At 44.1% G+C, this 72,089-nt stretch overlaps 1 protein-coding gene and 1 long non-coding RNA gene across 2 annotated transcripts; both read left to right on the forward strand.

The window, feature by feature from the left end:
* The first annotated feature begins 7,533 nt into the window (after positions 1–7,533).
* On the forward strand, positions 7,534–9,773 carry LOC123066709 (uncharacterized). Its single transcript, XR_006431412.1, has 3 exons — positions 7,534–7,823; positions 8,761–8,914; positions 9,607–9,773. It is a non-coding gene; the product is annotated as an uncharacterized lncRNA (long non-coding RNA).
* Positions 9,774–15,643: 5,870 nt separating this feature from the next.
* LOC123072547 (uncharacterized) lies at positions 15,644–18,421 on the forward strand. Its single transcript, XM_044496120.1, has 4 exons — positions 15,644–15,976; positions 16,090–16,220; positions 17,296–17,400; positions 17,489–18,421. Exons 1-4 carry the CDS (start codon positions 15,644–15,646, stop codon positions 18,027–18,029), a joined length of 1,110 nt encoding a protein of 369 aa, XP_044352055.1. The 3' UTR covers positions 18,030–18,421.
* Positions 18,422–72,089: the final 53,668 nt, after the last annotated feature.

The following is a 72,089-nucleotide window of genomic DNA, read 5'->3' on the forward strand; positions in this document are numbered from 1 at the left end:
AGACGCCTCCAGCTCCCGCCTTCACCGAGCCTCAGATAGCTGAGGTGCGAAATATTATCAGCCCCAACACGCTCAAGAAGGCGGTCTGTGAGCAGAACTCGGTCCCATTATAGCAGATCAAGAAGAAGGGACGGAAACGAAAGACTAACAAGGGCGTCGGTGCGAGCCAGCCGGCACCGAGTACGATCCGTGCTCAGGACGGGCCAGCTTCACCTCAGGATATCTCGAGGAGTGTGCATGTGGTGGGTAGGGCGATGCTACCGACAAATATGCTCAATGCTGCAACCGGTGCTATGCGGAGTCTGCATGACAGTGTTCTTTCTTTGGAGAAGATGCGTCTCTCCCAGAATGATGTGGCATACCCGGTTTTCGTGGCCAAGGTGCCAGAGGGCAAGGGCTTTGTGGATGGCGCCATCGGGGGGTACGATCGTCCTGCGGTTTGATGACATCTTTGCTATGTTTAATCTTCATCCGCTGCACTACACCTTCGTTCGGCTGTCTTCGCTGAGTATGGAGATGCGGATCATTCGAGACAAGACCCCGGACATCGTGATAGTCGACCCCTTCTACATGCGTGCCAAGATCTTGGGCAGCGCTAGGGACCGGCAAGTCGCGATTTCACACCTCGAAGGCGTCATTCTGGCAAACCCAGATAAGGATAACTTCCGCGTGCCTTACTTTCCCGAGTAAGTCATCCTCTCACCGCCCCGTAACATATGATTTCTTAGATTTCGATTGTTCTTTTTTTTCTAACATTCCGTGTTCTGTGCAGTGACACACATTGCACACTTATCCTCTTAAGCCCGAAATATTCCACGGCCACGTATTTCGACCCGGACCGTGACTCCAAGATAGACTACACAAATATCAAGAAAGTTCTTGATGATGCTCTCCCCGGCTACGCCACATCTGGAGGCACCTTTAAGAGGCCAGTTCGTAGGTATGGCAGGCACGTGTTCACCCACAATACGATGTTCCCCTGCGTCAAGCAGCCGCCTGGCGGTCAGAAGGATGCCTACTACGCCCTCCATCACATGAGGGCGATCATACGGGACCATAATCACCTTCTGCTACTAAATAATGTCAAAGATTGGGCCGCAAGCTCGGCGGCAATCCAGGACGCGGACCTCCGACAAGAATTCTTTCGCATCCAGTCGGAGTTTACAGAAATCATCCATCAAGATGTCCTTCGTACCTCGGGGCATTTCTACGTCAGAGAGCAACCGTCCAACAGTGAGATAGACACAACACTTCAAATGCAGGCTGACAACGCCCGCGACTTCATGACCATCATGAAAGACAGCGGCTTCATCCACGCTTCGGTCCCATGAGTCGAGTCGAAAGTAGTGATGCTATTTGTAGTTCTGAAACATCGATTAGCTCATGTTGTAATTAGACTTTAATGAACTTGTATGTCTCTTTGTTTGGACAGTCGTTCAACTTAGATGTAATCGATGCTATTTATTAGTAGGACCATGAATCGTGCTATTAATGTCTTGCTTTTCTCTTCCGATCCTTTTGTTGCATACTTATATATTGCTTATGTATTGTCTGTTGTTTGGCTTGTGCATAGAGATGCTGTTGTATGTCGTGTACAAGGGTAAGGTTCCCGGAGTCTACGACGACTGGGAGGAGTGTCGGAGACAGGTTCACCGTTTCAGCGGTAACAGTTACAAAAGGTACACCACTAGGATGGAGGCGGAATCTAGATACGCCCGCTATCTAGCGGGAGAGAGGAGGGAGCGTTGGAGGAACCGGGTGAAGACTAGTTTCATCACGATGATGCTCATCGTGATGACCGCAGCTCTCTTCTATGTGATGGTAGTTTAGATGATCGATATCGACTTGTAATGTGAAGACAAACTCGCTACTCGCGGTCTCGAGACTTGTAGTGTTCTCTCTTTGTTCGGTCTTTTGAATTCTGAGACTAATATTGATGAATTGTATTCGGAGACTAATCTTCTCTTGTATTCGATGAATCTGTTGTTGCTGTGTGGTGTTGTCTAAATTCTGTTCAATAATATATTTTGTAACCTGTGAAAATATCAGAAAAAAATAATAATCCCTAATATTCATACTAGTGGCGCACCACACAAGACACTAATGGCGCACTGTGATAATCACACTAATGGCGCATCACCCACTGGTGCGCCATTAGTATGCCAAAACACATGGGTACATATGGCCCCCGGGAGGCATTCTAATGACGCACTGTGGGCTATACTAATGGTGCACTGCGTGGTGCGTCATTAGAACACCAGATACTAATGGCGCACCAATGGTGCGCCATTAAAATTTAATTTTAATGGCATGATGCTAGTGGCGCACCAGTAGTGCGCCATTAGTAGGCAAAACTGGTGCGCCACTAGCATGCCTTTTCCTAGTAGTGTTGGCCGTGCGATGAATCTGGCACTTACTCGGGGAAGACCACATACAACAGGATGTGTCTAGGCCTAACCCGATCAGCCACCGCTAACCAAATTTGGAGAAGTTGGGCGCCACTAAAATGCAAAATCTTCGCTTGGCTGGCCTCTCAATATCGGCTATGGACATCGGACCACATAGCTAGGCATGGGCTGCAAGAGACTACCTCGTCTTGCTTTATGTGTGATCAGGACGAGGACACGGTGGATCACATTCTCGCGTAGTGCGTATATGCGAGACAAGTTTGGCACGGATGCTTCGAGGCCCTGCAAGTTAACATCCAAATTCCAAACCATGAGGACACCTTCTTGGCATGGTGGGAGAGGACACGTGCATCCTTTCATGGAAAGGTTAAGAGAGGTTTTGATTCTTTTGTCATCGCCACTGCTTGGCACCTTTGAAAGCAAAGGAACGCTAGGGTGTTTCATAGAGATGGTCAAATCAGGTCGGACGCGGCGCTAGTGCTCAAAATACTAGAAGAGATAAAGCAATGTAAATTGGCGGGAGTAGGAGTCGAGGGTATACCTAGGTTTGTGAGAGAGTAGGCTTTGGTCCCCGTGTTTGGAGTCGGAGTTCCCGTCTTGACGATTCGTCGTCTTGCACGGTCTCTTGTAATCAACTTTCTCTCCTTCTATAAAAATACGGTATGCTTTTGGCGTACTCTCGAAAAAAAACTGCTCGATGATGTGTGCGCTTGGCCTCAACGCCAACAACCTCACCGACCCAAATCCCTCTTGCACCAGCTATCTTGACAAACTCCTCATATTCCTGACTTACATAGACAATCTTGATGGCAAGCTAGCACCATTCTTCACGAATCTCACACATCTCAAGACACTGGACCTCGGCAGCAACAACTTGTCCGCCCTGGACCCCGTTCGATATTGAAAACTTCTCGTATCACTGGATTGTACCACTGTACGATAACCTATTCTCCAAGGCATTTCGGTTGGAGCTCGACCAATGCAAAAACCTGATCCATGAGGCAGGAAAAAAAAGATGAGGAGCTCAACGTCGGCCATTAGAATCTGGTGGAGGAAATAGAAACCGAGAAAAGGAGGAGGAAAATATGACACACTAGATCGTTGCCGGCGCGCATTGCTGCGCCCGTCATTTTACATTATAATATTAGTGATTGATGCAATTATATCTAAATGTACTAATTTAATCATCATATAATCACACATTATATTTAACATGCTCACACCAATGAATCATGTTGTTTGACCCGAAATTTAACTGACGGTGTGTGCGTTTGTGCATGTTTATTTTTTCACAAGCATGTTAGTTACTGGTGGAACAAATATTTTAAGTTGATTATTATGCTCCTAGGAATGTGTTAGATGTTAAGAAGGTTGGCAATAGTATGATTTTGTATAAGAATACTTCCTTCTTTTGGGTTCATTGGGTGCTCTTTACTTCATTGACAATATATTTGTATACTTTCAACCATTCCTGCATTAAGCATTTTCTAAAGATCAGACGTTACACTTATACTATTGTACAACACATCAAGATTCAGGTCATAACATAATGAACCTACACTGATTTTAATTGAATAGAAAATGAGGAATACAGGCATCCATATTGTGCAAATTGCAAGTCGCTAACACTTTAATTTTATCCAAACCGATTCAACTTACTGGAATCCAATAAGGAATAGAACAATGGCACTAACATTTCATTTTCTATATAGAAACAATTCAACTTACTGGCACTAACCTTAGTAAAACTAACCGATCCATTCATACAATCAGTTTCCCCACGAAGGGGACTTAACAAAGCTTAGTGGAGTCAAACTCATCTCATAGCTCTAGCAGCATGCGTCATGCACAACAAAACTGCATCTTGCAGTCAAGTAGCTGCAGTAGCTTCTGATTTACCTGCTCGGACTTTAGCATCCATGCCACGAAAATATACTTAACAGGTCAACAATTTTTGGGGTATACATCATGTTCATCCTACACGGATGCGGTCATAGGTACTGCTCATTTGTTAGACTCAAGTCTGGTCAACAACTGCCACATGTATTCCATTGTGTTCGCTGCAAAAATAGAAATAGCACGAATTCTTAAAAGGCAAAATTGCAAGCTTTACATTACCTGTAAAGTCGACTATCAAATAGAACAAGGACTAAGTACAAAGATAGAGATAATGTACATGTTTAGCTTCTCAATCGAATTCACTCCATACAGAGAGATGTGCTCCTGTAGCTAACATTCACTCTACATAAGGCCCCATTTAGAATATCTGATCAAATGGCCAGAGCTAATGAACTCGACACCTACTCAAATTCTGCTCCACCACCTACTCAAATTCCACTCCACCTGCTCCCATTTATTCCTCTCCTCTGTCCATAATTACAATCTTCCTGACATGAACAATATACTACATAAATATTTGGTGTATCATAAAATGGACTACATCTGCTTGTAGGCTCACATGTTTCAATTTTTTTTACAATATGCCGATGCAGCCCTACACGATAAATTGCATTCTTGTACTACTTCTCTATCCCCAACTTCTAACTCGTCTTTGTTATGTTCAGATAAATGATTTCCATGACGACATCCTAATCTAGAGTACATATTTTGCTGTAATACGTAAAGATGATAAGAATAAAGATTACCCTGAAACCAATTGATGTTTGACCTAAACTGAAGCAAAATCTTGAAAAAAGACAAGCATCAACAACACAGTAGTAGTTGATCAAGAATTCTATTGACAAAAAAAGTGTTCATTGTACCCTCATATACAAGGTTTTACCTGATTGGTGGGTATTTTAGATGTCCCAATCTGACTGAGGGGTGGATTTTGGTCACCTAAGCTTTGTGCAATATCTCCTCACCAGCGTGAAACAACAGTCACCACCTGCGCGGGATAGGAATGGAAAGATATTAACATGGGTGGAAGAAGGGATAGTACAGGAAAGGGGCAAAACAAAGACAGATGCCGACCTAGCCGAGAACTGTGCTGCCAGGGTAAGAGAGTGATTCAGTAGAAAAGGAGCAAGGACGGTCATTGAGAGGAACAAGCGAGGGAGCTTATATTATACAGTACAACACAGGTTGGAAAATAGAAAGACACACACCTTCATTAATCGCCGTCAACGACCGGCATACATCATCCACCATGAACGACTCTAGAAACTGAAGATTAATTGCCTTCTTCAAATCCCAAAGGATCACACGCGTCAGATGGATCCCCTCGTAGACAGATCATGTGTGTCGGTTGTATGCAAGGATCCGCGCGTCGCCTGCATCGCGCTTGGCTGGATCGAGCCAGTCAACCCCGTCGACCTTCCATCTGGCAGCAATTAAACGCATTTTCTTCAGGAGGTTATCTGTCCAAAAGCCATTTTAGATGATGGATTGTTGAGAAAAAAACATGAGAGTACGAAGCTCCAGAATCTACTCAAATCAATCGACCAAGATCACCTGTATGACATGAGAGGATATGAGGAGACTTCCTTTGAGAGGATATGAGGACAATGTAATTTTTTCATGCAATTTACAGGAAAGATACCTGAGCATGATGCTGAATAAGATGTTGATGCCAAGTGTAGAGGGTGTGGAAAGACTCGGAGGGGTGAAGCATTATATAATAGCACTGACCATAGGAAACGACTGTAACATTACCAGGCATGAATAGGCCATGACTGCGAGATTCAAGAGAAAGCAAAGCCGTTTCATGCAGACGATGCAGCTGCCATTATCGCCCTCGTCCCCAACTTTCTTTAGCCGCATCGTGCGCCTCGTCGCTTGAGCTCTCAATTGCATCGGCAGGACTCGGACCGCATCGTCCGCCTCTTCGCTTTAGCTCTGGACTGCATCGTCTGGACCCGGATCCTGCTCCTCCGGTCGATCCCAGCGCACGGATGTACTTGCCTCGGTCCATCACGCATCTCAGGTGGACTGAATTGACCGAAGCGGCGGCTCGTCTGTGCGGCTCAAATCCGGACCGGATGAATTGGATCCTTTGAGCGCCTGGAATCCGGACTCAATGGATTCGACCGCGTCTCCACTCGGGACAGACCGGATGAATTGCCTTCTCTCTGCTCCTACAACCCGGGGTGGATGGATTCGGTGCGGTCGCTCCCGCTGCGCCTGGAATCGAGACTTTTTATTCACCCAACCGAATTGGGAGTGGAGGACGCGCTCGCAAGCCCAGTACTGGAGTCCTTTGCGCTGGAATGGGCCTGGCGGCTGTCCGAAGGCCCAGTGCACTAGGCCTTCGTTTCGGCCTTTGGAGCAGCAACCCACAGGACAGCTGGGCCAGATCAAACAGAGTGTGGGTTAGATTGTGTTACCACGATATCTGATGGCCAGAATCTCTCAGATCGCGAAATTGGACGGCCTAAAACTCAAATCGTTGTGAGGGCTGGGTTTAGGCTCAGTTTTACTGTCCCTAAATCTATCTATCTATCTATATCTATATCTATATCTATCTATCTATCTATCTATCTATCTATACCTCTATATACCTATACTAATTACAGACTCCCAAGAAATTACCACATTAATTAAAATTTACGAGCCGTTAATCCAGTGGGACCGAATTATAACGGTTTAGATTAACCCATGTATTTTTTCAGCTTAAACATTATATCTTTGAAATTATACTTGAAAAATAGCCATCTATGCCATCACGTTATTCAAAGGTATCTTTTTTTTACCGCTCAGAGAAATATCTACACTTCAAACAAATACATGGTTTCTTAGAAGAAAAAAACTATTCAAAGAAAAGATCGCTGGCTTGCACAATGTAACGAATTTTATGGTGCACGCTCCTTTTTCTTGGAGGGTGGTGCAATCCCTGCCGTGAGAAACATGGATTCTTCAAAAATGAAAAGACCCATCTTATCATCATTGTTGCTAGCGTGCAGCTCTTGGCCGCATGTCCATGTGGGACATGCGAACACCGGTGGCTTCTTGAGGACGAAGAGATGGAGTTGCTCACTAGATGAAAACGACGGCATGTAGGCCACCTAAGAGACACCAGACGAAAGAAGGTGATTGTGAACGTACATGATGGTTGATAGCTAGCATGATGCCAATGTTAACTTGATGTGTTTTCAGAACTAAAACTTCCCGATTGGCATGGATTTGGTGTGCTCATCCCTGCAAAGAAAATCTCCTCCTGAAAAATTAAGTCATACCCTCCTCTTCGACGACCAGCCATGGAGCTTTCAAAAAGAAAAAAAGGAAGATGATCTATCATGGAGGAAGTTCTATCCAGCAGCCGTACGACCTCAGAATTCTGTTCTCGATAGATACGTTTCGCAACTGCAAGCTGGAGAAGCTGTCTGTGCCGGTCCATGGCCTCTATGCCTGGGTCGATTTCCTCCTAAACTGTAGCGGGCGGCAGCCAGTTGCGTTATCTCTTCTCTTTGGAATCAGGTTTGTATGTTGCTCAACCAGTTTATTTACTGCGTATGTTGTGTAGCTGGCTGCCTCCACCGATGGTCCTCTACGATTGATTTTTCAAGGAAACTGCCAATGCCTGGTTTTATTCCATTCCATCAAGTACGTACTAAACAGTCTATCCTCTAACCCTACAAATAAACTAATTATCAATGTGCTGCTAATAGCTGATGCTTAGTTCCATAGACATTGCACATACATGCATGTATAGAGATTATAATCTGGACGTGTGTACCCTATAGGTGCAGATGCCAAAAGTAATGAACCGACTTCCCAAAAATCTAGGCTGCTCTTACTGGAAAAACATAATCTAATTTGAGTTGAGTGCAATTCATCTAGGGATTGGTCAGCAGATCAGGTCGCGAAGTGCTGCAGGGACGAGAAACTGTTGTTGGGAACTGGGAAGGGTAGCGGCAAGGGCATCCGGGTTGGGCACGTAGGTGTTGTTGGCCATGTAGTTTTCGCCGTAACCGCAGAGCTGCACCGTGTTGTATTCTTGATGCCTTTTCTTGCGAATCATCGGTACACACAAATACAAATTTGTTGTAATTAATTAATTGAAAGTTTATCAGTCTGTATAGAATTAGACTATATTTGCTACACTGAGGTTGGACTTGGAGTTAATGTAGCACCAGGGATGTATACATTCATATTTTGTTCATTTTCTTTATGTGTGTTGTCTATTGATTTCATATGCAGTTTTTGTTTAACTGTAGACTTGGGCGAATTTGATCGGGAGCCAATGGATTGATTAGAATCTCTTATCAGAAGTGCTGATTTTGTTTGTTGATTTGGCACATACAAGTTTACTTGAGACAATATTCATGCCATCAATCTCATACATAAAGCATGAATGAGGGAATCCGCAACAAATCATTAACAGTTATTCATTGATCTGGCTTTTGTCACACAGAAAAAATTATCAATCAACGGGCTGGATCGTCTACTTACTTGGCGCACCACGATCCACTAGCAGCACTGCAGAGTCCTTCCACCGATTGCTCTTCTGCTTCTCATTGTGATATATGCAGTATGCCGCGAGCATGCAACATGGCCTCTCAGTGCAGGTACCAAGTAACTTACATGCAAATGTTTGTTTCCAATTAATTTTTATGCTCCTGAATGATAGCCTTTCAAGTGTAGTATGTGTCACTATGTACCTACAACACCAGCCGGCATGCAACCACACATGCATGGAACGACCAAGAGTGGATGGACCATGTATTCGAAATTGAAAGGTTGCCTTTTCCTTGAATCTGCGGCTTCAAGTCATTGGATGAGACCATCTGCATCGTGTTGTTTCCTGGAGATCAGAAATTGCCTTGGTTTCGTGGATTTATAGCCCAAGAGCCGGCAGTAGTGAACGAGGAGCAGGTGCCACATATAGGGATGATGGCTTCATCCATTAGAAATATAAGGACTAGATGTGCTCTTGATTTCATTGGAACTTGGAAGTGATCTTCCTGATTGTGCCGGCATGTCCAGATATTGAAAGGTTATCTTTTCCTTGGATCTGCTGCTTCATGTGATTGGAATAGAACCATGTGTGTCGTGCTGTTTCCTAGGCATTGCTTTGTTTGGTGCAGTTTGTAGTGCAAGAGTCAGCAGTAGTGAACGAGGAGCAGGTGCGAGATATAGTGATGATGGCTTCATACATTACAAATCAAGAGTAGATGTGTTCTGGATTTCGTTGGAACTTAGAAGTGGTCTTCCTGATTTCGCTTGCAGTTCTAACCAAAGCTTCTCCACTGTCATGCAGGTTGACACGGAAATCCACCCAATCCAGGACCATGAGCAGAGGCACGGAGGGATTGTCATCCGCTTCATCCAAGCAACACATACAAATTTTTCATGTAGGATATACGTACGAGTGAATAAACATCTTTTAATAATTTAATTAGCAAATGATGTCACATCATTATGAGAATCGGTCTGCGGAAATAGAGTAAGTCATAGATGTATTTTATTTGTAGTTTTTTTTTGATCTAAACATGATAGAATAACAGAAATCCATTTTAGTTTGAGAGAAAGCATAATTACTTAGTTTGTGCATAATTTTTTGCAAATTTATCAAAATAAGTATATCACAAATTGACACGCGAAATTCATGCTGGCACAAACGATGTATACATAATTTATATAAAATTGATAAGAAAGATTTAGCTATGTCGATATGCTAAATTTGTGTGAGAATCACCTTCTATTCCTTAATCACATGCATCCATCACCAAATCATGTGGAGTGTCCTAACAAAAAATCATAATAATTCTTGACATCCTCATATATTAGAAGGATATGTCCGCCATATAAATTCATCGAACTTATGGTGTTTTGTCATCAGCATGTTTGTTCCTTTTTCACTAATCTTTCATTAATTTAATTTCGACAATGTATATTTTGCAGTCACGGGGAATTTACCAAGATTGACGTAGCTACAGTTCATAGTGTCGTCCGCAGTTTAATATTCTTATGATGTTCATACCATTGAACCTCATAATTTCTTGATAGGAATTTTCTTGGTTAGTGCTCACATATCTAGCACTAGGAAGCAAGGTAATCTGAGCTTACAAACTTGGCAATTTAAGCCAACTCTGAAAACAAAGAAACATACCTCAATATTGTACTCCCTCTATTACTAAATATAGGGTGTATAGTTTTTGGCACGGAAATTAAAGAACACACATGGAGGGAAAATTTCATAAGTTTTGGGCGACATTACACATGACTAATTGACATGAGAAAATAGAGGAGCTTGCGTGATATAAGGAAATGTAAACAAATCCCTCAAAAAATTATCCAAACGAGTGGTGCAGCGCAGTACACTTTATATTTCGATTTTTTTCTCAAAAATCTATACACCTTATATCAAGGAACGCACGGAGTAGTAACTATTGATTACTAAATTGTCTATGCAATGTAAAGGCATGCAATCCCTACATAACTAGGATACAATATTGACTAAAATACTATGAAATTACACAAAAATGAAAATAAATTTATATGTTCGTTTAAACCATGTTGATACCAAAATTTGAATTTTGCAATTCTAATTATCTATATAATGTATAGGCATGGAATTGCCACATAAGTAGGATAAAATATGGACTAAATAGTATGAAATCACACTGAAATTAAATAAAATGTATATGTTCGTCTAAATTATATTAGTACCAAATTTTAAAATTTCAAACTATAATTGGTTCCATATGTGTTGGACGCTAAACAATATCCAAAAGCTAAAAAGTTTGGAATTTAAAATGTCTATCATTTGAAATAACTAACCCGTGCGAATGCACGGGTTGGCGACTAGTTAAATAAATAACGGGCCCAAGTAGTCACTGAGGATAACGTGTGATCCTCTAGCTATCGTCATTTTTCTGCTGTGCCGAACGAGCATTTAGCATAAACTGACTGGGATATTCCGGCGTTGAAGAGTATAGGGTGCGGGCTTCATGGATTTTGAAGTCAAGGTTCAATGTAGGCTAAGAGTATGAATTTAAGTTTTGCTTAGACTTTTCGATAGTGGCTGATTTTGTTTTCGATGGTGGTCTTCTCGATAGTTGCCCGTGAGGGCATCTTTACCCGCGCCCCCAACAGGCCCTTCCCAGGCGATTTTGCCGCGCCGGCGCCAAAAAAAGGCCCCAGTCGCGCCCCTAGAAGTCCGTTTTTCGCCGGCTCGGACCAAAATTGGTGCCGGTGGACCCAGGCCGAACCCGGCGCCCTGGGGGGCGCTTGGGGAGCCGGCACAAGCGAAAAAGGCGTGTGGGCCCACCCTGGAGGCGATCCGAGGGCCTTTTCCCATCGTTTCTTGACGCTTTTCCCTCGCATCTCTCCCGCTCGCTCGCCTTCCTCCCGCCATTCTCTCCCTTTCTCCCGCCAAACCCCCTCCCGCTCGCCGCGAAGAAGTACGCCATGCCGTCGAAGAAGTACGCCATGCCGCGCGCAGCGGCAACCGCGACTGGCGCCGTGGCCCAGCCGAAGCAGAGGAAGCCGAGGGCGCCGCCATCGAAGCCACCGGGCCTGTCGAACGCCGAGTGGAGGGTGGAAGTTCAGCGACACGAAGCAGTCACCGCCGACAGGCGGAACAGGGCCATAGCCAAAAAGGCCCGCGACAACGCGGCGCGCGCGGCGGCGTCTTCCTCATCGGTCGACCAGGCGGGGATGAATCCACCCGTCGTCAGCCACGCCCAGTACGCGCCTTGGGGACAACAAGGCGCCGGATCCCCATGGGGTTCATCGTCGCCCGGCTACACCGACGGCGACGCGCACGGTGCGTTCAACCCAAACGTGACCATCCCTCATGGTCACCCCGCTACGCGCACGCCCTCGCCCGCCTTCGTCGGCGTGCAGTACCCTCCATACAACTACTCGCCGTCCGCCGCCTACGCGTCCACACCGATGCCAAGGAGACATACAAGCCGGACGCGATGACTCCGGGCGCGTCAGAGGGGCGGCCGGACGGCCACAAATTGGCAAAGAAGGGGAAAAACGCCGACGTGGCAACCGCGCGAGTGCAGGAGTCCATCGAGCATTGCCTCGCCGACGCCCAGGCCCGGGCCGTCCTACGCGAAGAGAAGACCGAGGCGCGGTGGTCGTCGCTAATGAAGAACAACGCCATCAAGCTCGACCTGCTCCGGACGAACGTCGCCGCGAAGAAGAGGAACACCGACATGGCTTTTCTGATGGGCGGGGCGGACATGCTCCAGAGCAACGACGAGAAGCTCAAGGCGTGGTACCTGGTGCAGCGCGGCCTCATCCTGAACGAGCTGCCGACGGCAACGGCGCCGACGCCGACGACGCCCACGACCACACGGACGCCAAGCCCGAACGACGCCTCTACATCGCCGCCCAGCAGTGTCGAAGCCGCGCCGACGCAGCCCAGCACCGAAGCAGCTCCGAGACCGACGAGCCCGCGCACGCCGACTCCGCCAACGCCTGGAGCCGACCCCGCCGAATGAATCGTTGCGCACGCGAACTTGCGGCGGCGGCGCTCTGTTTTTTGTAACGCCAGCCGCCGGATTTGCGGTGTCTTTTGAGAGTGGGAACGACCAAGTTTAAATTTTCCGCATCCTGGGGCCGGCGCGTTGGGGCGTGACTGGGAGTTAGGTCACCCCCAGGGGCCGAACTAGCGCCGACACGTCCCCAGACCGCTCTATTTAGGTGCCCTGGGGGGCCGAACGGCTGGAGATGCCCTGAGCGTCGGGCTTAGAGCATCTACAGTTGTACTCTTCAAATTGATTGGGCGGACGCAAGACCACTGACCGAATAGGAGAGAGAAGAAAAAAGTTGATCCAATCGAATCCCTCAAAGCCTCCTTAAATGTCCGGGCTATCCGGCACTCTTCATATTGGCCTTATATATGGGATGAATATGAGTTACGACCAGACCTGTCCGGTCAGTAGTCATGCGCCCGCCTCATAGCATTTGGCCCAGCATCCACCACTTTTTCTCTTTATTTATTCTTGGTCTTCTTTCTCTCACTTCATATTCACCGTCCACATGCATGTGACCGAATGCATAGCAGAACATAGGGACATGACTATGAAAATTTAAATTTAAAAGGTGATTGATCACTATTCACGGACGCACCCGAACACAGGAGCAACTAATTAATGATCACTCCTTTGGGAGCCTCGCAACGATCACCGCCACTTGGCGCACTCTCAGCCATTCGTCACGTGTCGCGCTCTGGGCGCTCCTTTCGAATTTTTTTTATTTTTCCGCACGCGCTTTCAACTTTTTAAACGTTTTGGTTTTCCACCGGTCTTCCCTAGCTTTTCGACCAAAATTTTATTTTGAAATTTTTTCTTTTGTGCAAGAACGCATTTTTTTCCTTTCGTGAAAGTCACAGTTTGCTTCCGCGAGAGGCACAGTTTTGCTTTCACGAGAGTCATGGCCGTGCCTCTCGGAAACGAAAAAAAATCGTTTTCTGTTTTTTTCTTTCGCAAGAGTCACGGTTTTACTTCCGCGATAGGCACGGTTGAGCTTCCGCGAGAGTCACGGCTGTGCCTCCTCGGAAATGAAAAAAAAACATGTTTTTTGTTTTTTATTTCTTTCGCGAGAGTCACGGTTTTGCTTTCGCGAGAGCACGTTTGTGATTTCGTCAGAGGCACGGCATGCCTTTTTCGAAAAGGGAAAAAACCCGTGCTCCCGGTTCTGTTTTTTCGTCCATTTTTTTGTGAAAAAAAAGTTCGTCAAAACCTATCATGGAATCTAGTTTCGAAGATCTCGACACAAGTAATCCACAGCGAAATCAGTTCGAGATTTGGACGCACGGTTTAAGAGATAAAATATTTTGAATAAACGGATCTACGAAAAAAGGGAAAACTCCCAGGTTGCGACAAGTGGCGCACATACAGCGCGCCACTTGTCGCAACCTGAGGAAGTTGAGTGATCTTTGTAAGGAGTACTCCTTAGGCCAACTCCACCGAGTGACCCCAAACGGACGTCCGTTTTGCCCGGATTCTGTCCATTTGGGTAGGGCGATGGGGTCGTGTCCGGGCCTGTACTGGGATACAGTGGCCGTGCGCCCAGCGCGCGGTCTCGTCCTTTGGCCCTATCGTGTCCGCCTCCATTTTTCAAACAACAACGTTTCAAATCCCAGCGGCCTAGTTCACGCTCCAGAGAAACCGGCCGGAGGACAAATGCCCATCATGAGTAGGGCGTGCGCTTTGTTGACGATGGCCTCCTTCTCCTCGACCTCGGCCTTGCGCCGCGCGGCCTCAATCGCAGCGCGGTCGGCGGCGAACTTGGCCGCGGCGATGTTGTCCTTGGCGACCGCCCTCCGGCTCCTCCTCCTCGCCGATTCCGCGTCCAACTTGACGATCTCCTCTGGCGTGCACTCCGACCGCGGCTTCCTGGGCGCCTTGGCCTTCTTCTTCTTGGCCATCCAGTGCGGGACGTCGGCCATGGACGGGGGAGGGAGGGGGATGGCGGGACGTGGGAGGGTTTGGGGGGAAATGGCGCCAAAGAGGGCGTGGGGGGGAGGGGGGTTGCTTTGTGTCACCGACAGGCGGGCCAGGGGTGGACAAGCACGCGCGTCCCGCCCGTCTGCCCTTTGTCCGTTTCACCTCGAAATCGGCGCAAACTTGGGCTGGGGATGGATCGGAAGCGGACACAAAACGGACAAAAGTCCGTTTGCTCCCGCGCGTTGGGCCGTCCGATTTGTTTATTTTACCCTAAACGGACGGGCCGGACGGGATGGGATCGCGCGGTAAAGTTGGCCTTCGCTAGTGTTTTCGCCCGAACACCTCTAGAGAGTAAGGGCCAGATTAGATGTACGTACGTCATGGCATGCGAAGAAGAAACCGTGCAGGGCCGAAACTCGTGTAGGCCGAGAGCCCCAGAAGAGAATCCAAGCGGGACTTGCTCGTCTGCGTGGCGGAACGAGAGCCCGTGCATGCCCACCTCATGTCAGCCCAACGACACATGGCCACCTCTCTTCTCAGGGCATGTACAATGGGGGCAGTGGTATGGTGATGCCCCAAGATCCACGTAGGAGCAAGTAGATTAAGCATCCCCTTCATTCACCGTATGGTCCCTCCTATATTCTCTCTCTCGTCATCTTCTTTTCCCTCTAAATCCATGGCTGCACATGTTTGTTGTGGTCCTCTGCTACCCTTTGCATATGATTTTTCCACTTTCCTCTTCTTTTCTTCTTCTTTTTGGTTGAAGCACCAGCCTCCTCTGCAAGAGTCCGTTTGGCTCTGCAGGCAGCACTCTTTTCTCTCTGTCCCCTTTTCATCCAACGTGGACTGTAGGGCAGCACTCCAGCATGGAGCGTTGGTCATGCCCTCATGGGCTATGCCCATTCGCTCCCGTCCGCGCGTTCGTTCATTGACCACCGCGGAAGCCAGCAAGCGTGGCGCCCAAGCCGCTGTCACGCCGAGCGAATAAACGGAGGGCATCTATTCTCCCCCCACCGATCCCCCCTCCCAACCCCGCGTCCCCGCGACGGCCCCCTTTCCCCTCCCCCACCCGACCCCGTCCCCCCACCAAATCAAACGATCTCCGCACAGGGGGAAAGGAAAGGAGAAAACCTACCGCCCCGACCGCCGACCGACATGGCCGCCGCCGCCGCCGGTTCCTCCGCCGCGTCCCTCCCGGCTCCAATCCCCCTCAACGACAAGGTGCGTGCCCGCTCGCTACCTCGCTAGGTCTCCCCGATCGAATCTGCTCTCCGTCGGTGGGTGGGTGCTCGGCGATCTGATCTGATCTGGTTTGGCTTGTTTGTTCGTGCCAGGCGGCGGCGGCCGTGGGCGGCGGGGTCGGCGGCGACCGGGCGGCGGGGGGCTGCGGGGTGTGCGCCATCTGCCTCGACAGGATCCCGCTCCAGGAGACGGCGCTCGTCAAGGGCTGCGACCACGCCTACTGGTTCGCACCCCTCTCCCTCCGATCCCCTTCCCCTCACCCGATTTCACACTTGGTATCCAATTCGTGTGGTAGATTATCATTCCCTGCGTTTGTCTCGTAGATGATTTGAACACTTTAGTGATGTGTTTGATAGAGATTTGTAAATTCAGACGAATATTCCGCATTAGATTCGTACTAATCTGTATCAACCGAGGCCATGCCCATGAATTACAAGCACTAATTTATGCACTCCAGTACACTTTTCCCCTTATCCGCTAAAATTTGGGGAGAGTGCTATTTTTTTTTTGCTGCTAGAAGCTGTATTTAGCATTGCCAGCCCACCCACCCTATTAAAGGTCTTCTCATTATTTATGAACTGAGCCTAATTTGTAGGCTTTGGGTGCTTGGTATGGATTCTAGCATGTTACCCATCTTGGTTTCCATGTGCAGCTCCTTATTTGTGTCCCGATAACCATGTTTCGTATTCCAGGGTTGTTGGCTGTATTTATGGTTGTGATCAGTGATGAACCGGTTCGAATTTGTAAGCTTCTGGTAGCTGGTAATGGAGTATAATAGGTTCCTCATCTTGGTTTGCATGTGCAGTTGGCTGTCTATTTCCTTCCAACCAACCACGTTCCATATTCAAGAGTTGTTTTGTTGTCAACATTGCTGATGGGGTCCAGGATTTATCCGTTACTATATGCTAAAATGATTCTCTTCTTGTGAGATATGCAGATATCTATATGTATGCATCGACATTGACCTGAAGAACCATTTGTGTTATTGTTATTTGCTTAGCACTTTATGTGGGAAACTTTGATTAGTTAGTAAATCACATCTTGTTGGGCAATGTGTTAGTAAATCACATCTTTTTGGTCAATACACATTGACGGTGATACATATTTCACAACTTCCTTTTGCTCTTTTATGATAATTGTTTTGTTTGTAAATGACTATCACAACTTCCTTTTGCTCTTTTATGATAATTGTTTTGTTTGTAAATGACTATCACATTTCTTTTGCTCTTTTATGATCAAATTGTTTTGTTTGTTTATGACTGCTCACTTATTTTGTTTGAATTCATTATGCGATGCAGCGTCACTTGCATTCTGAGGTGGGCATCCTACAAGCAGACACCAGTTTGCCCCCAATGCAAGCACCCGTTTGAGTTCCTCAGTGTGCATCGCTCTCTTGATAGCTGGTAACCCCTTTGTTATTTCTTTAGTATATGTGGCAGGCACAGTTATTTCAGGTAGACTTTTGGCTTGATGCTTGTTTCTTTTCTTCAGCCTTCATGACTACATGTTCGATGAGAGCGTCTGTCTTCTTCTGAGAGCCACTTGGTTTAAGCCTCTGGCTGTAGAGGCTCACGAGGAGGCTCAGGAGGAAGAAGACATTTACCGCAGTTACCAATATGACTATGGCGATGAGGATGACCTTTATGAGGAATACATAAGCAGGTCACCGAGCATTCGAATTGGTAACAGGAGGTGGGGTGACAATGGGTACGTCAGAGGGGGGCGGAGGGAGGCCAGGCCAGTAGTGATCCCTCCTGTTGTTGATGCTGTTCCATCCAGGACTCCCAAGAAGAAAGAGGGATCAGCATCAGGTTCAGGATCAGGTTCAGTGTCCAAGGATGTCGCAGGACGGCGGGCTAGAAGGGCTCAGAAGCGGGAGGCTGCTGACAAGGCGGCTGCAGAGAAGCACCTCAAGCTCCTGCAGAGGCTGGGCCGCGGGAAAACTCCCGAAGCGCCACCTGAAGCACCACCGGAATCACTGGAGGTTGGTCCTCCAGCGCCACTCGAGGTTGGTCCTCCTGTGATCGGGTGATCCATCAACCTCTGTAGATAACGGTGCTGCGGGGAATGCTGCAGCCCCTGGGAGCCCCTCCAATAATTCTCCCGGTGCGAAGAAGAGGAAACTGGGCCTTGTATCCTGGCAACTTTGTCGCGTTGTACACTAATTTTAGCTTCGAGTCACTCGTTAGGTCGGTCATCGGAGCTGCTACCCAGTCTGCTCCAGATGCAGCGATGTGGTCGGTCGGTCGGTTTATCCCACACTGATAGTTGTTTAATTCAAGTCATGTACTCGTGTCGTATTAGGGGGGGCACAAAAATTGCTTGCTGTGCTAATTTTCCTGGCAATGTGGCAATTCTGGTAGGTTGTTTACATCCATCAACCCAAAATGAAAATGAAATGGGGGAACGGAGTCTTACTGTGAATATACTTTGCTTACTGATGACTTGTGATGGTGTTGAGAGTGCTCGGTCCCTAGTTTGCACATTTTTGAATGGTCCGTGTGGTAACGACGGACGGTGGTTGTCGTTATCGTCTCTGGATGGTTTTCGTTGGTGTGCAAGTTTATTTGAAGTGCGGCCTATTCGAAGTACCCTTTTTCTGTAGAGAACTTCAGTGACCTTTATTAATAGTGACGTTCAACGGGATATTGATACTGTCATCCAATGGCGGCCGACGGTTAGAGAGAGAAAATTTGGCTAGGCTATGTGTTTAATGGTCAATGTTCCTACATTCATGGAGAGACAGGAATTGGTCTCTCTGACTATCGCCTGATTTTCCTTCACTACAATCGAAGAGTCCGATCTAGGTTGCTTAGCCTACTATTCCTCATTGCAACAAGAATATTGTTTTACTCATTTGCAACAAGACTATTGTTTTAAAAAATAACGGTGACTACTGCAACAGAAGCCTTGTTTCAGAAACACATCGGTGACTACTGCAACAAGAGCTTTAACTCAAAATCATTGCCGGCGTTGCAAAGCATCTCTGCGTGTGATCCCTTTTTTTGCAGAAAGAACTTTGTTCAGAAACATCGTTGACTATTGCAACAAGGGCTGTGTTTTAGAAATATTGATGACATTACATAGCCTCTAAACACGCAGCGCAGGGCTGGGACGTATCCAGCAGGGAGGGCTCCCCTGACACCGACACCGTCGAGGGAGAGGTCGTGCGCTGGCCACGCGCCGCTGGAGCGACAACCGGGCCGCGCGGATCTCAAAGAGTGTTTCCCTAATTTTATTCAAACATCAGAAAAATTACCAAACAATACTTGAGATCGTAGCCGCAAGAAACTACAAAATAACTCTTATAACTAACAATTACGGTAAAATTTCTCAGAATCATCTTTTTCATCGTACAAATATTTGCAACATGAAATATGTCCAAGGGTTCCGTAAAAGAGATTGCATTGCAACATGAAATATGTCCAAGGGTTCTGTAAAAGAGATTGCAATCAGATCAGAGCAACGACACTACCGCTCATATACCTACATGAATTTGACTATCTTTATAGGTTTCAGAAACCCTCTTAAGTCGCCCATCGGGAAGGATGGGAAACAGAAAACGGTGAACATACCTAGGTCGGGGACAAGTACAAGTTGTTGAACCATAAGAGTTTCAGTAGAGCACTAAAGAGTCACAATGGATCTAATCAACAAAGCGACAAAAAACACTAACATAAAATCATCAGATGAGCGAATATGCAAGGATGTAGACCTAAATCCGCAAGGGCGGAGACAGACACATCAAACCTGCAGAGACACAAACACAAGCTTTCTGGCTGGCGCCGTCTGATAGGAGTTCACCACAACCGGAGAAGAACCAAATTACCTTTATATTTGACGACATCACACCATGTGCTCAGATATTGCCTATGGAGACCAAAAAGACCATGCTAGTAAACTTTGAAATGCATACCACGATGCAAGCCACCCCCTCTCACCTCGCAGCACGACGACTGGAGGTGAGCGGAATCAATGAAATCCGTGACGACTGGCCTATGGAACCGTAACATTTCATCACTTTGTCCTCTGCTTTGTGACAGACCGGAGTACTCGACGAACTAGCAAATCATTGGCTAGACCTTTAGCTTTTTGGCATGCTAGGGCCTCCAGATTGGGCGTGGGTGGTTATCTCGTCGAAAGTTACCGCCGAGGAGCCCAGGAAGAGCCAGATGTGGTCTCAGAAGATAACCCCGACTACACAATTTGACCCATTTCCTTGATACTGCTCCATCACGCACGTGATAGATCTTGCTTGCCGCCAGATATATCCCGGTCTTGCCTTTTGTGCTTCGTGTGTGCTCGCATCAGTGGGCCCATCCATTAAAATGGTTTTGGGAAGGTTCTATACGCTAATAAAGACCGATTTTAGCAAAAGTGCTCTTTTGATCCCGAGCTCATATGCTCTCGCATGAACAGTAAGATTCAAAAAAATAGTAAAAGATTAAAAAATATATGAATATTTTTTGTGATGAACATTGATGAATGTTCTAACCGCGTGCAAAATTTTAGGTCGAAACGACATTCATGGTGGTCTGGGAAAAACATAACAAAATAGATGCTCCAGAATACTTCCAACAATATTGTTTTTGGACCATCGATTTTATCTTTTTTGACCAGACCTCCACGGATGTCATTTCAACCCAAAATTTTGCACGCAGTTAGAAAATTCATCAATGTTCATCACAAAAAAATCAGAATTTTTTGAAATTTTTACTATTTTCTGAATTTTACTGTTCATGTGGGAGCATGTGAGCTCGAGATCAAATACTCCATGTCCCGATTTTAGAACCTTAAGTACATATTTTCTTTCTTCTTCTCTTTGTCTTTTTTAGTCTTTGTTGGTTTTCACCGCTTTTATTTTATTCTTTATAGTTCTTTTTATTTTCATTTTGAACTACTTTGTCGTATTTTTTCAAATACACAATAATTTTTTTCGTATACATTTCGAACATTTTTCATAAACAAGTTGAACATTTTTCTGAATTACATCTTGAACATTTATCAAACACACATTGAACATTTTCTGATATACAGCGAACATTTTTCTAGAAAACATGCAAAAGATTCATTATGTGTTAGCAAATTTTATTTAAATGGAATTAACATTTTTAAATGGCAAGAATCATTTTTTGAAAGTTTGCAGTTTTTTATATGCTGTACATATTGTTTTAAAGTCATAAAAATATTTTTCAAACACGTGAACATTTTTGTAAGCTTCATGAACAGTATTTAGTATAGTGCAAAACATTTTATTAAAATTATAAAATTTCTATTCACGCTATAAACAGTTTAAATAAAGAAAATGAACATAGATTTGAAATGCATGAACAATTTTTAAATGTCATGAAGAATTATTTTGAATGTTATGCACATTTTTAAAAATTGCACAAACAAATTCTTACACAAAATGAATTTTTTAAATGCATGACAATGTCCTTTAAGAATTTAAGTTAAATATTTATTCTATATACGCATTTCAAAATATAAGTGTAAGTATGAAAATAATAATAATAATAAAACCTTACATATGACAGGAGCCTGCGGAGTGATAGCTCGAGATGATTGAGGTAATTTTTTGGCAACAATGTCTTGTGTGCTACCCCATGTTTCTACTGCAGATTCGGAGGAAGTTATGCTATCCAAAGTGGTTTGATCCTGGCAGAAAAATTGGGGGGCAGTAAACTCATCATCGAGTCTGACAGTATAGTGGCGTTGGAGGCCATCTTCGATCGAAATGCTTATATGAGAACTAATGTTTCAATCATTTGTAGAGTGTTCTCTCACAGCCATGGAATTTGCTAGCATTGATTTTGTCCACCGCGACAGAGAAGCAAATATGGTAGCAGATTACTTGGCAAAACACTGTTTTAGCATTAGTAAATCTGCATCTTGGAAATCCGATGTGCCTGACTTTATTCTTGATCATCATGTAAATGCCCTTGCTATTGTTTGATGAATAAACTTGTTGATCAAAAACAAGAAAAAAAAAAGAGAAAAGGCTTACACCTAACGTTGAAAAGAAAGGAAAAACAGCCTAAAAAAAGGAAAAAGGCTTGAAGAAACGAACGTGCAATTGATGACGCAAGTCTCGAGGATTTGTGCTGGGGGTGCCAACACCCTGCGGGCGACAAAGTCTTTGTGTGCCAGACAGAGCCGCTCCGCAAAATCACTAATTAAGGCGCACTCTTAGCAAAGGTCACTCCCACCTTTTCGAAATATTTTATCTCTTAAATCGTACGTCCAAATCTCGAACAGTTTTAGCCGCCAGTTTCCTCGCGTCGAGATCTTCAAAAATAGGTCACATGTTGATAGGTTTGACGAATTTTTTTTCCATAAAAAACGGACGAAAAAAGGAACCAGGAGCACTGTTTTTCCCGGAAGAGGCATGACTGTGCGACTAGCGGAAGTAAATCCGTGTCTCCACGAAAAGTAAACTTCTCACAGAAGAAAAAAAAGGAAAACACTTCCGTTTTTTGAGGCACGACTGTGCCTCTCGTGGAAGGAAAACACGTTATTTTTTTGTATCTGAGTGGCACAACCATGCCTCCACGGAAGGAAAAAAAATGCCTTTTCCCTTTTCCGGGGCAAAAATGTTTTTTTCATGAATTGTTTTTGAATTTTTTATACGAAATTAAAGAAAGATCGGTGAAAAACCGAAAAGCCAAAAAACCCCGGAAAAACCATAAAAAAAGCAGAAAACGCGTGCAAAAACATAAAAATCAAAAACAAAAATCAGAAGGCGCGCCAAGAGCAGGACACGTGGCAGCAGCCCTCTTAGCCCTCCCAGGTGACCCTTGCGGGGGCTCCCAAAGGAGTACTCCGTCGTTAGTTGCTCCCCGTGCTCCGGCGGGAGCTCCTATTGGGTACCTTCTGTGCGAGTTAACTAACCTAGCGCTAACGCCCGGAGCTGGTGCATGATTGACTCTTGACTAAGGCCTGCTGAACATTGACTTTTCACACAGAAGTTCACAAAGAAAAGCAGGGATTCAAAAAATCATTAAAAAAACAAAACGGTTCACAAACCCAAATTTGAAAAAATGTCCATCCACCTCGAATAAACAAGACCAGGTTTTTCAAATGTTTAGAAATTTGAACAACACAATTTTAAAAAAGTTCATTGATCTGAAAATAGTTAATCAAATTTGGACAAAGTCCATCAAACTTGAAAAAATAGTCAATTTGAAAAGCAATCATTTGATTTAAAGAAGTTCATCAAAAATTTAAAAAGTTCAAAGATTTGGTAAAAAAAGTTCACGAATTTCAATAAAAGTTCATGGATTTTGAAGCAAAATTTTATGAAATTAAAAGAATCCATGCATTTAATAAAAGAAAAAGGAAAAGACAAGAAAAAGACCAAATAAAATCGGTTGGAAAAAACCCACGAACTAAACAAGGAAATAAAAGAGAAAAAAGCAACAGTTTCACAATGGATCCGATAACCGTGTGGTTAGTGTGCTTGCCTTTGAAAGTGGAGGTTTGCAGGTTTGATGCCGGACGAGTCCATCTTCTTTAGTTATTGACAGAATTGAAATCATATATGGGCTGGCCCAGGTCAGAGCGCCTTCATTCAGTGCTAGTTAACAAAATGCACATTAACGCGCGCTGAAGGCACCAATAGGAAATGCCCACTCCAACGGAAAATCCTATATGCCGCTCGTTGCGTCAAACTTCCGGCGCTTCGCACAGGCGAGCGACCGAGCAGCGACGCAACGGGCCGGCCCGTTTAACCGTTTCAGCGCTCCCGGTTTTTCCCAGCTGATTTTTTTGCGGTTTTGTGAACCTTCTAGAAGGTTCCTGAACCGGTTTTTTATTTTCCTTTCCTTTTCTATTTCTGTTTCTTTTACTTTTGTTTTTTTCTTTTTTGTTTTTCAAGTTTATGTTTTCTCTTTCAAAAAAAATGTTCGTGCTTTTACAAAAATGTTCAAAATTTTGAAAAATGTTCGTGAACAAGTTTGTTCAAAAAAATTTCTTTTCATTCATAATTTTGTTCTCAAGATTAAACAAATGTTCATGCTTTAAGAAATTGTACAAATTTGTTCTTCGTTTTCAAAATTTGTTCTCAAGATTCAAAAATGTTCATACTTTTAGAAAATATTTATGTTCAAATTTTGTTCCTAATTTGAAATTTCGAAAATTGTTCAGATTTAAAAATATGTTCTCATTGTAATTTTTTTTACAAACTCACAAAAATGTTATTCTTTCAAAAAATATTCAGAATATCTTGTGGTTTCAAAATTTTGTTCATAATTTGATAAAATGTTCTCATTTTCAAAATTTGATCACAAATTCAAAAATTGTTGGGGGAGTTTCAAATAATGTTCGGGCTTTCAAAATTTGTTTAGAATTTCAACAATGTTCACATAAAAAATTTGTTCATAATTTCGAAAAATGTTCTCGTTTTCAAAATTTGTTCGGGGAGTTTCAAATAATGTTCGGGCTTTCAAAATTTGTTTAGAAATTCAAAAATGTTCCCATAAAAAATGTGTTCACAATTTCGAAAAATGTTCTTGTTTTCAAACTTTGTTCACAAATTCAAAAATTGTTCGTGGAGTTTCAAATAATGTTCAGGATTTCAAAATTTGTTCAGAAGTTAAAAAAATGTCCTTTTTCAAAAAAATTGTTCACAAATTCAAAATACTTTTGTGGTTCCTATTTTTTTGTTTTGTGAAAATGTTTGGAATTCCAAATTTTGTTTGTGTTTTAAAAAAATGTACACGCTTTTAAAAGAAAGATTTGGAGGTTCTAAAAATATCCCTACATTGCCTTGTTCGTGTCGTTGCAGCACATGTTTGATCAGCCCCTCCCTGGAGTTCTTTTATTATTATGCGGTGCAGAGCATTCACGAACGCGCCATTAGCTCGAGTGGCTAGCTACAGGCATTAAGCACCCACAGGTCGCGAGGTCGATGCCCTGCGGGGACGCTCAATTTTTTGCGACAACACGTTGTTCGCTCGCTGCAGTGCCGCTAATGGGCCAGCCCACTCGGTGGTGCCCCCTGTTCGTTTCGGCGGCAATTTGACGCAAAATGCGACACATAGGACTTCTCCAGTCCAACCGCGGTGACTATTTATCCCATTAAGCAAGATGAAAAGTTTCTCTCGCTGAAGTATCTGCAGCTATTGGGCCGGCCCATATATGACTGGCAGTGTGACCTGACAAGAAACGAGCCGATATTCCATAGGTTCTTCTATAAAGTTTTGTTTTTTCACAAGTTTTTATTCATTTCTTTTCTCAATTTCACAGTTTTTTTCCTTTTTCTTTGGTTTTCTTTATTCTCCATTATCTTTTTTCTATTTTGTTCTTGTTTCTTTTATGTTTTGTCTTCTCCATTTTTGAAACTTTTTTCATTCTTTTCTGCATTTTGTTTCTTTGTTTTCTTATTTCCTTTTTTGCTTTTGTTTAATTTGTTTCCATTTTCGGTTTATCCGTTCTATTAATTATTATTCTGCACTTTTTGTATATGTCAAACAAAGTTTTCTAATACATGTCTAATTTTTTTTCAATAAAAACTATATATTTTTGTAATACAAAGTCAACATTTTTTTCTCTACACAATTTTAACATTTTTGAAATAGAAGATTAACAATTTTTGAATACATCATTTACATTTTTTTGATATAGAGTAACATTTTATGAATATATGGTCAACATTTTTCCCATACACATTAAATTTTTTGAAGCAATTGTTTAACATTTTTCAAACACTTGTTCAACATTTTTTTCGAAATAATTCCGGATAAATTTTTTATATTCATGATCATATTTTCATCATTTTTTAATACACGGTGAACCTTTTTTCGTATACACATTTAACATTTTTTATTAACATTTAGATACAATGATAAAAATAATCATCATTTTTCTAATACATAGTCAACATTTTTTCTGTACACAATTACCTTTTCCCAAATGTTTCGATAACATTTTTCAAATACTTGTTCAACATTTTTTTCGAAATGCTTGATTAAGAGTTTTATATACATGATGAAAACAATTAATCATTTTTAAATACATGGTCAGCATTTTTTCTATACATATTTAATATTTTCCAGATGCTTGAATAACATTTTCAAACACTTGTTTGATATTTTTTCAAATGCTTGTTTAACATTTTTTCAATACGTGATCAAATTATTTCACACAAATTTTAAATTTTTTTCTATACTTTTTTCGTGTATGTGACAAACATTTTCTCCATACATATTTAACATTTTTCAAATGCTTGTTTACATTTTTCAAATGTTTTTATGTAGATGGATTTTGTAATATATTTATTTTGAGAGAAATTAAAAATATTGAAATAAAATCAAATAAAGAAAAAGACATCTCAGCGCCTTTAGCGAGACTTCCACTCGTCTCGTGTGCAGTGAGATATATAAACACCCCGCTCCGGCCTGATATTAAATGTCATCAAACCCACAAAAGGCTTGTTTGCTGCAACAAAATTGTGCTTAACTTTGCCGTCGCCTAGTTTTTGGAGTGGCAGGCTGGGAGCCCTGATATTAAATGTTTTTTGTAATTTATTTCATGTTTTTCATCAGTTTTCTTCGGTTCTCATTTTTATTTAATTTTTCTTGGGTTTTTCTTTAGTGTTTAGTTTTTCAATACACGTTGTAATAGGTTTGCAATATATTTTAAATATTTTTGTACACATTAGTACTTTTCAAGTACTTTACTTAGATTTTCAAATACATGTTTTGAAAAAAAATCGAATATGTGTTCAAACCTTTTCAATTACATGTTGAAATATTTTTTGAACTATGTAAATTTGTTTTTACATGTTTATAACCATTTTAAAATATGTATGTACATATTTGTTGAACACATAAATTTTTGGAAATGCGATGTACATTTTTTAATGGAATGAAACTTTTTTTGAATTAACCAACTTTTATTTACATTGCATATTGTTTAAAATGTCATTTTTATTTCTTTGAAATGTTGTATATTTTTAAATATCAGAAAACTTTTATGAGTACTATCATTTTCTTAAAACTACACAACAATTTTTTTTACACCGTGTTAACATTTTGAAAAACTATTTTCAAATTATTATCTTTATGTTTTAGGTATATATCTACATATAGAAATTTTCAAAAAGATCAACAATAGAAATAAAAGATGAACGGATGAAAAAGCAGGGAAGGAAAATGAATTTTAACTTGTAGGAAGGCACTTGGACCGGCCCAGTAATAGCGGCGGGAGCGCAATGCTCAAGGCGAGTGCTACTTCAGGGTCGCTTTAAGCGACATATAGCCGGGTTGGCCCCTATTTGGCTACTCCAACTGATTCTCAAAATAACAAAAGAAAGGAAGTTGATGTAAAAAAATAACAAAAGAAAGTTGTTGGAAAGGTCGGGCACATTAAACTTGTGGGCGACATAACCACACAGCACGGTTTACTTTTCGTGGACGGAAAACTTACGGTGCGTATCCTTAGGACGAATAAAGTTTTTGAGCTTGTTGTGGTTGTTAATTGTTTCTCTTTCAGTGTTGGCTGCTCACATGTTTCTATTTTTTCTTAATGTGAATCATTGGGGCGTGTACATTGGTTGATACGACAATCTTAAGTGAAACTTGCCACATAATTTTGAGATACCAATAAAAGCATGATGTACAATGGATAATCTCTTAGTTTTATTTTCAGTAACCATATATGCCTAAATATGGGTTGAAAAATATTACTACTAAGTGATCATCTCTTTTTTTAGAAGACAAGTATTTTTTGTTTCTCTTTCCTCCACCTAAACAATCAGGGCCCTCATAATTAGTGAATGTTCGCTGGGGATGACTATTGCGAATGATTTTGATGGCAAGTTGTGTTGACCGAGAATGACATATTAGTTAGCGAGAATGGCAACTCAACTTCAGTTTTGTTTTCGTTTTTTTACCAGAAAAATGTTGTGCTTGCAAACGAAAATTACCGTACCAGGGACAATTTAAATTGCCATACAAACATTCGCAATTGTCATCTTTCTCAACGAACGTCAGCTGAATAACATTATCCAACATTTATCTTACGTGACACTTATAAGATAACACCAATTGTACATTCCATAACTGCAATGATATCAGGTGTTTCGTCTAACAGAATTGGTGTGCACACCGTATCTGTGAGACGCAGATACGCATAGATGTACGGAATGCAGAGGTGTATCAGTGATTAGACAGCTTCTGGTGAGCCTGGAGTCGCCAACAGGCAACACACGAAGGTTCTCGGCTGCAATCATGGAAAGTTGCCGCGCATTTCGCCGGCCACCCCACAGGACGAGGTTCCATCTTCCAAACCGGACACCGGCACCAGTGCTGTCTCCTGAAAAGAATAAATTAATGCAAAACTAAACTACACCGCACCCATCCTTGGACGGCATGGCGCTGCATCCTGCATGGTGGCGCTGGCTCGCCGGCGCCGCCACGAAACGGACGTTCTGGAGGACCCGGGACCAGCCCGTCGGGCGACGGGCTCACGCTGGGATCACGGCCTCACGGGACCCTCGAACGTGGGCAGCAAAAGGTGACGACGACGACGACGACGGGACCCTCACGAGGACGAGACCCCACCCGTGTCCGTCCGGCGCCACGAGCAAGCAATCACGCAACCTTGTCTTGAAAAAGCTCGCACCTACCGCCCTAGGGTTTCCATAGCTCGTACTACTGACCTGTGCTCCTAGCTAGTTGATGGCGTTCGCGGATAGGTTCCGACCACCCCTTGTTTTTCATCCACGGCAACTATAAACCTCAAATCTCTTCTTTCTTCATACTATACACTATGCAACGTAAAATAAGGTACGTACTCCCTCCGGTACTTTTTCGTCCGTATATATGTTTTGTCCAGATCAAAGTATCTCTACTTTGACCAAACATATAGAAAATATTATCAACAATCACAATGCTAAATTAATATTGTTAGATTCGTTATGAAATGTAGTTTCATAGTATATATATTTGGTATTGTGGATGTTGATATTTTTAATATAAATTTGGTCAAACCTTGTAATGTTTGACTTGACAAAAATCTAATACCCGGAGTAAAACGGACCAGAGGGAGTACTACATACTACTGGTTGTGTCGGACGGACCGGAGGCCTGACCGTTTGCCACGTCTCGCATCTCCAGCTCCTCATCGAACTCCATGTTTATGAAGACTTCCTCCAGCTCCACGTCCGCCTCGTGGAGGTAGCGGTTGTTTGCTTCGACTTCGAGATCCGACTGGATGGACTCGAGGGTACTCCACCGCCTCCGCCTCTTGGGCTACCTAAAACTCGGCCAACCCATCGTCCATGGTGAACCCGGCCGTAGGAAGCACCGGATCCGCATTGCCGCCCACCTCCTCCTCGTCCCGCGTCCGGCGTCCCCTGCTACGCCCCGTCCTGCTCCAAAGAATCTGAAGCCAAGCCGATGACAAAGCGAGCAGCGCGTCATGCCTCAATCTCCACTAGGATCATTGCCCGGCGCTGCGCAGTGAGCCTCTTGTATGCGACGATCCGCTGACGGACCATGGCTGCCTGCGGACGGCAATTTTGGAGCGAATTGGAGTGGACGACGAGCTCGGAGCTTGGGAGTGGCGGTGTGGACGGGAGGGAGAAGGTGGAAATGAAAGTGGCTAGGGTTGAGGCTCACCGTCCGACTTCAATAGCCGGATTTGGCCCCCCGGGCGACGTGTCGGAGCAGCGACATGAATGCATCCTCACTGGACCGATGGGTTTTGACGTGTGTCCTGCCCGTCGGTCCGATGTGACGGACGCGTCCGGACCTCCTCATATCCACACCAGATATGAGCTGAATATGGGGGGTATCGGTCAACCCTGACGTATAGGGCTGGTTTGAGGAGTCTGACTAGATCGTGATTTTTGTGACCGGTCACTAATCGAGCCGTCCGTCCGAACGCATAGACGGCCTTTTATAGATTCATAGTTTATCAGCACAAGCACATTGAATCTTTTTACGGGTGTAAAAGAGTTTATTTCAAAGCAATAGGGTTACAATTTACTGATACAAGATCTAGAAGAAAACACGACCCTCGCTGTAACCAACAAGTGGTATTACAAGCCATGCAAGCATAATTGCAAGACAGTGAGAAACGTTGTTCTGTGACCGGGTAATCTTAACTAGAACAAACTCACGCTCCAACATAAGCAACTTAATTTCCTGTAACAAGTGACCATAAGACGATTTGGCGAGGGATGAATTTGACAACGAAGAGAGAGGGCCCACCGAGTTGGACTGCACCAAAATAGGGAGATTGGAGCGTTGTATTGCCAAGCCATTCCCTCTCGCATTGCTAGCATTTCCACCTCTAATGCGTCGTTGCAGAAGAAGAGCACGTGGCAAGCTGTAAAAATAACATCACTGTTGCTGTCACGAAGCACATTGAAATTTATGTCTTGAAAATTGGATGTATTTTTCACTCTAACCATGTTTCTCCTACATTATTGGCTTGACTCACTTTTTCCCTTCGACTATTTTTATGTCACTTGACTCTCCCAAACTATCATATATGCATTTAACTCCTGATTCATTACTTATGAAGTATGAAATTGTGTCAACAAGTTTTCAAATCAAGTTTTTTTTTTACAATATTGCTTAATTGTAAGTTTGTTTAAAGATAAAAAACATTGCAGCCTAAAAAAAGCACACTATTATCTATACTCTGCCTCCAACAAGTATGTTTTTACCATTTTGTTTTCTGGAAAAGTTGTAAGCTATGGTATGTCTTTACATGAACTAGACATGGGTTAGAACAGTCATATAGGATAGTTTAGGGGTCCTATTTGAAACGGAAATGTTTATTGCCCAAGTGTATGTGGAACATTGATGGAAGTTTTGAAATAGAAATAATTATGGATAACCACGACAAAAGCAAGCAATGTGATAATAGAAAATTAAGCGTTGGATGCTTAGTCTTATTTTTTCCAAAATACAACAAATAAATAATTTTTTGAGGGAAGTCCGTCATTGCTAGATTTAATAATATCAAAACACATTTACATCGTCTACGAGCTTACTGACCAGACAGTAAGGAGGCTCATCGAACCAACTAAAAGAAGACTTATTACAAAAACTAAAGTTCGCTAGCACATGAACCGCTTGGTTACACGAACGAGAACAATGCTTAATAATGACCTTCCCAATCACTGATATCCATACACTCTGCGAAGCTTGTCGTCGCCGAATCCCACTATATAGTTTATCCAGTGCAGAAGTTAATAACTTGTAGGGACACTAGTAGAAAAACGATCTTATGTTCACCTCATTAGTCCCGGTTCAATTACGGACTGGCACTAATGTGACTATTAGTGCCGGTTCCAACGGCTAGACGGGCGGCACTCATTAGTCTCGGTTTGTGTTGAACCTCTAGTACCGGTTCACGAACCGGGACTAAAGAGGTGGTGGCAGGCTGGTGTCAGGCTGGGGCCCCACCAGCACCTTTAGTTCCGGTTCGTGGCACGAACCGGGACTAGAGATGCACCTTTAGTCTCAGTTCGTATAACCAACCGGGACTAAAGATCATCCTATATAAACCCTTCATCGAGCCCGAGCACATTTCTCTCTGTTTTCCCCCCTTCATTCCTTCCTCTCCTCTGTTCTTCCCCATTCTTCGAGCTCATCCTTCAATTTTGCCAAAATTTGTCAAGATTTGAAGGGCCCCCATCCATCCAAGTGATCACAAAGGTTAGCAACTTTTTCCTTTCATCTCTCATTGCTAGATTAGCTCTTGCAATGCTCTATAAGTGTAGTGATTTGTGAGTTTTAGTTTGGGAGTAATTATATGTGGTAGTTTATTTGATTTATATGCAATTTGACCTCAAATTAACTCTTAGTTTTCATATGTAGGTGTGGTTTACTTAGTGCCTTCCCGTCCCCGTCCTAACCACCGCCGATCACCCGCACCGTCCCGTCGCCGGCACCACCTGGGTGAGCCTCTTGTTATTATCTTTTTATATAATAAAATCATGTTTGTGTGATTTAGATATATAGTTACTTGTATAACTTTCTTACCCGTATGTTGTTTGTTATACATATTGGCATGGTTTTGATATCCGTCCCTGTCGGCCCTCATCCGGGTTATGATTCAGTGTGGTATATTCTCTTTTATAACTATTTGTTGCATTTCGTGTTTATGACAAATTATGCCCATCAAGTTGACATAGATATTTTTATCTAGGAGGTATGTGAACCGGAAATTCCAACCGACCCTCTTGTCGAGAGGTTAAATTTAGTTGAAAAAGAAAACGATTACTTGAAGAAAATATTGAAAAGAATTGAGCAGGAGAAGATGGAATTGGAGTTGCATGTTGCAGATGTCGTCGATGATCACAAGATCAAGATGGAGAAAATGCGCTTGAAGATTAGAAAGATTAGAAAATATGCCATTGATAGTGAGGGTTGGTATCATTATGATGTTGGATCAATTGTTACCTTAGTTGCGATCTTGATCACATTTGTTGTTGCATTTAAATGCTTTAGCTAGAGAGTTTGTATGTTGTGTTATGAGAATAAGTGTGTATGAACTTTAGGTATGAACTTGTATTAATTTGGTCTTTTCGGTGTTGTGTAATGAAGATAAGCCGGCAATGGATATACAATGACCAATGCTCTTCCCAGTTCATTAATGGCGTGCGTACTTTTCTGCTTGCGGTTGAGGCAAACAAGCAGGCGGATGTTTTTATGTGTTGTCCATGTGTTAGCTGTAAGAATGATCGGAATTACTCTAAGTCAAAAACCATTCACGTCCACCTGTTTGAGTCCGGTTTCATGCCCCACTATAATGTTCGGACCAAGCATGGAGAAAGAGGGGTTATGATGGAAGACAATGAAGAAGAAGAGGACGATATTGCTATTCTGGCCATGGGTTCCCTGAATAAGATGGTACAATAATGGGGAAAGAATCTGAGCCGGCAATGCGGGAAGAAGCTGAAGAAGAGGCATCAGATGAGCCCGCTGATGATCTTGGTCGGGCCATTGCCGATGCAAAGAGAAACTGCGCAAGTAAAAAGGTGAAGAAGTAGTTGCAACGCATGTTACAGGATCACAAGAAATCGTTGTACCCAAATTGCGAAGCTGGCAAGAAAAAGTTGGGCACCACACTGGAATTGCTGCAATGGAAGGCAGAGAATGGTGTATCTAACAAGGGATTTGGAAAGTTGCTGGTAATGTTAAAGAAGATGCTTCCAAAGTACAACGAATTGCCCGAGAGTACGTACGAAGCAAAGAAAGCTACCTGTCGTCTAGGATTAGAGATGCAGAAGATATATATGCATGCCCTAATGACTGCATCCTCTACCGCGATGAGTACGAGGATTTGAATGCATGCCTGGTATGTGGTGCATTGCGCTATAAGATCAGCCGTGATGACCCTAGTGACGTCGAGGGCGAGCGCCCCGGGAAGAAGATTCCTGCCAAGGTGATGTGGTATGCTCCTTTAATACCATGGTTGAAACATTTGTTCCAAAACAAAGAGCATGCCAAGTTGATGCGATGGCACAGAGAAGACCGTAAGAAAGACGGGAAGTTGAGAGTACCGGCTGACGGGTCGCAGTGGGGAAAAATCGAGAGGAAGTGGAGGGACTTTGCAGATGATGCAAGGAACGTATGGTTTGGTCTAAGCACAGATGACATTAATCCTTTTGGGGAGCAGAGCAACAATCATAGCACTTGGCCTATGACTCTATGTATGTATAACCTTCCTCCTTGGTTGTGCATGAAGCGGAAGTACATTATGATGCCAGTGCTCATCCAAGGCCTAAGCAATCCGGCAACGACATTGATGCGTAACTAAGGCCATTAGTTGAAGAACTCTTACAATTGTGGAATGAAAAAGGTGTACGTGCATGGGACGAGGACAATCAGGAAGAATTTGACCTACATGGGTTGCTGTTTGTGACCATCAATGATTGGCCTGCTCTCAGTAACCTTTTAGGACAGACAAACAAGGGATACCGCGCATGCACACACTGTTTGGATGATACCGATAGTATATATTTGGATAATTGTAAGAAGAATGTGTACCTGGGACATCATCGATTTTTTCCGAGCAGGCATCCCGTAAGAAAGAAAGGTAAGCATTTCAAAGGTGAGGCAGATCAGCGGACGAAGCCTTGCCAGCGTACTGGTGATGATGTACATGATATGGTCAAGGATTTAAAGGTAACCTTTGGAAAGTGTCCTGGCGGATAATCTGTTCTGAATGACGCTGACGAGCACGCACCCATGTGGAAGAAGAAATATATATTTTGGGACCTACCCTATTGGAAAGACCTAGAGGTCCGCTCTGCAATCGACACGATGCACGTGATGAAGAATCTTTGCGTGACCCTGCTTGCTTCTTGGGCCTGTATGGGAAGACAAAAGATACATCGGATGCACAGAAGGACCAACAACATATGCACGGAAAAGACGGCATACATCAAGGTCATGCCAGCTACGCTCTTACCAAAGAAGAGAAGGAAATCTTCTTTGAATGCCTGCTCAGTATGAAGGTCCCGTCTGACTTCTCGTCGAATATAAAGGGAATAATAAATACGGTAGAGAAAAAGTTCCAGAACCTAAAGTCTCATAACTGTCATGTGATTATGATGCAACTGCTTCCGGTTGCATTGAGGGGGCTTCTATCGAAAAACTCGATTAGCCATTGTGAAGCTATGTGAATTCCTCAATGCAATCTCTCAGAAGGTAATCGATCCAGAAATCATACCAAGGTTAGAGAATGATTTGGTGCAATATCTTGTCAGTTTCGAGTTGGTGTTCCCACCATCCTTCTTCAACATATGACGCACGTCCTAGTTCACCTACGCGAAGAGATTGCCGTTCTGGGTCCTACATTTCTACACAATATGTTCCCCTTTGAGAGGTTCATGGGAGTCTTAAAGAAATATGTTCATAACCGTGCTAGGCCAGAAGGAAGCATCTCCAAAGGCCATGAAAATGAGGAGGTCATTGAGTTCTGTGTTGACTTTATTCCTGACCTTAAGCCGATTGGTGTTCCTGAATCATGGCATAAGGGCAGACTGGGTGGAAATGACACGCTAGGACCGAAACAAATAATATGTATGGACGGGTATTCTCTCACTCAAGCACACTACACATCTCTACAAAATTCCGCCTTGGTGGCTCAGTATATCGAGGAACACAAGAACGTTCTATGCTCAAAACACTCGGAGTAGTCTGACGACTGGATTACACGTGAACAAATGGGACTTTCGCCGGTTGGTTGCAGACACGTGCCATGCATGACGACGCTGTTGAAGATGACCTATACTTGTTGTCCCAATTACCATCTTCGAATATAGTGACTTTCAAAAGGTACGACATAAATGAGAATACATTTTACCAATGTTCAAGAAAGCGGTAAGCGTAAGTGGAGCGGAAGGCCACAGCTTAGAGCAATGGCCGCTTAAGTGCAACTTAACCGAGATTAAGCGCTTTTTTAAATTGGCCAGAATTTAGCTGTTTTCAATAATATGGAGAAGAAAATAGGTAACATAGCACATAAGTAACTGAAAATCTGAAATAGCATATAATATTGAAGTTCAGTGGTTCACACACCATAACAAATAGGCAAATAACACATAAGGATAAGGTCACTACAAAAAAAATATCACTTTCGTGATGATACGTGTTTGTCACAGTAGGTCGCGCTTTTGTCATGCATGTACATCCATGACGATTTTATAACAAAATCAAGATAGGCATACCTGTGCTGTCGTAGAAGTGTTCCATGACATTACCAAAATTATCATCACGGAAGGGTCCACTTCCATGACGATAAATCGCGTGTCACAGAAGTGCTTTCGTCAAGGGTGACCGACACGTGGCATCCACCGTAATGGAATGCCGTTAAGCTATCAGATGGGTTTTGGATCTCATAACCCGATAACCAATGGGAAATTTCCACATATAAAATTCTGATTGGCCGGAGGGAACACCTGTCAGCTCGTCAGTGGGCCAGATGTCGTCCGTCCATTGGAGGAGACATGCCTATGATACGTCGACACGTGGCTGGGCCCAACAGAGGCCCATATAGGTTAAAAAGGTCGGCCCAGTCAAAGGCCCGTAGTAATTAATCAGGTACTAGTGGGCCAGCCCAATAACGACATGCTTAATAAAGGCCCATTTACGGCCCGAAGCTAGATCTGACCCGTTAATTGTTCGCCCAATATTTGGGCAAATTTTCGGCCCGAAGCCAGATCTGGCCCGTTAATTGTTTGCCCAATATTTGGGCCCATTTACGGCCCGAAGCCAGATCTGGCCCGTTAATTGTTCGCCGAATATTTGGGCCCAACTACAGCCCAGTGACTTTCGGCCTGTTAGAGGCCCGACGTAGACATGGGCCCATTTGAGCCCAGTGTGACTTTCGGCCTGGGAATGACCCGTGCTGCCCATGGGACGTATATGATCTGACGGGACATCGGGCCCACTAACGGCCCGTGCCAAAGGTGCCAACAGTTAAGCCCAACGTGACTTTGGGCCTATTAAAGGCATGTCACGTAATTCGGCCCGTTGATGCATGTACTAAGCTTTTGGCCTCTTAAAGGCCCATGATATCAGTGGGCCAACTAAGGCTCGGGATATGTTTCGGCCTGGTAACGGCCCGTGAGCTAACTGGGCCCAAAAAGGCCCGGTCTACATTTCAGCCTGCTGAAGGCCCATCGACGACTAGTGAAAATTGAGGCCCAACATGCATTTCGGCCTGCTAAAGGCCCGTGGTTTCATCTGGGCCGTAACATGCCAGTACAATATTCAGCCTGTTAATGGCCCAATGCTACCTGGGCTAAACTGCTAGGTCGACAAAAAGCCCAACTGAAATATAGGTCGATGTAAGTTGTGGGCCTGGCGCAATGTGTGCAGGCCCCAATCATTCGGGCCCAAGAAAGACGCAGGCTGGCCCAATTGTGGCCCGCTAAAAACCAGGCCCGTTAGAGTCAAATGTTTCAGCCCGGTCGACTACATCTGATTTTTTTTCAAATAGCGAATGATGGCAGTAACTAGTAGGAATTAAGAACAAACCTACTCTATACAATAAATAAATTACAGCATAGTAACTAAGAATAAACCTACAATATACAATAAAGGATTTAAGGTATATTACATCCACTGGGCATCGAAGTTCGCCACCAGTGATCATAAAGCGCAACGAAGAAGCAGATTACAAAAACTGGGCACCATTGCAGCGTAACAAAATAATACTGAACCGAGACCACTTCCAAGATAGTTCAAGAAAGGTTAGCCTTGCGGGGGAACTGTTGCGCAAGCTGCTGAGCAAGGCTCTGAGACCGGCCTAGCATGTTGGTCATAGCTTCCAGGTGTAGCTGTTTAGCGATGAGGTTCTCATCGGTGTTCTCCGCAATCTTTCTTAGAGATAGGACTTCAAGTCAAAGTTGAGTTGTAGAATGCCTTTCTGCTAGAACTTGGGTTTGAAGAAGTCGAACTGATTCAGACAACGAATTCTGTGAACTTGTCTGACTGCTAGTCTCAAGCAACCTGAACACTGCATCAAGACAAGACTTTGGGGTTGTCTCGCTATCTTCAAGATGTTTTGCCTTCTATGCTGCAATATATGTATGGTTTGTCTCATAGCCTTCATCAGACTTGTGCATGCCATCGGGCATATCACCCTAAAACAAAGCAGAGAGATGACAGGTTTTGCACGTGTATAAATAAAGATGATAACTGTGCTGTCAATTCCATCCAATTTCAAATTAGAAAATAAAGCGTAAGTTCAAAATATCAATTGCATAATTTGGCATTGTTCATAATGAAGGGAGCTTCACCACACTACTGGATTACCATGTGAACATAACAAGCATAGATGAAGGGCAAAGAAAATCATTGTATCTATTTTGGTTAATGTGCATGGCATGTTGTTCATATCATCAGCCACATCAGTAAGATAAAACAAGAGATGACAAGGTGCAAACGTGGGCTGCTTCACCACACACTGGATTATAGATCCATAAAAACAAGCATACATATAGGGAGTATTAAGTAATGTGCATGGTATGAATAAGGAATTTGGTTTTACAAGTAAAACTTAGAACGGTTCTTGCGAACATGCATTTTGGTAGAAACAGCAAACTAAACAATAGTAAACGATAGGGAGTATGAGCAAATAAAACAACAGTTGGGGATAAAGGCTTTAGAAGGACTGACTTACATTAACAGTTAACACCGGCTTTATAATGCCCTCCTCCATGTCAAGGGAAGGATAACTCAAGAATTTCAGCACAGAATCTTCTTCATAAGCATTGCCTGTACTCTACGTTTTGTAGAGAGTAATTATAGATATGATAATACTGGAAGGGATAGAGGATAATGAAGATAAGATGCAGATTGATGCTACATAATAAACTACCAATCCCTGGAAGTACAAGCGTTACAGGACAAAATGTACTGACAAGAGAAATGGTCCACACTTCTGCACTGGCATTGTCTGTGTATTCTACTTGTTGGTAATATTAAATATAGATCTGATCTTTTTTAGTAAATGGTGGGCGAGGGAGATAAGATGCAGAATGCTACACAATGAACCAATCCCTCTTCCCATAATACAAGAGTGTTTTGAACACTAGTGTACTGTACAAAACGTTCTTATATTATGGGATGGAGGGAGCAGCTGTTAATGTAAGTACAATGATAGACCACGTTCAGTCCTTACAAGAGGACTCCAGGGCTAAACCTCTTCAAAAGCATTGGGTTGATTGTAAATTTATGTAAGAGTCCATACGGATCTTATAATGTCCACCAAATGGACGATTACGGGGCTAGCATGCGCAGTGATGCTACATAATCAAACAGCTATGAAAGTAAGTATGGTCATACAGGGCAAGAGGTACTCAGAAGAGCAATGCAGTGTGCAGTATAGTTGTGAGATTTTGTGGTCCCTTGAGAATGAATGTTCTTCTACTAACAGTTTTCGTACAAGTGAGACATTAAGGCAAATGCAGAAATGTAGTTCAAATTGTGATGTGATATCATAGACAGTACCTTACGCTGCAGCCGAGACCAATGTGTAACAAGATTATTCCAGTCACCGTCGGATAAATGTATCACCGGAGACTTTACAGAAATTTCTTTCAGAGGCTTGCCATCGAAGTGCGCCTTCCTCAGGTAGGAACGATACTTCATCAACGAGTGCTTGAAAATTGCAACCAACCCTTGCTCATCTTCACAATCCAGTTTGCTCCTCACCTATTTAAAATAATGAAATCTTGTGTCTTCTGTCAGCAGAAACATATGCAGTAATGACCATAAATAACATTAGTACATTACTTACGCGTAAGTTCCGGAGGAAGACTGGAAATTGTTCTATGTCTGCGGTATAATCTTTCCATGAAGGAAAGATGCGCAAAAGTTCCTAACAACAACATAAGCTTCTTCTTCTAAACTGGGAAGAAATGGAACAGGGGTCCTATTTGCTGCAATTGGGGCTCTCTCTTGTTTGAAAAGGGATTTGGCAACTGGATTTGGTGTACTCTTTGCTGGAATGGGGGTTTTGTGTCGTAGAGCTGGTGCTATGTCAACTGGCATAATCATACTGTTTGCTGCAGTTGGGGTCTGCTGAGTTGGGGCATCAGAAATGACCAGTGTAGTAGGGCTAGAGTCTGCTAGAGTTGGGGTGTTTTGTGGGTCAGGTGATATTGCAACTACACCTAATGGGCTATTTGATTTATTAGGTGCAAATACCTTTTCCAAATACTTTGCTTGTGCTCCTCCATGATCAGCAATCACCCTCTTCCTTTTGAACGTCTGATACACAAGAACAACATTTGAATGGATAAATATGGTATGATGACAGATGGAATATGTACTGAAAATGGATAGGCAGGGCGTATTCACATACACGATGTGTAAACTAAGCTAATGGCAGTTCAACAAAGTAGAAGCAATGCAAAGCATCAGTTGCAAGATATGTGCGACCAATGTAACCTTGGAAAGTTAGAGCAAGCACCTTGATGGGTGAATAAGATAGGGCATCTTCCTCTGACTCCTCCACTAGGGAGCTACATTGACTTAGGTCTCCCTCTAGCTCAGAATCACTGTTAGGATCTTATTCTAAGCATGAATCTATAGGTGGAGAGCGTTTGCATTGCATTGCATCCAGACTTGATTTCAGTCCCTTAATGCCAAGTTTGACAGCCATGGCATTGTTCTGCTTTATTCTTGTCATGCGCGCAAGCTCATAATCATTATGATGTTGTTCAGAATCTGAGATTCATGAAAAAAAATAAAAAGTAGTCAGATTATCTATGGAATGCATTGCGGATTCTACTCGAAGAGTGTCTCCCCATAAACCCCTGCATATGCAAAGTTCACCCCCAACCGTGCTGACCAAACCACACACAGAAATACAAACCCCTTATGTCTCTATAATAGGCAGACACACATTTCAAAAATAAAGTAGGAACATTAGAATCATATGAAATTCGTATTTGAACAAATAAACTAAGATATTATGAGTGGCATAATGTTTAGCTTCAAGGGTGGAGTGTTGGTAGTGCGACACAAAGCAGGTAGGCATATTGTATTCCATGTAAAAGATCGAAACCTATGTAAAAGCTGGAAATGACACTTTCTTTCTATACAATGCAGTGTTCGTTGCCCACACATGATGGAAGAGATCACATAGAGAAATACTATTCACTCATGTCTATGGTTCCAGTATTTAGAAATAGGGTGGTCAACCCTAAAAGAATATTGACAACAAATATGACAAGGCAAGCATAGATGTAGTGAATCAATCATTTACTTGTGAGCTTACTAGGACAAGTATGCAGAATTGTGACTGCAGTAAGAGACCATCCAAAATCTGGATGAAGAAGTTTGTCTAGCACTTATTGTTTGCAACTAATCAACGTGAATAATTGGATATTATATCAAATGAGTAAGAAAGACAAGTAAAATTGTGGAAAAACCTGGCTTGCAGTAGTAATTTGGGTCAATGTCACTACGACCAACAATCCAAAATGACTACTGTCTGTTCCGAGGGACGGAATTTCAAAAACCCTGTGAACTTTAGAGGTACTAAAGATTACCGAAATACATCTGAACCATTAAGTGTAGGTAGCACTGAGCACACAACAAACCCTAATGACAGTCCTGCCTAATGAGTAATGAATCAATTAGAAAATGGATGATGAGGAGTGGCTGGTGAGTGTTGAGGACGTATCTCAGGATAAATCGGGTTGGCTTGGTGGGTGCTGCACGCCTGAGCCCTGAACATAGTGGGAAGGTAGGCACGGCGACGCGCCCAGGCAGCGGTGACGCTATTGGGAGAGCGGCTCCTGACCTCCTGTTAGTCCGGCGTGTCCTCCTAGAGTCATGCTGTCCGGGGACGACAAGTCGCCAGCGAGGCAGGTGGCTGGGGGCGAGTAGAGATCGGAAGCGCGCAACAGAACAGAGGGGAATCAGGGCCTGGGATGACCCAAAATCCTAGGGTGGGCTGGCCCGCCATGGGCACCCCATAGAGATACACACCCGAGCGGTGAACATGCCTTTTCGAAACTAATTTAGGAACATTTATCTGACCAATTAAACGACTCTGTTTTAATAATATCATATTCGTATTTGAACAACTAAGCTTGTTTAGTTTGATGGGTGGAGCAGTGTTATTATGACAAGAAGCACGTATTCTGATCGCATAGTGATCATAAAAGTGGGAAACTCTAAGCATATTTTTTTTAGCAAAAGAGGGTTTCCCCTCCGATTTCTATTAAAGAAACCACCACGGAACCAACATGATCAATTAAACCCTAAGCATGATCGATTAAACTGTATTATGACTGTGCCATGGCAGATTTGAAGCTGCAAACCGGAGAAATGATATTTAGCATCCATTGTTTGCTTCGAACTAAGAACTAAATTCTAAGAGCTGAAAAGAAAGTAGAGTAACCAAGTTAAGATATATTTTCTGGTTGAGATCAAAAAGTTGAGGAGATATGAAGTACCACCTCTCTTGCGGCGTCGTGTAGGCATCGGGGGTGCGATGGCTATCGGTGACATTGAAGCAGATCTGTGACGGTAGACGGGTGCATCGGGGGATAAGTCCCATTGCGGTGGAAGAGAAGGTCGTGTGAGCGACCTCGGCAAAGAGGACGACGACGTCGATGAAGCGAGAGGACGCCATGCAAAGCTATTGGTCTGTCATCATTGATGAGAAACGTCCATCTCTAGCAATGGATGACGCGGTCTTGGTAGGTGCTCCGGCATGGTGGAGGGCGGTGGCGATGGATGTGGTGGAGTACGACCGCGATGGATGGGGTGGCGGACGGAGGCTGGTGTGGGGATGGTGTTCTAGCGCGGACGGTGTATGAATGGGAAAATGGAGGGAGAGGTACGGGGAACTATGTTTCTGGGACGCGCCTGTCTGAAATATGGGAAATTTACAAACTTAGCCCCCGTTTAAAATTTGGACGTCTTGTCGGTTGGGGATAGGACGATAATCTTGCATCTCGCCAATATTTTCCCAGAGCGATTTCGGACGAGGAGAGGGTGGTTGGCGTCCATGATTGGCGCCCACGGTGTATGAACAGGGCGGACAGGTAGAGCGGTTGTGTCACATCTGAGTGAAGTTACAAACCTGCCCCTATTGAAAATATTTGCCTACATCGATTTCGGCCGAGTCGAGTTTGTTTTGCCGCTGATACGTCTCCAATGTATCTATAATTTTTGATTGTTCCATGCTATTATATTACTTGTTTTGGATGTTTATGGGCTTTATTTTATACATCTTTATCATTTTTGGGACTAACCTACTAACCGGAGGCCCAGCCCATATTGCTGTTTTTTGCCTATTTCAGTATTTCGAAGAAAAGGAATATCAAACGGAGTCCAAACGGAATGAAACCTTCGGGAATGTGATTTTTGGAATGAACAAGATCCGGAGAGCTTGGAGTGCAAGTCAAGAAACAACCGGAGCCTCCACGAGATAGGAGGGCGCCCCCCTGTAGGGCACCCCCTGTCTCGTGGGCCCCTCGGGCGTCCACCGACGTACCTCTTCCTCCTATATATACCTACGGACCCCGAAAACATCCAGGGGCACCACGAAACACAATTTCCACCACCGTAACCTTCTCTATCCGCGAGATCTCATCTTGGAGCCTTCGCCGGCAATCTGCTGGAGGGGGAATCGACCATGGAGGGCCTCTACATCAACATCCTTGCCCCTCCTATGAGTTGTGAGTAGTTTACCACAGACCTACGGGTCCATAGTTATTAGCTAGATGGCTTATTCTCTCTTTTTGGATCTCAATACAATGTTCTCCCCCTCTCTTGAGATCTATTCGATGTAATCAATTTTTGCGGTGTGTTTGTCGAGATCCGATGAATTGTGGGTTTACGATCAGATTTATCCATGGATATTAATTGAATCTTCTCTAAATTATTTTATGTATGATTGAGTTATCTTTGAAAGTCTCTTCGAATTGTCGATTTGGTTTGGCCTACTAGATTGATCTTTCTTGCCATGGGAGAAGTGCTTAGCTTTGGGGTCAATCTTGCGGTGTTCTTACCCAGTGACAGAAAGGGTTGCAAGACACATATTGTATTGTTGCCATCGAGGATAACAAGATGGAGTTTATATCATATTGCATGAGTTTATCCCTCTACATCATGTCATCTTGCTTAATGCGTTACTCTGTTCTTATGAACTTAATACTCTAGATGCATGCTGGATAGCGGTCGATGTGTGGAGTAATAGTAGTAGACGCAGGCAGGAGTCGGTCTACTTGTTATGGACGTGATGCCTATATACATGATCATGCCTACATAATGTCATAATTATTCTCTTTTCTATCAATTGCTCGACAGTAATTTGTTCACCCACCGTAATACTTATGCTCTCGAGAGAAGCCTCTAGTGAAACCTATGGCCCCCAGGTCTACCTCTTATCATATTTGCTTTCAATCTACTTTTATTTGCATCTTTACTTTCTTGCATCTATATTATAAAATACCAAAAATATATTTATCTTATCATACTATCTCTATCAGATCTCACTTTCGCAAGTGGCCGTGAAGGGATTGACAACCCCTTTATTGCATTGGTTGCGAGTTCTCAGTTTGTTTGTGTAGGCGTGTGGGACTTTTGAGGAGCCCCCTACTGGATTGATACCTTGGTTCTCAAAAACTGAGGGAAATACTTACGCTACACTTGCTGCATCACCCTCTCCTCTTCGGGGAAAACCAACGCTAGCTCAAGACATAGCAAGAAGGATTTCTGGCGCCGTTGCCGGGGAGGTCTTCGCTCAAGTCAAGACATACCAAGTACCTATCACAAACCCATCTCCGTCGCATTTACATTATTCTCCATTTGCCTCTCGTTTTCCTCTCCCCCACTTCACCGTTGCCGTTTTATTCGCCCTCTCTTTCCCAATCTCCTCCTCTCTTTTCCGCTTGCCTTTTTCTGTTTGCTTGTATGTTGGATTACTTGTTGCCATGGCACAAGACAATACCAAATTGTGTGATTTCTCGAACACCAATAATAATTATTTCCTTATTACTACGATTGCTCCTCTTAATGATGTTGAGTCTTGTGAAATCTATGCTGCTTTGCTGAATCTTGTTATGAAAGATCAATTCGCCGGCCTTCCTAGTGAAGATGCCGCTACCCATCTAAACAATTTTGTTGATTTGTGTGATATGCAAAAGAAGAAAGATAAGGATAACAATATTGTCAAATTGAAGTTATTTCCGTTTTCACTTAGAGATCATGCTAAAGTGTGGTTTTCGTCTTTGCCTAAAAATAGTATTGATTCCTGGAACAAGTGCAAAGATGCTTTTATCTCTAAGTATTTTCCTCCCGCTAAGATCATCTCTCTTAGGAACGAAATTATGAATTTTAAACAACTTGATCATGAGCATGTTTCCCAATCTTGGGAAAGAATGAAATTGATGCTTCGCAATTGCCCTACTCATGGTTTGAATTTATGGATGATCATACAAAAGTTTTATGCCGGTTTGAATTTTGCTTCTAGAAATCTCTTAGATTCGGCCGCGGGAGGCACCTTTATGGAAATCACGTTAGGAGATGCTACCAAACTTCTTGATAATATTATGGCTAATTATTCTCAATGGCACACCGAAATATCTTCTAGTAAAAAAGTGCATGCTATAGAAGAAATCAATGTTTTGAGTGGAAAGATGGATGAACTTATGAAGATGTTTGCTACTAAAAATACTCCTCTTGATCCTAATGATATGCCTTTGTCTTCTTTGATTGAGAATAATAATGAATCTATGGATGTGAGTTTTGTTGGTAGGAATAGTTTTGGAAATAATGCTTATAGAGGAAATTTTAATGCTAGACCGTTCCCTAGTAATTCCTCTAATAATTATGGAAATTCCTACAATAATTCTTATGGTAATTTTAATAAGATGCCCTCTGATTTTGAGAATAGTGTGAAAGAATTTATGATTTCTCAAAAGAATTTTAATGCTTTGCTTGAAGAAAAATTGCTCACAGTTGATGATTTGGCTAGGAACGTTGATAGACTTTCGCTTGATGTTGATTCTCTTAAACTTAGACCTTCTCCTCCTAAGCATGATATCAATGAGTCTCTGAAAGTAATGAGAATTTCCATTAATGAGTGCAAGGAAAGAACCACTAGATTGCGTGCTAAGAAAGATAGCTTTATAAAAGCGTGTTCTTCTAGTTTCCGTGAAAATAATGATGAGGATCTTAAAGTTATTGATGCGTCTCCTATTAGATCTATGTTTTGCAATATGAATTTTGATGATTATGGGACTGATGATGAATCAACTTTGCCTAGAAGGCGTCCCAAGAATTCGGAGTCTTCTGATCTTAATGCTAAATTTGGTAAAAGAGAGATTGGAGAATCCTTAACTTTTAATAATGTTGAACCTACTATCTCGGATTTCAAGGAATTTGATTATGATAATTGCTCTTTAAAAGGTTGTATTTCCTTGTTGCAATCCGTTGTTAATTCTCCTCATGCTTATAGTCAAAACAAAGCTTTTACCAAACATATTGTTGATGCCTTGATGCAATCTTATGATGAAAAACTTAATTTGGAAGTTTCTATACCTAGAAAACTTAATGATGAGTGGGAACCTACTATAAAGATTAGAATTAAATATTATGAGTGTTTTGCTTTGTGTGATTTGGGTGCTAGTATTTCCACGATTCCGAAAACTTTATGTGATATTCTAGGTTTCCATGATTTTGAAGATTGCTCTTTAGATTTACACCTTGCGGATTCCACCATTAAAAAGTCTATGGGAAGGATCAATGATGTTATTATTGTTGCAAATAGAAATTTGGTGCCCGTAGATTTCATCGTTCTTGATATAGATTGCAATCTTTCTTGCCCTATTATTCTTGGTAGACCTTTCCTTAGAACGATTGGTGCGATTATCGATATGAAGGAAAGGAACATTAGATTCCAATTTCCCTTAAAGAAAGGCATGGAACACTTTACAAGAAAGAAAGTTAAATTACCTTATGAATCTATCATGCGTGCTAATTATGAATCAAGTGCCAAGGATGACACTGGTTAGATCTATCCTTGCTTTTATGCCTAGCTAGGGGCGTTAAACGATAGTGCTAGTTGGGAGGCAACCCAATTTTCTTTATGTTTTTTGTTTTTGTTCCTGTTTAGTGTTAAATTTTGTTTCTACTTTCTGTTTAGATGTGTTTTTATCTTTTGTTTAGTGTTTGTGCCAAGTAGAACCTATAGGATGAACTATGATGATGGTTGATTTGATTCTGCTGAAAAACAGAAACTTTGCGCTCACGAGAAAACATTCAATAAATCACAGAAACGAGCTTTTGCATTGATTCTTTTTGCTGCTGTTAAATAACAAAATTTTCCAGTACTTCCTATTTTGGTAGGATTTTTAGAGTTACAGAAGTTTGCGTGAGTTAAATCTTGCTACAGACTGTTCTGTTTTTGACCGATTCTGTTTTTCGTGTGTTGTTTGCTTATTTCAATGCATCTATGGCTAATAAATTAGTTTATAAACCATAAGTAAGTTGGAATACAGTAGGTTTAACACCCAAATAAATAAAGAATGAGTTCATTACAGTACCTTATGTGGTGGTTTTGTTTTCTTTCACTAACGGAGCTTATAAGATTTCCTATTGAGTTTTGTGCTGTGAAGTTTTCAAGTTTTGGGTAAAGCTTTTATGGACTATGGAATAAAGAGTGGCAAGAGACTAAGCTTGGGGATGCCCAAGGCACCCCAAGATATTCAAGAATATCCAAAAGCCTAAGCTTGGGGATGCCCCGGGAAGGCATCCCCTCTTTCGTCTTCGTTGATTGGTAACTTTACTTGGAGCTATATTTTTATTCACCACATGATATGTGTTTTGCTTGGAGCGTCATCTATTATATTAGTATTTGCTTGTTAGTTTACCACAATCATCCTTGCTGTAACACACCTTTTGGGATAAGCCTATTTGATTAGAATTTGCTAGAATACTCTATGTGCTTCACTTATATCTTTTGAGCTTGATAGTTTTTGCTCTAGTGCTTCACTTATATCTTTTAGAGCACGGTGGTATCTTAATTTTGAAGAAATTGCTAGTCTCTCATGCTTCACTTATATTATTTTTGAGAGTCTTTTAGAACAGCATGGTATTTGCTATGGTTACAAAGTTGGTCCTAGAATGGTGAGCATCCAAGTTGGGTATAATAAAAACTATCATAGGAAGTGAATTGGATGCTATGATCAATTTGATACTTGATAATTGTTTTGAGATATGGAGGTAGTGATATTAAAGTCATGCTAGTTGGGTGATTATGAATTTAAAGAATGCTTGTGTTGAAGTTAGCAAGTCCCGTAGCATGCACGTATGGTTAAAGTTATGTAACAAATTTGAAACATGAAGTGTACCTGGCTTGTGCATCCTTATGAGTGGCGGTCGGGGACGAGCGATGGTCTTTTCCTACCAATCTATCCCCCTAGGAGCATGCGCTAGTACTTGGTTTTTGATGACTTCTAAACTTTTTCAATAAGTACATGAGTTCTTTTGACTAATGTTGAGTCCATGGATTATACGCACTTTTACCTTTCCACCATTGCTAGCCTCTTCGGTACCGTGCATTGCCCTTTCTCACCTTGAGAGTTGGTGCAAACTTCGCCGGTGCATCCAAACCCCGTGATACGATACGCTCTATCACACATAAAACTCCTTATATCTTCCTCAAAACAGCCACCATACCTACCTATTATGGCATTTCCATAGCCATTCCGATATATATTGCCATGGAACTTTCCACCGTTCCGTTTATCATCATCATGACATACATTACTTTTGTCATATTGCCATTGCATGATCATGTAGGTGACATCGTATTTGTGGCAAAGCCACCATGCATTATTTTTCATACATGTTACTCTTGATTCATTGCACCATACCGGTACACCGCCGGAGGCATTCATATAGAGTCATATCTTGTTCTAGTTTTGAGTTGTAAATCATATGTTGTAATCAATAGAAGTGTGATGATCATCATTTTTAGAGCATTGCCCAAAGAACAAAAAAGAAGAAAGGCCAAAAGAAAAAAAGAAAGGCCCCCAAAAAAAGAAAAAAAGAAAAAGAAAAAAAAGGAGAAAAAAAAGAAGAAAATAAATAAAAAGGGCAATGCTACTATCTATTTTTCCACACTTGTGCTTCAAAGTAGCACCTTGTTCTTTATGTAGTGAGTCTCATATATTGTGCTTCAAAGTAGCACCTTGTTCTTCATGTAGTGAGTCTCATAAGTTATATTTTTCATACTAGTGGGAATTTTTCATTATAGAACTTGGCTTGTATATTCCTACGATGGGCTTCCTCAAATGCCCTAGGTCTTCGTGAGCAAGCAAGTTGGATGCACACCCACTAGTTTTCTTTTGTTGAGCATTCATTTATAGCTCTAGTGCATCCGTTGCATGGAAATCCCTACTCCTCATGTTGACATCAATTAATGGGCATCTCCATAGCCCGTTGATTCTCCTCGTCAATGTGAGACTTTCTCCTTTTTGTCTTCTCCACACAATCCCCATCATCATATTCTATTCCACCCATAGTGATATATCCATGGATCACGCTCATGTATTGCGTGAAGGTTGAAAAAGTTTGAGATTATTTAAGTATCAAACAATTGCTTGGCTTGTCATCGGGGGTATAGAAGTTGGGAACATCTTTGTCTGACGAAAATGAAGCATAGCCTAACTATATGATTTTGTAGGGATGAACTTTCTTTTGCCATGTTATTTTGAGAAGACATGATTACTTTGATTAGTATGCTTGAAGTGTTACTATTTCTTTTATCAATATGAACTTTTATTTTGAATCATTTGGACCTGAACATTCATGCCACTTTAAAGAAAATTACATTGAGAATTATGCTAAGTAGCATTCCACATCAAAACTTCTTTTTTTATCATTTACCTACTCGAGGACGAGTATGAATTAAGCTTGGGGATGCTTGATACGTCTCCAACGTATCTATAATTTTTGATTGTTCCATGCTATTATATTACCTGTTTTGGATGTTTATGGGCTTTATTTTATACATCTTTACCATTTTTGGGACTAACCTACTAACCGGAGGCCCAGTCCATATTGCTGTTTTTTTGCTATTTCAGTATTTCGAAGAAAAGGAATATCAAACGGAGTCCAAATGGAATGAAACCTTCGGGAACATGATTTTTGGAACGAACAAGATCCGGAGAGCTTGAAGTGCAAGTCAAGAAAAAACCGGAGCCTCCACGAGATAGGAGGGCGCGCCCCCGCCCCCCTGTAAGGCGCGCCCCCTGTCTCGTGGGCCCCTCAGGCGTCCACCGACGTACGTCTTCCTCCTATATGTACCTACGGACCCCGAAAACATCCAAGGGCACCACGAAACACAATTTCCACCACCATAACCTTCTGTATACGCGAGATCTCATCTTGGAGCCTTCGCCGGCACTCTACCAGAGGGGGAATCGACCATGGAGGGCCTCTACATCAACATCCTTGCCCCTCCTATGAGTTGTGAGTAGTTTACCACAGACCTACGGGTCCATAGTTATTAGCTAGATGGCTTCTTCTCTCTTTTTGGATCTCAATAGAATGTTCTCCCCCTCTCTTGTGGAGATCTATTCGACGTAATCTCTTTCTGCAGTGTGTTTTTCGAGATCCGGTGAATTGTGGGTTTATGATCAGATTTATCTATGAATATTAATTGAATCTTCTCTGAATTCTTTTATGTATGATTGAGTTATCTTTGCAAGTCTCTTCGAATTGTCGATTTGGTTTGGCCTACTAGATTGATCTTTCTTGCCATGGGAGAAGTGCTTAGCTTTGGATTCAATCTTGCGGTGTTCTTACCCAGTGACAGAAAGGGTTGCAAGACACGTATTGTATTGTTGCCATCGAGGATAACAAGATGGGGTTTATATCATACTTCATGAGTTTATCCCTCTACATCATGTCATCTTGCTTAATGCGTTACTCTGTTCTTATGAACTTAATACTCTAGATGCATGCTGGATAGCGGTCGATGTGTGGAGTAATAGTAGTAGATGCAGGCAGGAGTCGGTCTACTTGTTATGGACGTGATGCCTATATACATGATCATGCCTACATAACGTCATAATTATTCGCTTTTCTATCAATTGCCTGACAGTAATTTGTTCACCCACCGTAATACTTATGCTCTCGAGAGAAGCCTCTAGTGAAACCTATGGCCCCAGGGTCTACCTCTTATCATATTTGCTTTCAATCTACTTTTATTTGCATCTTTACTTTCTTGCATCTATATTATAAAATACCAAAAATATATTTATCTTATCATACTATCTCTATCAGATCTCACTTTCGCAAGTGGCCGTGAAGGGATTGACAACCCCTTTATTGGGTTGGTTGCGAGTTCTCAGTTTGTTTGTGTAGGCGCGTGGGACTTTTGAGGAGCCTCCTACTGGATTGATACCTTGGTTCTCAAAAACTGAGGGAAATACTTACGCTACACTTGCTGCATCACCCTCTCCTCTTCGGGGAAAACCAACGCTAGCTCAAGACATAGCAGCCGCCCATCGTGTATGAATGGGGAATGGAGGGAGAAACAGAGGTCTTTCGGACGAGCTTGAATCAAATGTGTTTTGACGCCCATGTTTGATGCCCACCGTGTCGGAATGGGCTCAGAGGTGGTCGTGTCACGTCTAATTGAAGTTACTAACCTACCCCTATTTAGAGCAGTGGAAATCGGGCCGATGGATTGTCCGTGTAATGGGTAGACGGTAATTTCCATCTCCCAAACACTTGGCTTCGGGCAGCCGACGGGGGAGTGGACATTTTGCTGCTTCTTTTGAATTTTGGGACAATAAGCATCCACGTTTACCCTGGCAACTAAATTCGAATCCATTTTGTATTCCTATATGAATCTTTATAAATCATTTTATGTGTTTTTATATATCTTCAAAAGGACGACAAAGATGTATTCCACTGCATATATGAATATGGTTTACAAATGCCGATACTCAAATTCAGAAGCTAGAATCTAGTTTAAGGTGAATTCGAATATTTGGAACACTTCATGTCCAACTCAAATGTCACACGCATCATAATGCGTACTCCCATTTAGATAAGTACACAAAAGCGATGTATCAAGATTCAAATACCGAGTCAATCAACCAAGAATGTACATAACTAATAGACATGTAAACACTTATAGAGTATATGGATCAATAATATCAACTAACATACACAAGTCAGGCCGCTGTACTTTTTTTTGCTACAACAGCATCCTTTTTTTAGCTAGCATCTTGGCCCTTTCCGATGTGTGCCACTTATGGTCCATCTATACTACTATTATTGCTGAATGCACATTCAACCCGATTGGCATATTTATAGGTCTGGCACAACAATCCAAATGAAATGTCTCTGAGTCTTATCAATTAATACAAACTTGTGCTCAAATAAAATTACAAACCAAAAACCAAAAAACAAAAAACAATTATTACATGATCTCTAAAACAAATGGTTTGATTGATTACATGAACAAACAACACAAAGGTTATTCAACAATGGAAAGAACATTTCACCTATGATTTAACAAGTGGGAATTTAATTTCCTTTTTTCCCTTCAGGACCTTAACAATGTGGTCAGTCTCAGCTTGCTTCGTTTTGAAATCCACCAAATATTTAATGGTTGTCTTGAGTACTACTTGTGATTGTGTTGTTTGCTTCCTCAACATGTCAACTTCATCTCTAAGTGCAGAAGCAGAATCTCTTTATACCACTAGTTTAGCCTCTAGAGCATCAGCAGTTGGAAATTCATAATGCACGATTTGGCCGGTGCCACTGCTGTGGGATGATGCAACGTCCATGGGGACCTTGCTCTTTGGTCTTGGGCTAACCTGTTTTGCCATTAAAGTTCCGATTGGATTCAGAAAAGTTGAAGTTAGCAAAACATCTCAACTAGGAGTTATAACAGTGCCACGTCTCGAGCTTGCATTGGTTTTCCTTGAAGAGGAAAGGGTGATGCAGCACAGTAGCGTAAGCATTTCCCTCAGTTTTTGAGAACCAAGGTATCAATCCAGTAGGAGGCTCCTCACAAGTCCCACGAACCTACACAAACAAACAAAGAACTCGCAACCAACGCGATAAAGGGGTTGTCAATCCCTTCACGCCCACTTGCGAAAGTGAGATCTGATAGAGATAATATGATAAGATAAATATATTTTTGGTATTTTATAATATAGATGCAGAAAATAAATATGCAAATAAAAGTAGATTGAAAGCTTATATGATAAAGGATAGACCCGGGGGCCATAGGTTTCACTAGTGGCTTCTCTCAAGATAGCATAAGTATTACGGTGGGTGAACCAATTACTGTCGAGCAATTGATAGAAAAACGAATAATTATGAGATTATCTACGCATGATCATGTATATAGGCATCACGTCCGCAACAAGTAGACCGACTCCTGCCTGCATCTACTACTATTACTCCACACATCGACCGCTATCCAGCATGCATCTAGAGTATTAAGTTCATAAGAATAGAGTAACGCATTAAGCAAGATGACATGATGTAGAGGGATAAACTCAAGCAATACGATATAAACCCCATCTTTTTATCCTCGATGGCAACAATACAATACGTGTCTTGCAACCCTTTCTGTCACTGGGTAAGAACACTGCAAGATTGAACCCAAAGCTAAGCACTTCTCCCATGGCAAGAAAGATCAATCTAGTAGGCCAAACCAAACCGATAATTCGAAGAGACTTGCAAAGATAACTCAATCATACATAAAAGATTTCAGAGAAGACACAATTATTATCCATAGATAAACTTGATCATAAACCCACAATTCATCGGATCTCGACAAACACACCGCAAAAAGAGTTTACATCGAATAGATCTCCACAAGAGAGGGGGAGAACATTGTATTGAGATCCAAAAAGAGAGAAGAAGCCATCTAGCTAATAACTATGGACCCGAAGGTCTGTGGTAAACTACTCACAACTCATCGGAGGGGCTATGGTGTTGATGCAGAAGCCCTCCATGGTGGATTCCCCCTCCGGCAGAACGCCGGCGACGGCTCCAAGATGGGATCTCACGGATACAGAAGGTTACGGTGGCAGAAATATTTCTTCGGTGGCTCCCTCGATGTTTTTGGGGTATGTAGGCTTATATAGGAGGAAGAAGAACGTCGGTGGCCGCCCGAGGGGCCCACGAGACAGGGGGCGCGCCCAGGAAGGGTGGGCGCGCCCTCCTATCTCATGGCCGCCTCGGGTGCTTCTTGGCTTGCACTCCAAGTTCTTCGGATCATGTTCGTTCCAAAAATCATGCTCCCGAAGGTTCCAAAAATCTAGCTAATAAGTATGGACCGGAAGGTCTGTGGTAAACTACTCACAACTCATCGGAGGGGCTATGGTTTTGATGTACAAGCCCTCCATGGTGGATTCCCCCTCCAGCAGAACGTTGGCGACGGCTCCAAGATGGGATCTCGCGGATACAGAAGGTTACGGTGGCGGAAATATTTCTTCGGTGGCTTCCTGGATGTTTTTGGGGTATGTAGGCTTATATAGGAGGAAGAAGTACGTTGGTGGCTGCCCGAGGGGCCCACGAGACAGGGGGGCATGCCCAGGAAGGGTGGGCGCGCCCTCCTATCTCGTGGCTGCCTCGGCTGCTTCTTGGCTTGCACTCCAAGTTCTCCGGACCACGTTCGTTCCAAAAATCACGCTCCCGAAGGTTTCATTCTGTTTGCACTCCGTTTGATATTCCTTTTCTTCGAAATACTAAAATAGGCAAAAAAACAGCAATACGGGCTGGGCCTCCGGTTAGTAGGTTAGTCCCAAAAATGATATAAATGTGTAAAATAAAGCCCATAGACATCCAAAACAGGTAATATAATAGCATGGAACAATCAAAAATTATAGATACGTTGGAGACATATCAAGCATCCCCAAGCTTAATTCCTGCTCGTCCTTGAGTAGGTAAATGATAAAAACAGAATTTTTGATGTGGAATGCTACCTAGCATAATTATCAATGTAATTATCTTTATTGTGGCATGAATGTTCAGATCCAAATGATTCAAGATAAAAGCTTATAAAACATAAAAATAATAATGCTTCAAAGCATACTAACAAATAATCATGTCATATCAAAATAGCATAGCCAAAGAAAGCTTATCCCTACTGAGGGAGTTCCGGACTAGGGGGTGTCCGGATAGTCGAACTATCATCATCGGCTGGACTCCAAGACTATGAAGATACAAGATTGAAGACTTTGTCCCGTATCCGGATGGGACTTTCCTTGGCGGGGAAGGCAAGCTTGGCGATACGGATATGTAGATCTCCTACCTTTGTAACCGACTCTGTGTAACCCTAGCCCTCTCCGGTGTCTATATAAACCGGATGGCCTTAGTCCATAGGACGAACAACAATCATACCATAGGCTAGCTTCTAGGGTTTAGCCTCCTTGATCTCGTGGTAGATCTACTCTTGTAACCCACATCATCAATATTAATCAAGCAGGACGTAGGGTTTTACCTCCATCAAGAGGGCCCGAACCTGGGTAAAAACATCGTGTCCCTCGTCTCCTGTTACCATCCGCCTAGACGCACAGTTCGGGACCCCCTACCCGAGATCCGCCGGTTTTGACACCGACATTGGTGCTTTCATTGAGAGTTCCTCTGTGTCGTCACCGATAGGCTCGATGGCTTCTTCGATCATCAACGACGATGCAGTCCAGGGTGAGACCTTCCTCCCCGGACAGATCTTCATATTCGGCGGCTTCACACTGCGGGCCAATTCGCTTGGCCAGCTGGAGCAGATCGAAGGCTACGCCCCTGGCCGTCAGGTCAAATTTGGAAGTTTGAACTTCACGGCTGACATCCGCGGGGACTTGATCCTCGATGGATTCGAGCCACAGCCAAGCGTGCCGTACTGTCACGATGGGCATGATTTAGCTCTGCAGCCAGACAGTACCCTGGAGGCCGCACTCGAACCCGCTCTGATCTTCGACTCGGAGCCGGCTGCGCAGACCAAGGATGGATGGCTAGACACCACCTCGGGGGCTGCAACCTCTACGGCGATAGAGCCGAACACCGATCTTGTCCCCCATGAAGCTCGTGACTCCGAGGTGCCAGACTCCTTGCCGGACTCCGGACCTCCCGCGCCCCCTCCAGTCGAATCCGATTGGGCGCCGATCATGGAGTTCAACGCGACGGACATCTTTCAACACTCACCTTTTGGCGACATCTTGAGTTCGCTAAAGTACCTCTCATTATCAGGAGAGGCCTGGCCGGACTGCAGCCAGGACGGTTGGGATGCGGACGACGAAGAAATTCAGAGCCCACCCACCACCCACTTGGTAGCCACTGTCGACGATCTAACCGACATGCTAGATTACGACTCTGAGGACATCGACGGTATGGACGACGATGCCGGAGACGACCAAGAACCAGCGTCCACCGGGCACTAGAAAGCCACCTCTTCATACGACATATACATGGTGGATATCCCAATGGATGGGAACAACGAAGGAATAGCGGAGGATGACCCCTCCAAGAAATAGCCCAAGCGCCAGCGTCAGCGGCGCCGCTCTAAATCCCTCCATAGCAAGAACGAGGATTCCGGCACCAGAGACAATAATACACTGGATAGCACCGAAGACAACCCACTCCAGCAAGATCCAGCACAGGAGGAGGGGGACGCCAGCCCTCATGAGAGAGCGGCCGAAGAAGAGGTAGAGGACTATATGCCTCCCTCCGGAGACAAGGCAAGCCTCGACGACGACGAATTCGTCGTGCTTGAGGATCCCGTCGAACAAGAGCGTTTCAAACGCAGGCTTATGGCCCCGGCAAAGAGCCTCAAGAAAAAGCAGCAGCAGCTTAGAGCTGATCAAGATCTGCTAGCCGACAGATGGACCGAAGTCCTCGCGGCCGAAGAGCATGAACTCGAACGCCCCTCCAAAAGCTACCCCGAACGTAAGCTGCTCCGCCGATTAGAGGTGGAGGCATATGATCCCGCTTCACCAGGAGACAATACGGCTGATCGACCACCCCGTGGTCGCGACAGAGAGGCCTCAAGGCCCTTCACTAGACCCGTACCCCGGCATCGCTCGAAAAGCACAAGGCCACAGGGGAACACTCCGGACCTGCGAGACATATTGGAGGATAAGGCAAGACAATCAAGATCGATCTATGGATCACGTGGGCGCCCCACGATACGTGACGATCACCGTCACCCCGGACACAGTAAGTCCGGCCGGGCCGAACACAACAGACAAAGCTCTTTTGAGCTCCGTCGCGATATCGCCCAGTACAGAGGCGCCGCACACCCACTGTGCTTCACAGATGAGGTAATGGATCATCAAATCCCAGAAGGGTTTAAACCCATCAATATTGAATCTTATGATGGCACAACAGACCCCGCGGTCTGGATCGAGGACTATCTCCTCCACATCCACATGGCCCGCGGAGACGATCTCCACGCCATCAAATATCTCCCACTCAAACTTAAAGGACCAGCCCGGCACTGGCTTAACAGCTTGCCAGCAGAGTCAATCGGGAGTTGGGAGGACCTGGAAGCCGCATTCCTCGATAACTTCCAAGGCACGTACGTGCGACCACCAGATGCAGATGACCTAAGCCACATAATTCAGCAGCCAGACGAATCGGCCAGACAATTCTGGACACGGTTCTTAACCAAGAAAAACCAAATCGTCGACTGTCCGGATGCCGAGGCCCTCGCGGCCTTCAAACATAACATCCGCGACGAGTGGCTTGCCCGGCACCTGGGACAGGAAAAGCCGAAATCCATGGCAGCCCTTACATCACTCATGACCCGCTTCTGTGCGGGTGAGGACAGCTGGCTAGCACGCAGCAACAACCTCAACAAAAATTCTGGCAGTCCGGATATCAAGGACCGTAGTGGCAGGTCGCGTCGCAACAAAAACAAACGCCGCATTAACGGCGATAACAGTGAGGATACGGCAGTCAATGCCGGATTCAGAGGCTCTAAACCCGGTCAACGGAAAAAGCCATTCAAAAGAACAACTCAGGGTCCGTCCAATTTGGACCGAATTCTCGACCGCTTGTGCCAGATACATGGCACCCCTGAAAAACCAGCTAACCACACCAATAGGGACTGTTGGGTGTTCAAGCAGGCAGGCAAGTTAATTGCCGAAAACAGCGACAAGGGGCTACATAGCGACGACGAGGAAGAGACCCGACCGCCGAACAATAGAGGACAGAAGGGTTTCCCCCCACAGGTGCGGACGGTGAACATGATATATGCCACGCACATACCCAAAAGGGAGCGGAAGCGTGCACTCAGGGATGTATACGCGATGGAGCCAGTTGCCCCGAAGTTCAATCCATGGTCCTCTTGCCCGATCACCTTTGACCGAAGGGACCACCCCACCAGCATTCGCCATGGTGGGTTCGCTGCATTGGTTCTAGACCCAATCGTCGATGGATTTCATCTCACCAGAGTCCTGATGGACGGCGGCAGCAGCCTAAACCTGCTTTATCAGGACACGGTGCGCAAAATGGGCATAGACCCCTCAAGGATTAAACCTACCAAGACGACCTTTAAAGGCGTCATACCAGGTGTAGAAGCCAATTGTACAGCCTCAGTTACACTGGAAGTGGTCTTCGGATCCCCGGATAACTTCCGAAGCGAGGAGTTAATCTTCGACATAGTCCCGTTCCGCAGCGGCTATCATGCCTTGCTCGGACGTACCGCGTTCGCAAAGTTCAACGCGGTGCCGCACTACGCATACCTCAAGCTCAAGATGCCAGGCCCTAGAGGAGTCATCACGGTCAACGGAAACACTGAACGCTCCCTCCGAACGGAGGAACATACAGCGGCTCTCGCGGCAGAAGTACAAAGCAGCCTTTTAAGGCAATTCTCGAGTCCGGCTGCCAAGCGGCCGGACACAGCTAAGCGTGCCCGGAGTAACCTACAACACGACCACCTGGCACGTTCCGAGCACGCGTAGCAGTGCGGCCCCAACCCCAGCCCCTGTAAAACATTAAGACAGACCCTTCGCGTACTCCATTACGCTCTAAAGATACCATGGGCATGGGGCAAGGGGCTCGACTACGATAAGCCCAGACTGCAGCTCAACCGCACCAGGGGCTCTTAAGTGTGTCGTTTCTTTTTCTTTTCCTTTTATTTTTTACCTACAGGACTCCGTTCGTCAGAGGCCCTGTCCGGCAGCAGACATGCCGAACCCACGATGCAACAGCCAGGGAAGGAGAAAGGCTACAACGAAAATCCAGGTGGTCTCCATCATGAGCATTAAATTTGTTTATGCATTATTTCGTAGCCTACCCCTGGAGGGGGACATGTTAAACAGTCTCATCCCTTGCTTACCGCACCACTTGTATCGTCCTGCACTTACAACAGTTTTTATTGAATAAAGCAATGCATCACATTTTTGCTTCTAATTGCATTTCTTTCTTACACATATGTTCATCTATGACATGTTGCATCCGTACGTTTTGGTACGGCTAAATACACCAGGGGCTTATGTTTCCCGCGTTATGGTGTGATAAGTCCGAACACTTTCACAAGTGCGGCACCCCGAACTTATAGCATTATATGCATCGGCTCCGAATCATGTTCTTGGGTCAATAGTTGGGTTTGCCCGGCTCCCATGTTTTGGTACCTTACGTTCCGTTTTATCGGCTAAGGTAGCACTGGGAGAACCACTGCGATTGCGCCCCAGTTGAGCTGGGTTAACGCCTCAGTGGAGAAAGCTAAAACTGACCGTCATGATGAGGCGAGAGCTGGTCGCTGTTCGAGAGGTTCTTTGCGAGTCCCTAAAGACTTATGCCGCTTCGAGCGAGGAGCCGGATTCTGTCCGGCCAAGGCGTGGATAGCGCCCCAAATTCGGCCTTCCAAAAACTAGGGGCTTCGCCGAAATTTAAAATTATAGAATTCTATGGCTAAGTGAGAGTGTTCAAGCATTATAAGTCCGGTTGCCTTGTTCGTTGTGTTGAGCGCCTCCCTAGATGGACCCAAAAATGGGAACAAGAGCGCTCGAGTTTATCCGAACACCCCAGCACTCGTGGCATGGGGGCTGAAGCCGACGACTTGCCATCTCTCAGATTTGATAAACAGCCGCACAGAAGGTAATATTTTAAATTAACAAGCGTTGCTTAGCGCATATGAACCAAGTTTTCAGCGCACAGGATAACAAAATGCGAGTCTACTCAAATATTACATCTTTGGAGCACTCACCCGCAATAGTGCGGGCGCCCTTCAGCACACTCCTATAATACATCTCGGGCGTGCGATGCTCCTTGCCCTCTGGTGGGGGTCCGTCACAAGCTTCTGGGCATCCATCTTGCCCCAGTGCACCTTTGCGCGGGCAAGGGCCCGACGCGCACCTTCAATACAGGCGGAGTGCTTGATGACTTCAACCCACGGGCACGCATCCACCAGCCGCCGCACCAGGCCGAAGTAGCTCCCAGGCATGGCCTCCTTAGGCCACAGCCGAACTATGAGGCCCTTCATGGCCTGTTCGGCCGCCTTGTGGAGCTCGACCAGCTGCTTCAGCTGGTCGCTAAGGGGCACCGGATGTTCGGCCTCAGCATACTGAGACCAGAAGACCTTCTCCGTCGAGCTCCCCTCCTCGGCCCGGTAGAATGCGGCAGCATCGGACACGCTGCGAGGAAGATCTGCGAACGCTCCTGGAGAGCTCCGAATTCGGGTAAGCGACAGGTAATTAACACTCACATGCTTACTTTGCATGAAAAATGCCTTACCCGCTGCTATTTTCTTTACCGCCTCGATCTCCTGGAGGGCCTTGTAGGCTTCGGCCTTAGCGGCTTTGGCACTCTCAAGAGCCGTTGCAAGCTCAGACTCTCGAGTCTTCGAGTCACGCTCCAGGCTCTCATGTTTCCTCACGAGATCCTGGAGCTCTTGCTGTACCTCCGCCACCCGCGCCTCCTGTTTCTCTCGCTCGGTGCGCTCCGCAGCCGCATTGCGTTCAGCCGCGGCCACCGCCTCCTTCAGGGTCACCACCTCGTTAGTGGCCCCTGCAATACCCCAGTTATCCTTGTCATTTTTCTTGCAACCAAATCCTTTTCTGTAAGGTACAATTTTCATAAGGTATTACTCACCTTCTTTTTCCTCGAGCTGCTTCTTGGCATGGCCGAGCTCATTCTCGGACCGCTCGAGGTTTTCCTTCAAAGTTTTGACCTCCGCAGTCAGTGCGGCAGAGGTCAGCAGCACAACCTGCAATCCCATATTGATATATTTTCATGACTCCTGCGTTTATCTTTCTAAAGATCCTCAGTCCGGCTTTTCTTTCTTAACACCGAACCGAGCATCAGGGGCTACTGTCTATGCGGTACCATTTTACATATATTGAAATTCTTACCTCAAAGCCTGTTAGAAGGCTGCTGCAGGCTTCGGTCAGCCCGCTCTTGGCGAGCTGAACCTTCTGAATCACCGCACTCATAACAGTGCGGTGTTCCTCTTCAATAGAGGCACTATTGAGCGCCTCTAGCAAATTATCCGGCACCTCCGGTTGGACGGAGGCAGCCGGCGTCGCGGTCTTGCCTTTCTTACGAAGGGGTCACCCGCCGGACTCTGGAGCCACTATGGGTTCCGGGACTGAGTCCAGTGCAAAGTCCGGGAGGTTGTCCTACGACACCTCCGGGGCCCTCTCCTCCTGGTGGGTCCCTTCCTGGGATCCCACCTAGGCATCGTCCGCATCACGGGGGGTGGAGGCAGTCAGAAGAGAATCCATATCCGACGCCCCTAAGGACCCGCTCGACGAAGTGGGGAGATCATCCTTAGGCGGACTGCAGGGTTGTATGCGGCATTAGAAAGACATAATGTGGCAGAAAACGAAAACCATGAAGTTATTCGGGAGTCCGGATACTTACGATCTCGCCAGAGGCTTGGCCCTTGGAGGCCAGTCCTCGTTGTCGTCACTGGCGTTGATGGAACAGTCCGGGGAAAGAATTTTTCTCCTCTTGGACCCTTCGGCCTCCCTTGTTGGGGAGGCCTTCCTTTTCTTCCCTCCCCCCGCTGGGGGAGAGGCTTTCTTCTTCTCCTCCTCGCCTTGGTGGGAGGAGTCGGCCTCGGATTCATCGTCCGATAGCACCTGAAAACGGGAACTCTTCCGAGTCCCTGTGTCCTTCTTCTTGGCCTTCTTCTCCGGCACCACTTGGGGTGCCGGAGCCAACAGCCCCGTTAGGCGGGCGTCAGCTGGGTCCTCTGGCAATGGGGCCAGACAGATAGCCTGTGCGGCCTTCTTCAGCCAGTCCTGTCAAAGGAAAGGGAGTTTAGATCCCGCATAGAGTCAAACTATGAATAACAAGCGTCCCGTAAAGGACAATATCACTTACCTCGTCAGCTGGACACTGCGAGCTGAATCCGCGGTCTTCGGTAGCGGATGCGGGAGCCTCGGCGCCCTTGAACAGCACCTTCCAGACCTCTTCGTACGTAGTGTCGAAGAGCCCATTCAAAGTTTCGTGCTGCACCGGATCGAACTCCCACATATTGAAGCCCCGTCGTTGGCACGGGAGAATCCGGTGGATGAGCATGACCTGGACTACGTTGACAAGCTTGAGCTTCTTGTCCACCAACTTCTGGATACAGGCTTGGAGTCCGGTCAGCTCCTCTGAATCCCCCCAGATCCGGCCACTCTCTTTCCAGGAGGTGAGCCGTGTAGGGATGCCGGATCTGAATTCGGGGGTTGCTGCCCAATCAGGGTCACGCGGCTCGGTGATGTAGAACCACCCCGATTGCCACCCCTTAATGGTTTCCACGAAAGTACCCTCCAGCCACATAACGTGGGACATCCTGCCACCATGGCGCCTCCGCACTCCGCTTGGCTGCCCTTCACAACCTTCGGCTTGACACTGAAGGTCTTGAGTCACAAGCCGAAGTGGGGCTGGATGTAGAGGAAGGCCTCGCACACGACGATAAACGCCGAGATGTTGAGGATAAGATTCGGGGCAGATCATGGAAATCTAGGCCGTAGTAGAACATGAGCCCCCGGACAAAGGGATGAAGTGGGAAGCCCAGTCCGCGGAGGAAATGGGGAAGGAATACTACCCTCTCATGGGGCCTAGGGGTGGGGATGAGCTCTCCCTCGTCGGGGAGCCGATGCGCGATGTTGCTGGACAAGTATCCGGCGCTGCGCAGCTTCTGGATATGCCCCTCCGTGACGGAGGAGGCCATCCACTTGCCTCCCGCTCCGGACATGTTTGGAGAAGGTTGAGGTGAGATGTGCGTGCTTGGGCGCTAGAGCTCGAGTTCGCAGAGATGGATAAGCCAAGGAGGAAGAAGGCGCAGGTAAAAAGGTTGGATCTTTATCCCCTTATATGGGCGGACAGAAACACGCGTCCCCACCGGCCTGGTAAAACTCGCTTATCCCCCAAGCGTCGTGATTGATGGCGCGGTTGGGTTACCCACGTCCGTATTGATGGGAATCCCGGAATAAGGGGAACACGATCTCTGCTTCGACAAGACGTGCCAAGGAAACCGCCTCGCTAAACGCGCTGAGATGGAACAATAAAAACAATTTGAGGGCTTGGTAGTGGTGTGACGTTACGCCACAAAATACGTCACCAGATTGAACTTGTGTAATATTATTCTCTCTACGGTTGTATGTGGAATTTATTTTGCAGAGCCGGACACTATCCTGGTGTTCACAATCTTCTATAAATTATTCGGAGGAGGAACCCGCCTTGCAATGCCGAAGACAACATGCGCCCCGAACTCGTCGTCATTGAAGCCTGGTTCAGGGGCTACTGAGGGAGTTCCGGACTAGGGGGTGTACGGATAGCCGAACTATCATCATCGGCCGGACTCCAAGACTATGAAGATACAAGATTGAAGACTTCGTCCCGTGTCCGGATGGGACTTTCCTTGGCGGGGAAGGCAAGCTTGGCGATACGGATATGTAGATCTCCTACCTTTGTAACCAACTCTGTGTAACCCTATCCCTCTCCGGTGTCTATATAAACCGGATGGCCTTAGTCCATAGGACGAACAACAATCATACCATAGGCTAGCTTCTAGGGTTTAGCCTCCTTGATCTCGTGGTAGATCTACTCTTGTAACCCACATCATCAATATTAATCAAGCAGGACATAGGGTTTTACCTCCATCAAGAGGGCCCGAACCTGGGTAAAAACATCGTGTCCCTCGTCTCCTGTTACCATCCGCCTAGACGCACAGTTCGGGACCCCCTACCCGAGATCCGCCGGTTTTGACACCGACACCTACAAAATCATATAGTTAGGCCATGCTTCATCTTCATTACACAAAATACTCCCATCATGTACAACCCCGAAGACGAGCCGAGCAATTGGTTCATACTTTTTAACGCGCTTCAGCTTTTTTCAACTCTTACGCAATACATGAGCGAAAACCATGGACATAGCGCTATGGTGGTCTATTGTGGTGGTTGTGAGGACAAAAAGAGGGAGAAGATAGTCTCACTTCAACCAGGCGTATCAACGGGCTATGGAGATGCCCATCAATAGATATCAATGTGAGTGAGTAGGGATTGCCATGCAATGGATGCACTAGAGCTATAAATGTATGAAAGCTCAACAAAATAAACTAAGTGGGTGTGCATCCAACTTGCTTGCTCACGAAGACCTAGGGCATTTTGAGGAAGCCCATCATTGGAATATACAAGTCAAGTTCTATAATGAAAAATTCCCACTAGTATATGAAAATGACAACATAGGAGACTCTCTATCATGAAGATCATGGTGCTATTTTTTGAAGCACAAGTGTGGAAAAAGAGATAGTAGCAATTGTCCCTTCTCTCTTTTTCTCTCATTTTATTCTTTTTGTTTTTTCTTTCTCTTTTTTCTTTCCTTTTTTTTCTTTCTTTTTTTTATTTTTTTCTTTTTGGTGGGCTTCTTTGGCCTCTTTTATTTTTATAAAGTCCGAAGTCTCATCCCAACTTGTGGGGGAATCATAGTCTTCATCATCCTTTCCTCATTGGGACAATGCTCTAATAATGAAGATCGTACTTTTATCGATTTACAACTCAAGAATTACAACTCAAAGCTAGAACAAGATATGACTCTATATGAATGCCTCCGGCGGTGTACCGGGATATGCAATGAATCAAGAGCGACATGTATGAAAATTATGAAGGTGGCCTTGCCACAAATACGATGTCAACTACATGCTCATGCAAAGAGCAATATGACAATGATGAAACGTGTCATAATAAACGGAACGGTGGAAAGTTGCGTGGCAATATATCTCAGAATGGCTATGGAAATGCCATAATAGGTAGGTATGGTGGCTGTTTTGAGGAAGGTAAATAATGGGTGCATGATACCGGCGAAAGTTGCGCGGCATAATAGAGGCTAGCAAAGTGGAAGGATGAGTGTGCGTATATCCATGGACTCACATTAGTCATAAAGAACTCATATACTTATTGCAAAAATCTACTTAGACCTCAAAGAAAAGTACTACTACGCATGCCCATAGAGGGATAGATTGGTAGGAAAAGACCATCGCTCGTCCCCGACTGCCATCATAAGGAAGACAATCAAAAGAGCACCTCATGCAACAAATTTGTCACACAACTTTTACCATACGTGGATGCTACAGGACTTGCCAACTTCAACAAAAGTATTTCTCAATTTCGTAATTATCCACTAGCATGACCCTAACATTACTACATTTATATCTCAAAACAATTATCAAGCATCAAATTGATCCTAGTGTTTAATGCAGTTTCTATGATAGTTTTTATTATACCCAACTTGGATGCTCATCATTCTAGGACCAAAATTTGTAACCATTGCAAATACCATGCTATTCTAAAAGACTCTCAAAATAATATAAGTGAAGCATGAGAGACTAGCAATTTCTTCAAAATTAATCCACCGCCATGCTCTAAAAGATATAAGTGAAGCACTAGAGAAAAACTATCAAGCTCAAAAGATATACGCGAAGCACATAGCATATTCTAATAAATTTCAATCAAGTAGCTTCTCCCAAAAGGTGTGTACAGTAAGGATGATTGTGTTAAACTAAAAAGCAAAGACTATTATAATACATGATGCTCCAAGCAAAACACATATCATGTGGCGAATAAAAATATAGCTACAAGTAAAGTTACCAATGAACGAAGACGAAAGAGGAGATGCCTTGCTAGGGCATCCCCATGTTTAGGCTTTTGGATATTCTTGAATATCTTGGGATGCCCTAAGCATCCCCAAGCTTAGGCTCTTGCCACTCTTTATTCCATAGTCCATCAAATCTTTACCCAAAACTTGAAAACTTCACAACACAAAACTCAACAGGAAATCTTATAAGCTCCGTTAGTGAAAGAAAACAAAACCACCACATAAGGTACTGTAATGAACTCATTATTTATTTATTTTGGTGTTAAACCTACTATATTCCAAGTTCTCTATGGTTCATACCCTACATACTAGCCATAGATGCATCAAAATAAGCAAACAACACACGAAAAACAGAATCTGTCAAAAACAGAACAGTCTGTAGCAATCTGTAACTAACGCAAACTTCTGGAACTCTACAAATCCTACGAAAATAGGACGTACTGGAAAATTTGTTTATTGATCAGCAGCAAAAAGAATCATGTATATAGGCATCACGTCCGCAACAAGTAGACCGACTCCTGCCTGCATCTACTACAATTACTCCACACATCGACCGCTATCTAGCATGCTTCTAGCGTATTAAGTTCGTAAGAACAGAGTAACGCATTAAGCAAGATGACATGATGTAGAGGGATAAACTCAAGAAATATGATATAAACCCCATCTTTTTATCCTCGATGGCAACAATACAATACGTGTCTTGCAACCCTTTCTGTCACTGGGTAAGAACACCGCAAGATTGAACCCAAAGCTAAGCACTTCTCCCATGGCAAGAAAGATCAATCTAGTAGGCCAAACCAAATCGATAATTCGAAGAGACTTGCAAAGATGACTCAATCATACATAAAAGAATTCAGAGAAGACTCAATTATTATCCATAGATAAACTTGATCATAAACCCACAATTCATCGGATCTCGACAAACACACCGCAAAAAGAGTTTACATCGAATAGATCGCCACAAGAGAGGGGGAGAACATTGTATTGAGATCCAAAAAGAGAGAAGAAGCCATCTAGCTAATAACTATGGACCCGAAGGTTTGTGGTAAACTACTCACAACTCATCGGAGGGGCTATGGTGTTGATGCAGAAGCCCTCCATGGTGGATTCCCCCTCCGGCAGAACGCCGGCGACGGCTCCAAGATGGGATCTCACGGATACAGAAGGTTACGGTGGCGGAAATATTTCTTCGGTGGCTCCCTGGATGTTTTTGGGGTATGTAGGCTTATATAGGAGGAAGAAGAATGTCGGTGGCCGCCCGAGGGGCCCACAAGACAGGGGGCGCGCCCAGGAAGGGTGGGCGCGCCCTCCTATCTCATGGCCGCCTCGGGTGCTTCTTGGCTTGCACTCCAAGTTCTTCGGATCACGTTCGTTCCAAAAATCATGCTCCCGAAGGTTTCATTCCATTTGGACTCCGTTTGATATTCCTTTTCTTCGAAATACTGAAATAGGCAAAAAAACAGCAATACGGGTTAGGCCTCCGGTTAGTAGGTTAGTCCCAAAAATGATATAAATGTGTAAAATAAAGCTCATAGACATCCAAAACAGGTAATATAATAGCATGGAACAATATAGATACATGGGAGACGTATTAAACAACAAACCAGTTAAACAAACAAGGAATTAAAGAGTTTTAATTGGATGCTGAAAAGTAGTTATAAACATCATTGTAACCCGCTGTTGTAGCAGCAAAGCAGTTAAACAAACAAGTAGCTATTTAAGTTAAGACAAATAGGTAATTCTTAATAGTAAGTATCAAACACATAGATAGGCGCAGTCTACAATAGGATTAACAGGCTGTGGCATTATGTAATCAGTAGAAAACTAAATTAAGCCAAGCAATGTAATTGAACAATTTTGCAATAAGTGGCTAACTAAAATTCCGAGAAGCAGGTAACTGAACTTACGCTAGTTCTTTGTACAGGCACACTGCAACTTCTTTTTCGCTTACAAGGTTGTACGAAGGAGTCCATGGCATCAATTGCTTGGATACGTAGTCCCAATACTTCTTTCTTCCCACACTGCATTGGTAAGTCGAATGGTTTATCTGGTAAGATGGTGCGTCCTTGATATGTTATATGAGGACGTGTAGTTAGACTAGTTGTAGCCACACACATCACACTGGCTTTTACTGTATATTTCATGCGATTACTTTTGGCATATCGAGATCTAAGCAATCTATAATAGGATGAAAAGACTAGCATCCTTCACATTATTGGTGAATTCAGTTCATAGAAACAAGCAATTCAACCATTATGTGGGTAAATCAAAAGCGCCACTGGAATATTTTTCACTACCCAATCGTACACGCAAAAGGGGTGACGCCGCCATAGGGGCTGGTATGGGCGGCCGCCTCAGGTGGCTGGAAAGTGTGCACCTAGTTTGAGTCGTCCAGGTTGGCCCAGGCTAGTTTTGTTCGTCCCAATGCACGGGCAGGCAATGTAAAAAATGAAGAAAAATGTTTCAATTTGTATGGGCCAATAATATAAGTGCAAGGCAGGCCTTATAGCAGCCTCACGGCCCAAACGAGCGCCTCCCATATCGATCGACAGGAGGAAAAATCCCAATTCATTCGCTCCAGCCTCCAGTATGGTTCGCTCCTAACCTAGCCGCCGCTGGACAGACCGACACAGCACTTCCTCGCGCCCTCGTTGGAGGGCGGTTGTCGGGCTTCAAGCGAATAGAAGCACAAGAAGATGAAGATGCAACCCTGGGTGTAGCCTATATGGGAGGCAGCGGCGGCAGCACGGGCATGTCATCGAGCTTGCGCAAACAGACAGTCGCAACTTGCAAGAGTAGCATGCGCAACGAGAAGGTACATCACATCCCTGATTATATCTAATTCAACTCTTCAATTTCTGGCCAGTAGTTAAACCTGACGGTGTTGTAAAACTGCTTGTATGTAGGGAATCTATGAGAAAAGGAAACCAATTTCTACTTATTTTATAACTCCCCCAATCAATACTGAACTGACTGAATCTGATGTATCTAATCAAGTTTCCGGTGCAAACATACAAGCTCATGTTGTTCTTGAGCCTGAAGTGGCTAATGAGCAGACTGCTAATGAAGGATTTGATGCAAACATTTTACATGCTCCTGGTGATGAACATATAGTGTATAATGAGGGATCTAATGCAAGCATTTTGCAAGCTCATTGAAGGATTTAGTGTCTAATGATGATCTGCTATGTTGAGAGAGACAGAGATTTGCAGGCATTGATGACAAGCAAATTATAGTGCATTTTCATAGCTTGAGGAAATGTCGAGGCCATCTACCAGAAAGTCCCCGTATCATGACAACATATCATAAATACTTTTCTAATCTGTTGTTTGAAACTATTGGCATACTTGTGCAGGATAGATATATTGATATGCAGTTTGCGCACTGGTTATAGGTGCAATTACACTTCGATATTTTCAGCCAGAGAACGAATATTTCAAGCAGGTACAGACCATGTTTGTAGTCATGTACACCATGTTGCATTTTGTGTTTTTTGGTGCTTGCATCATTTAGTGTTTATAATCTGAACTACTTCGGATCATTAGCTGGTTTTCAAAGTGCATGTAGCTTCACATTTCTCAAGTTATGTTGATTTCCGGAGTGCAAGTGCCTTCGTATTTTTTAAGTTAAATGTTCGCCCCTGGTAACTTGAATTCGTGGATCCACCACTACACACAAATCATACACGAATGCCAGTACGAATTAAATGAAATGCAGGGACTTACGCTAGCTTGTTGTACAGGCTCACTACAGCTCTCCTTGCGCTTGGGATGTTCCATGTACAAGTCCATGTTACCATTTTCTTGGATGTGCAAGCCTTCTGCTCCTTGCATCCCCCTTTGCATTTTTGACACGGCGAATGGTTGATCAAATAAGAGGAATCGACCTTGATGTTGTACCAGAGGACAGATACTTACAAGGTTATACAGGTGTGCAGGATGTGTACCAGATCCCGTAGCACCGTCATGCTTCGCTAAAAAAATGGATTTGCTTGTTTCAGATGATATCTCCAGAAGAAATAAGAGTTAAAGTCAAAGTTGCATAGGCGTGTAAGCTAAGAGAGCAGTGAAAGGATATCCAAACATCGTCGGAACAGTGCACAAGGGAGTGATGTGTGGATACCTAGTTCGGGCCAACGTTTGGGCATGCTCGCCTAGCTAGAGTGCGGGTCACTTCAGAGTCATTGAGGGTGATGTGCTGGCGTTGGCTGGCCGTGCACGGATGCAGATCTTGAGTGGCAGCGGAGCGCTACGATGCGGTGGACAAGACCGTTGGTGAAGCCCCAACGGCCTCAAGGGGCGGAGGTGCGATGATGTGCTCGGTGAAGTAGCCCCGGTGAGCTGGGAGACGGCGTCGGTGAAGCGCACCTGATACGGTGGAAGTCAGTGTCTGTGAGGCACATCGGTTGCGGCGGCCGACGTTGTCGGTGGACCACCCGGAGCAGTGGACGAGGGCATAGATGAGGTAGCTCCGGTGCGGTGGTGAAGCGTGACCGTCGTCTTCGTCGTCGTCGTCCGACACAGAGGTGGGGAAAGAGACGAGACGAGGGGCGATTCGAACTTTGCTTGGGTTGGCGGTGAATTAGGGATTTGAGCAATCTGGGCGTGGAAGTGGACGGTGGAGAAGAGAGATTTTGCAGGGCTGGAATTGGGGCCGCCAGATATTTCAACCCGAAACGTGGAAGCGCGAACTTATTTTGTCGTCATCCTTTTTTTGGGGGGGGGGGGTGGGGGAGGGAGGGAGGGAGGTGGGTGGCTGGGTGCTACGCATCCGTCCGACACACGCGACCACCCTGACAGGACTGTGCTTCAGTGCCTTAAGGCACCTGCCTTTGTGTCTATGACATGTGGGCCCAACAGGTGGTTGGCCCACATGTCAGTGACCCAAAGGCATGTGCCTTTAAGGCACCGAAGCAGCGTCCACCCCGACACGACCCTGGTCTGCCTGGTGCGCCTACATTTGAGAATGCAAATAGAATCTTCTTTCATTTGCAAACGAATATGTATGTATTACCATGCCCGTGTTTTCCTTGCAATAATTAGTCATTTGAAACGAGATACTCCCTACGTTCACTTTTGTAAGTCGTTTCAGACAACTTAAAATGAACTGTTTTGCACAGTGTCTGAAATGTCTTCAAGGTCTTATAAAAGTGAATAGAGGGAGTACTATAAATTAATTAATAAGGAGTTATTTGAAAAAAATCAAAACGGTATCCACAGTATCCACGCTAACGTGGATTAGAGTGTGTGTCACATAATTAGTTATTTGAATTAGAGTGTTCACGTAGCGATCTCCAATTCTAACGTGGATTCCGCATTTCACTGTATCCACGCTACTTTTTTAATACAAATTCATATGTATATGATGAACACCATGGTAGTAAGAAAACTTTTGGATGGATTCAAACATATGACCTACAAAAAAGCACAACAAATTGAGTCAATGTCAACTTTTCAAGACTTAGTATGGCACGAATTCGAAATAATTACCCGTATGCATGGTCCTCAGTTCAAATCTTACAATGTACACCGAATTGAAACATCGATATTAAGTCTCATACTATGTACATTCAAATGTTGTTTTTAGCCCCCCCCCCCCCCCCCGCACACATGCTACATACTTCCTGTATCGGTCAATCTTCCTCTCCTAACCACCTTAGGAAGCTATCGGTTTCCAACACACGTTCATTCTTTCTCTCCATGTTTCGATCTCTAAGTCTCTCAACTACACAACCCCTTTTCCACTCTGTTACCAAATGTATTTACCTCACACACCCGCCATTGCACCCCATGTCGAGCTCTCTCTCTCTCTCTCTCTCTCTCTCTCTCTCTCTCTCCCTCTCATCCTCTCACGCTAAATACATGCATTGCCTATCTAGCCCCCCAACCTCTCGTGTGCACACACGCACGTTGTCTATCTAGGTCAATTTCCCTCGAGACTGTCTCACTCTTTCTTCCGCACGGCAGGCCACACTTGCTCAATCTCTCTCTCTCTCTCTCTTTATCCGAGTCTCGTTTAACCTCGTTTTCTTTCACACACAAATGATATATCTCCCCGTTCGGGCCTCGATCGACACACTCTATACTCTCTCACGCAGATTGTCTATCTAGGTCAGTCCATCCAAGCCGCCCCCACTCTTTCGACCTCATGGCGGGCCATGCCCACTCAATCTCTCTCTCTCCCTCTCTCTCTCTCTCTCTCTCTCTCTCTCTCTCTGTGTGTGTGTGTGTGTGTGTGTGTGTGTGTATGTCTTGATTGACTCCGCTCTTTCTCGGACAAAAACGATATATCACCATGTTTGAGCCCAATTCGACCTATTCACATTGTATACTCTCTCACGCACATTGTCTATCTAGGTCACTCTCTCCAACCCGTCTCACTCTTTCGATCGCACGGCGACCCTATGTGATCGATTGACCTTGCTTCCTCCCACGCACAAAATATATCTACACGTTTGTGACTGGATCATCTCTCAAGCTCTATCTTACATCCCTCACCCTTGACAAAAGCTCAATCGGACAACA

The sequence above is a fragment of the Triticum aestivum genome, chromosome 3B, assembly GCF_018294505.1.
Source record: "Triticum aestivum cultivar Chinese Spring chromosome 3B, IWGSC CS RefSeq v2.1, whole genome shotgun sequence".
Lineage (NCBI taxonomy): Eukaryota > Viridiplantae > Streptophyta > Magnoliopsida > Poales > Poaceae > Triticum > Triticum aestivum.

What these genes read in the sequence shown, in the direction of transcription:
- LOC123072547 (XM_044496120.1), top strand. Translation starts at nt 15,644, where the DNA reads ATGGGCTATGCCCATTCGCTCCCGTCCGCGCGTTCGTTCATTGACCAC. An exon ending in CAATCCCCCTCAACGACAAG is followed by an intron (nt 15,977 to 16,089) that starts GTGCGTGCCCGC and finishes TGTTCGTGCCAG; the next exon opens with GCGGCGGCGGCCGTGGGCGG. An exon ending in CATCGCTCTCTTGATAGCTG is followed by an intron (nt 17,401 to 17,488) that starts GTAACCCCTTTG and finishes TCTTTTCTTCAG; the next exon opens with CCTTCATGACTACATGTTCG.